At 31.7% G+C, this 64,490-nt stretch overlaps 5 protein-coding genes across 13 annotated transcripts; 1 reads left to right on the top strand and 4 right to left on the bottom strand.

The window, feature by feature from the left end:
• Positions 1 to 1,098: 1,098 nt before the first annotated feature.
• LOC110630477 (1-aminocyclopropane-1-carboxylate synthase 8) lies at positions 1,099 to 3,221 on the top strand. Its single transcript, XM_021777991.2, has 4 exons — positions 1,099 to 1,381; positions 1,480 to 1,611; positions 1,700 to 1,860; positions 1,970 to 3,221. The coding sequence occupies exons 1-4, from the start codon at positions 1,235 to 1,237 to the stop codon at positions 2,922 to 2,924; spliced, it is 1,395 nt and encodes a 464-aa protein (XP_021633683.1). The 5' UTR covers positions 1,099 to 1,234; the 3' UTR covers positions 2,925 to 3,221.
• An 11,338-nt stretch (positions 3,222 to 14,559) lies between these two features.
• LOC110630416 (transcription factor RAX3) lies at positions 14,560 to 16,147 on the bottom strand. Its single transcript, XM_021777915.2, has 3 exons — positions 15,825 to 16,147; positions 15,597 to 15,726; positions 14,560 to 15,513 (listed from the first exon to the last, which is right to left on the bottom strand). Exons 1-3 carry the CDS (start codon positions 15,958 to 15,960, stop codon positions 14,730 to 14,732), a joined length of 1,050 nt encoding a protein of 349 aa, XP_021633607.1. The 5' UTR covers positions 15,961 to 16,147; the 3' UTR covers positions 14,560 to 14,729.
• An 8,803-nt stretch (positions 16,148 to 24,950) lies between these two features.
• Positions 24,951 to 33,953, bottom strand: LOC110628991 (branched-chain amino acid aminotransferase 2, chloroplastic). Of its 2 annotated transcripts, none has more exons than XM_021775816.2 (10): positions 33,702 to 33,953; positions 33,535 to 33,620; positions 32,182 to 32,359; positions 30,347 to 30,523; positions 30,145 to 30,276; positions 28,587 to 28,685; positions 28,203 to 28,319; positions 26,486 to 26,581; positions 25,427 to 25,539; positions 24,951 to 25,257 (listed from the first exon to the last, which is right to left on the bottom strand). In XM_021775816.2, the coding sequence occupies exons 1-10, from the start codon at positions 33,936 to 33,938 to the stop codon at positions 25,140 to 25,142; spliced, it is 1,353 nt and encodes a 450-aa protein (XP_021631508.1). In that variant the 5' UTR covers positions 33,939 to 33,953; the 3' UTR covers positions 24,951 to 25,139. The 2 variants fall into 2 exon arrangements, with proteins under 2 accessions (XP_021631508.1, XP_021631509.1); XM_021775817.2 differs by having other exon boundaries at positions 32,182 to 32,356.
• Positions 33,954 to 40,682: 6,729 nt separating this feature from the next.
• On the bottom strand, positions 40,683 to 49,159 carry LOC110629739 (protein CROWDED NUCLEI 4). 8 transcript variants are annotated; one of them, XM_021776836.2, is made up of 11 exons: positions 48,697 to 48,836; positions 46,824 to 47,557; positions 46,138 to 46,679; positions 45,683 to 46,039; positions 45,082 to 45,291; positions 44,744 to 44,997; positions 44,115 to 44,385; positions 43,913 to 43,996; positions 41,892 to 43,771; positions 41,497 to 41,767; positions 40,683 to 41,218 (listed from the first exon to the last, which is right to left on the bottom strand). In XM_021776836.2, exons 4-10 carry the CDS (start codon positions 45,863 to 45,865, stop codon positions 41,602 to 41,604), a joined length of 3,048 nt encoding a protein of 1,015 aa, XP_021632528.1. In that variant the 5' UTR covers positions 45,866 to 46,039; positions 46,138 to 46,679; positions 46,824 to 47,557; positions 48,697 to 48,836; the 3' UTR covers positions 40,683 to 41,218; positions 41,497 to 41,601. The 8 variants fall into 8 exon arrangements, with proteins under 8 accessions (XP_021632528.1, XP_021632531.1, XP_043805503.1 ...); XM_021776839.2 differs by lacking the exon at positions 45,683 to 46,039; XM_043949568.1 differs by lacking the exons at positions 45,683 to 46,039; positions 46,138 to 46,679; positions 46,824 to 47,557 and having other exon boundaries at positions 40,683 to 41,243; positions 48,697 to 49,159.
• A 3,516-nt stretch (positions 49,160 to 52,675) lies between these two features.
• Positions 52,676 to 56,943, bottom strand: LOC110630007 (lysosomal Pro-X carboxypeptidase). The gene is made up of 10 exons (XM_021777291.2): positions 56,461 to 56,943; positions 56,189 to 56,375; positions 55,956 to 56,089; positions 55,755 to 55,867; positions 55,548 to 55,671; positions 55,029 to 55,178; positions 54,745 to 54,900; positions 54,446 to 54,525; positions 54,316 to 54,365; positions 52,676 to 53,148 (listed from the first exon to the last, which is right to left on the bottom strand). The coding sequence occupies exons 1-10, from the start codon at positions 56,875 to 56,877 to the stop codon at positions 53,009 to 53,011; spliced, it is 1,551 nt and encodes a 516-aa protein (XP_021632983.1). The 5' UTR covers positions 56,878 to 56,943; the 3' UTR covers positions 52,676 to 53,008.
• Between the last annotated feature and the right edge of the window lie 7,547 nt (positions 56,944 to 64,490).

Below are 64,490 nucleotides of genomic sequence, written 5' to 3'. Positions count from 1 at the left end.
CAAACTTTATTTTTGGAATATTCTAGACCCACATGCCTTTAATTAAGAAGAAAATGTAGCCTGCAGAAGATCTCATTCTTAATAAATTTATTAATTATATATATATCCCATTATTAATTTTTTTCCCACTTGAGATTTTGAAGGTTTGACTTCAAATCAAAAAGGTTTATTCATAATTTTTTAATATAAATAATTTAAAGAAAAAAAGAATCAAATAAGCCGTTTGGTATATATTGTTGTTGGTGCATAAGAATATAAATTTTTTTTAAAAAAATGGGCGTAAAGAATTGAAGATAAGTTATTTAATATTTTTTTAAATGAAATTAAGGGTTTGATTTTTATAGAAAGTAATAGTAAATATTTTATTTTCTGTGGATCGATCCGATGAAAATGAAATTTAATTTTAATTTAATAATTTAGAGATATAATGTGAAAAAGAGTATATTTTTTTTATAAAAAAGCAAATTAAAGGAGTAATGAAGGGTTAAAGTGGGAGAATGTGGCCGACATGGTTGGATATTAGGTTGAAGAAGCTGGAAGCACATAGGACCCTCGGGTGGAACCATGGCTAGGGTTCAAGTGTAACATTTGTGAGTTTATGTGGGTCGTCATTGCAAAGCCATTTTCTATAAGATTTGCTGTCGGAGAGGCATTTCAACACTGCTACTACACTACTACAATCTCTTTCCTTTCAACAAGGGTCCTTAATATTTGTTTTTACTCACTACATATCCTATTATAATTCAATTAAATTTTTATTTTAAAAAAATAAAGCACCTTGAATAACTCCACGCGAGTCTTGAAGTTAGTGGATTACACCTTTGAATCAAGAAAACAAGAGATGGTACTGGTTAAGGTAACCTGCGAATGAAGGATCCTAAAATGAGCATAGAAATGTGTAATGTCTCGAAGGGGGCGGTGGAGAAAGCGCGTATAAGTGTGATTTGTTTTGTAATATAAATTATTATTAAACAAAAGAAATCCTGTCTCCATGGTCATATTTGTCTTTGTCAATCTGTCGTGGTTGGTTTTCTTCACTTGTTAATCACTATATATATATAGAGGCTATGGACCTCTCCACTACACCAACCCCATTCATTCTCTTCTTCTTCTTCAACGATCTTCAATCTACTCTTCTATTAAACTCTTTCTATTTCCCTTTGCGGCTCTTTCATTTGTCTGAATAATCTCAACTTGATTCTACCTCAACTATTTGTTCAAGAAAATAACAAAAATGAGGCTCTTGTCTAGGAAAGCCACGTGCAATACTCATGGCCAAGATTCTTCTTACTTCCTAGGATGGCAGGAATACGAGAAGAACCCATACGATGAAATCAAGAATCCAACAGGGATTATTCAGATGGGTCTTGCAGAGAATCAGGTTAGAAACAAGTGAAAACAAAAAAGTTCTAATTTAATTTCCATTTTCTCCTCGGCAAGATAAATACGCTTACGTTCCATTTTCTTTATTGTTTGCAGCTCTCCTTTGATCTTCTTGAGTCATGGCTGGCCAATAATCCTGACGCTGCTGGGTTCAAGAAAGATGGGCAATCCATATTCAGAGAGCTTGCACTCTTTCAAGATTATCATGGTCTCCCTGATTTCAAGAAAGTAAGTTCAATCTTCATAATTGGATCAACGGATACATTTTTTTTTCCCTGTAGACATATCTCTAACTATGCTTTGAATAATTTTGCAGGCATTGGTGGATTTTATGGCAGAAATAAGAGGAAACAGAGTAACTTTCGATCAAAACAAGATAGTTCTTACTGCTGGTGCAACTTCTGCAAATGAGACCCTCATGTTTTGTCTCGCTGAACCCGGCGAAGCCTTTCTTCTTCCTACTCCATACTACCCTGGGTACGTATTTGTCTTGCTATCTACTTCTCCTGTTTACTGAAATTCTAAGTTTCTTCTCACTTATGCATGAAATGTACGTTTCTCACCTTACTTTTTGAAATTATTGCAGATTTGATAGAGATCTCAAATGGAGAACTGGGGTTGAGATTGTACCAATTCAGTGTACAAGCTCAAATGGGTTCCAAATCACTGCACCGGCTCTTGAAGAAGCTTATCTAGAAGCTCAAAAACGCAACCTAAGAGTTAAGGGTGTGTTGGTCACAAACCCATCAAATCCACTGGGGACAACAATGAGCCGAAGTGAATTGAACCTTCTTGTAAACTTTATTACTGCCAAAGGGATTCATCTTATTAGCGACGAAATTTACTCTGGCACTGTGTTTAGTTCACCAGGCTTTGTAAGTATCATGGAGGTTTTGAAAGATAAGAAATGCGAGAACACTGATGTTTGGAGAAGAGTTCACATTGTGTACAGCCTTTCAAAGGATCTTGGCCTCCCTGGCTTTCGAGTTGGTGCAATTTACTCCAACGATGATTTGGTTGTTTCTGCAGCAACTAAAATGTCTAGCTTCGGTTTAATTTCTTCTCAAACACAGTATCTTCTCTCTGCTCTTCTCTCCGACAAGAAGTTCACCAAGCACTATATTTCAGAGAATCAGAGAAGGCTCAAACAGCGACAAAATTTGCTGGTCAAGGGCCTTGAAAAAGCCGGTATCAGCTGCCTTAAGAGCAATGCCGGCTTGTTTTGCTGGGTTAACATGAAGCATCTGTTGAGCTCCAACACATTTGAAGCAGAAATGGAGCTCTGGAAAAAGATTGTTTATGACGTTAATCTAAATATCTCTCCTGGTTCTTCTTGCCATTGCACTGAACCAGGGTGGTTCCGTGTCTGCTTCGCAAACATGTCAGAAGAAACACTAAAACTGGCTATGGAGCGATTGAAGTCATTTGTGGACTCCATAAACATGAGCAGCCATCAGAGGTTGAAAAATTCAAGAAAGAAGTCTCTCACCAAGTGGGTTTTCCGGCTATCGTTTCACGACCGTGAGCCAGAAGAACGATAGTCTGGTGTGTTCATATACACAAGCGTCCAATTTTTTTTTTCCGCCGGAAAATATTTTTGGTGGATAATTTTCTTTTCCATTTTGTAATTTTAGAAAAAGGTGCGCTCAGATCCATATATGGATATGGATCTTGAAGTGGGTCTATGCCTTTTTAATCCTTGTAAAACTCTGAGTCAATCCAATCCCATCTATAGCATGAAATTAAAATTTCCCAAAAAATTCTTTAATCCATATATGATAATGTGATTATGATCGAATTGACATGTATTTATAAAAACTTTTTTCCTATCTTCTTTTTAATCATGTTGTAATTGACACAATGCTTAATTAATGGAACACAGCTATTAGCGGCAGTAGCGGCAGAGGTAAATATTGGATTAATAGGTATTTGAATAGAGAAAGGCGTTGAAGGAAGCGACCGACGTCGTGGTCCGCCACCACAAGGTGGCACATGCATTACTAAGTCTCGACCGACCTTCATCTTAATCATTACAGCAATACTGTTATTATGGTAGTTTTTTTTTTAATATTATTATTTTATATTTACATTGTTTAAGCCGTGTGAGGAGGAACGAGAACTCGCATTCACACACAATTATTATTAGCAAGCAATGGATAATTAGATAATTTAGGTGTGAGAGTCAAAAGCCTCGCCACAGAGATGAGGAAAATAAGGGCAAGGTCATAAGGGAACGTATATATTAATATATACAACGCAGATTTACTATTTAATTTTTTAAGTATTATAATTATTAATAAATTAATTTTTATATTTTTAAAAATCTATTAAAATAATTTTATTTTTTCTTATAAACAAAATAATATTTTCATTTTTTTTATTAAAAATAAATAAAAAATAAGAGAAAAAAATTTTAAAATTCAATTTTACTTTTAACATATTTTTTATTTAATATTTGGATATTATTATTATTAACATTCCTATCTTTTCAAAAATCTATTAAAATGTTTTTTTTTTTCAATAAAATAATCCTCCTCCAAAGAGAAAAAGCGAAGAAAAAAAAAAGAGATAATTTAATTTTTTACTATATTTTTAACGGCAGAAATAAAAAAAAAATTTTATAAAATTATTATTTTGTTAATGAAAAAACAAAATTTTAATACATTTTTTAAAATTTAGTAATTTATTAATAATAATACTCAAAAAGTATATAGTAAATATGCTTATTTGCCATTTGTGGTTTGGGGCTAGGGTTTCAAAATTGTAAAGAAATATAGCCAAATATATTATAAAAATAAAAAGAAAATAAGAATCATATAATCGGTTAGTATTGCAAGCAAGCCATAAAGTCAAATGCTTTGTTTATTTATTTATTTTTACCACTTTTGTTTTGGATGAAAAATATATCTATTTTTTTAAAAAAAAAATTCTTTATTTTTCAAAAAATTGAAAAATACGTTTATTTTTATTTTTTTACTCTAATTAGAAAAAAAAACAAATTTTATATTTTCTAAATTTTATAAAAGAAATAGAAAATACTAAAATGATTTTTTTTATGTTTTCTTTATTATATTAAAAGAATATCATTTTTTTTAAGTAAAAAACATAAAACTTCATCTATGAATAGTCTTTCCATAAATAAAACATAATTTTTAATAATTATATTTATATATTTAAACATGCATAAATTTTTTTATTTTAAATTAATATAAAATACATAATTTCTTTTTAATTTAAATTAATATAAAAATTAAGGTGTGACTATTTTAAAAAAAATAAAAATATTTGTTTAAAAAATAATAATAATTTAAATATATTTTCTAATTTTTCTAATTGAAAATAATTTTTAATATTACATGAAATAAATATATATTTTTTAATTTTTTATGAAAAATAAATAAAATTAAAATTAAAATTTCTCTTACTGCATACATTTCTATGTGTTCTTCAGCAAATCAATCACAATCCTTGTCTGCCTTTTTGTTTTAGGAAGCAAAGCATGCCCATTAATGGTATCCATTTAAAGGCAAAAACAAACCAAGAAATTTTCCATTTATACATGAAACCATTAATAATTATAATAATAATTTTTTTTTAAAAAAAAATCGATTTAAAATAAGAATAACGTGACTTTAATAAGAGACTTTTAACACCGTTACTTTAACTAATCATTAACCTTGGCTATTCGCTCTCCTCTAAATGACTTTTCGTAATTTGGATTAGTTGTTTCCGATTGCAAGGATGTTATGCGGTCTCATGATAACATTCATGTTCGTTGGGTACGGCGTTCAGAAAATAGAGCCGCTCATTTATTAGCTAGAGAGTCTATTTATTATAATAGATTCAAGATTTGAATTGACATTTCTGATTGTCTCTTGGATTATTATTCTACAAGATAAATAAAGTCTTTCTTGATTCAAAAAAAAATAAGAGTTTTAGATATTTTTCTTCTCGAATTAATTTCCGTCTTTCTGCTAAACAGGGTATGTTAACTCATAATTCATCGTTTAATTATTATTAAAAAAGATATAATCTTATTTATATGTTATCTTTTCAAAAATTTTATAGTAAATCATTCATCTATAATATAGATATGCAATAATCCATGCAAGTTATTATTTACCAACATAATTATTATTTTGAATTAAAAATATAATCATATTTATTATTATTATTATTATTATTATTATTATTATTGTAAGAGCATTTGACATTCAATTATTGAAGCTCAAGATTTGGTTTACAAACGAAATCTTACAAACTAGCTTTTTATATATAATATGATTGGATGGTGTGCTCATTTAACTCAAATTTTATCTTTCAATTAAATGCTGATGTATATGATCTTAAAGATATATTTTGATTATTTTCTACTTCTATTATTAGAGTTTGCTGGGTAACAATTTAACGGCTAGTACATTTATTAATTGAAAAATAATGTTAATAATAACAATTTATAATATCTTATATGACTCGATAATTATCCAAAGTGAATAACGTGTTATCAATATACGATTAGATCACGTGACAGAATTTTTATAGACTACAACTTTCAGTCACTGATATGTAATGTCTCAAAAAAAAAACTCAATTGACTGAATGAATGAAAGCTCATTTGCTAGAAGACTCATCTATAGAGTTATTTAAATCTCTCAAATCATTTTATTACTGTTAAATAACATTACATAATAGATTTTTATATTCATAAATCGGTATCGGTTAAGTAATCATGTTTTATTACAATATAAAAACAGAATTTTAAACTTTAAATTTTCGAAGTTAAAACTTTCTATTTATACTATTTTTTTTTAAATCTCACTATATTCAATTTATTTCTGGCACCATCAGTATTTTTTTTTTTTTTCCAAATATAAGTGTAGGGTGTATAATTAAGATTGAACCACAAACCCATATGGAGTATCTCATTATAGCATTGGTCATTTTATTTTATTTTATTTTATTTATTACTTGTCTTCAAATTAAATTAACATGGTTCTAATTAAAGCGAAAATCCCATCAAGGATTTGATTTGTTTATTTATTTTGGGAACTACAGCAACTGATTCACGACGTTGAAGATATATAATAATAAAAAAATAAATGAAATAAAGATATGCAAACATGAATAGGTCAAATGCATATATATGATTTAACAAATAACATAGCACCTACCACTCATATTGTATATAGAAATAATTAATTACGAGAAATGGGCATCAAAATTAATGCGACCTTTTTTTAAATGAAAATTGAGAATTGAAAGAGTAAAATTTGAGATTTTTCAAATTGAGTGTGATCAAGGTGACTCTTTAATTATAATTTTATAATTAATATATATAAATCACCTTAATCAAAGATATTATCTAAATCCCGCTTATTAATTAATTTTGCAATGTGGCTCGAGCTACCATGCATGGTTGGAAAGTGGCAAAGCATGACTATGAAAAAATGGAAATTAATTAAGATGATGGAAATAGAATGGGGATTTTGCAGAAGATGGAATTTAATTCAATGACCAAGAATTCGAATTCCCAAACAGGAACTTAATAAATTAATTAAAAATTAAAAGCATAATATCTACAGTGATAAATTTGTTTGTGTTGGCCTCAGGATAGACATAATCAATCCCTTCCTGTCGATGAGACATCAGACACTCATCTCCATTTTATGTTGGAATTAATTCTTCTAATTTTTCATAATTTCACCATTAGTAACAAAATTATTGCCCTTGTCTTCATCCAATAATTTCTATGACTCAACTCACCTAATTATTTAGCAAATAAAAATTTCTAATAAATCAAATGAAATTAATTATTTAATTAATTTATTAATATAAATTATAAAGTTTAATTATAAGAGATTTTTATTTAGTAATCTGCTAGGCCTCGGCCTTCCTTCCATGTGCTATGAGTTGACACTTTTCCTCAAAGATATTAAATAATAAAACTTTCTTTTTTAAAAAATAAATTAATTAATATTTTATTAAATTAATAATTCTTTTCGTCTTTGTTAATTTTCTGCTTGATACGCGGCGAATATATACCTGCCAAAACTGCCCATTATAGTTTCATGTGATTAGGAGATATAAAATTATATATAATTAAGTTTTTTTTAAATAAAAAATAAAAGAAAATTATTGGAAAAAAATAAAAGATTATGGTACACCTAACTGATTATGAACTTGGCTTTCTCTCAGCTCATCTGAGATTCTGAGCAGTAGATGGTCTAGTTCAGTTTCAAGATATAAAGAATCTTCAACCCCATTACTAATATTATTATGAAAAATTTATTATTTTATTTTTTATAATAATAAAAAATTTATTAATTTTAAAATTAATCATAACTTTTAGGTTGATAAGAACAGATGTTGATGGTTCAGTAAAGCAGAGAAGAGTTAATAATTAGGTCAGAAAACAGCTAAGTAAATTAAAAAAAAGACAAGAAAAGACTTTGATTAAGAAAGAGTATGGCCAGCATTAGACATAAACCACCGCCAAATGTCTGAATTTGCTAATAATATGGGGACAACGACAAGAGAGCTAGCCCTAATGTTTCAATAATATATGATGAAGCTGTAATAAATTATTTTAAATGGTAATTTTGCATGATTAATTAAAGTAGATATATAATATCTGGGAGATTTAAGAGCTGAAAGGTGACAATATTTTTGGGAGATTACGTGGGTATGGGAGTCATGTGGGTTTCACATGAGCATGCACATGCTAGGGAACATAGAACACCTGCCTAAAAAATTTGAATACGAGTGTGAAAACTGAGAAGAGTAGGGTATAATATTATAAGAGTTTTTAATTAATTAATTAATTATTTTATTTTTGGGTATTGGAAAATTAAAGGAGCAAGGTGGTATGGGTGGTGCCTGTGTTGATGGAGACAAAGAAGGCCATGTGAACATGGCAAGCTCTTTGTATTCTTACAGTAATTGCTTCCCATACCATGAAATTTTAGTATCCTTATTACTTGGGTCCCATTTAAGGCCCAGATATAGATTGGTGTTGTCTTTAATTTCTTCTCGAATGATTGAGCAATGACAGTTTTTTTTTTTTCTTTTCTTTTCTTTTTTGAATTCTTATTTTTCTTTTCTTTATTGTTTTGTCTTCATCTAAAAAATGTATATTTTTTTTGGTATATGTGATGATGGAGGAAAAAGAAAAAATAGGCAGCTTGTGTTTTGACTGTTTTTCATCATAAGTTATACACGTATGTGTATTGTGTATATTCGTAACATATCTTGAGAATTGTCAGCTCAATAATTAATTTTCAGATTCTCAGAATTGTCCCATTTGATATATTTTTTTAAAGGGTTAAATTAGATTAATCAACTTATGAAAAATGCACAATAATTCATATGTATAAATGTCATGGAGAAAAAAACACTACAGGCGAATACTATTATTCGGTTTAAATTGAAAAATTTATCTGAATTAGATTAATTTAAAAATTTGGTTTTTTTTTTTTAGTTTTTATTTTTAATGATTTCGATTAATTTATTCGATTCGATTTTAATTAAAAAAATTTTATAGAATTAAATTGAATTAATTAATGAGTAATAATATATTATTTTTTATAATATATGAAAATTAGACTGTAAATAATATTGAAATATTTTATTTAAATTTTAGAATATCAAAAATAATGTATAAAAAATTAAAAAAAATATGTTAAAAAGTACAACCCATCAAATTGAATCAAATCAGACTAGTTCAATTCAAATCAATTTCTATTTAAAATCGATTCAGTTTGATTTTCATAAATATTAAAATTTTAATTTTCAATTTATTCAGTTTAATTTTAAATTGAACTAACTGAATGCTCATAACGCGTGTCGAGAAAATGAAATATGTAATCTATGCATCAATAAATATAAAATAAAATTTAATATAATCACAATTAGCAAGTAAGTTTTACTATAAAATAATTTCATATGTTAATTTAATCTAATCATAACTACCAAGTAAATACAATTTTATATATGATATATCATTAACACTTTCCAACTATCTATCCAGTTAATAATTAATATACAATTTTCTCAAGAAAATTCACTTTGTAAATGGACACCATAATACAAAAAAAGAAAAATTAATAACCCCAATAATTCAATTTTGAATGCTAATTAGAGTTTCTAAATGTTTATTGATACTTTTTAAGCTTCAGTTTTTGCCTTGGTAAAAATATTATTGTCCCACAATTTTATGATATAGGTATTATCGTTTAGATTAATCGGACTCAATCGAAATTTTAATTAGTCTCTTAAAATATTAACTAAATTGAAATTAAATTTAATTAAAATTAAAATATTCAATTTTTTATTATTTAATTACAACCAAAATAAATATAACTTATTTACTAAAACATTGATTTTAAAATAACAAAATTATAAAAATAGTAACTAAACTTTTTAGAAATTATATGCGATAGCCTAATTAATTAAACATATCTCAAACAAAATAACTGAATTTTATCAGTTCAGTTATTCGGTTATAATTGCATTGAGCGTTAAAAAAAAAAAAGACTAGTGTTTCTAAATTATTCTTCCAAAATCGAACAAATTGGTAAGTTATTTCTGACACTTAATTTGAAATTTTCTGGATGAGATTTCAAGTGGGGTTTTGAAATCTTACAAAAGGGTGCTTAAAAGAATTCTTTTTCAAATTATTGTTGCAGTGTCACGTTCTTAATAGACAGTAATGCACATGTTTTAGAGCCTGTTTTTTCTTCCTCATTCATGGCAGAGCCTGTATTCTTGACCATCCAAGGGGGCTATCCACTATCTTTGTTTTTTTTTCAAAAGTAAGAAAATAAAATATTAAATTATTAAACCGATGCTACATTTTAGAGTTTAAATAATAAAAAATAGTAATCGTTATAAAATTATTATCTTAATATTATTACGATAACAGTTTAAAGTTATTATAAAAAAAAAATTTCTCATCTTTCATTTTAATTGATCCACTAGTCCAAATGCTTCAATAAAAATCACATGTTTTCAAGTACTGATCATTAATTGCAATATGAAGGAACAGTAAATTAAAGCTTGAGATCTTCCAAGAAATTTCAGTATGTTATAAAGTCTTTAAGACAGATTCCAAATTACAGTTCATGAGATTTTGTCTTTTAGGGCAAGACAATAGTGATCTCCTTTTATGAAACTTGCAATTCTATTCTCCAGCAGAGAGCTTTGCCACCTGCTCCCAAAGTGGAGTGTATATCCCCAGTATCCCGCATTGTTGTGGGTAGCCCTTAGCTTTTACCAGCATTACGTTCATGCCTCCCAGTGCCAAAAATTATAAGATATATATATATATATAATTTTTGTACTTTCTAAAAAAAATCATAGCCCATCAAAGTTGACAAATTGGCAACAAGGTTAAGTGCCAAAAGTTAAGTATATGGGCTGAGGGCAAGATTGCTTTAGGGTGTTGGGTAAAGCTTGGATTTAGTGTTGTGTTGGGTGGGGATGGTGTGGGACATTTTGATTGTACGATGGTTTTGAAGTGGCTTAGCTTAGGAGATCATTACATGTTTTTATGTACTCACAAAGTGTTGTTCTAAAGTGAAGATCTCTACTTTAATTAATTGATATGCTCAAACACAATCTTATTTTGCTAGTGCTTAAATTTAAAGTTGTTTTTATAAAGTTTTCAGTCACAAGTAAAATAAAATAAAGAGAATCAAAAGCAATTGCACATATCACATGATATTGGTAGTTTTAATTAATTAAAAAGAGTACAAGCCCGCTGCACTGCAAGTTATTGGCAAAATAGCAGGATTCCTCGAAACTAAACGCAAAACAGACTCAAGCCCGCTGCAAGTTTACTGGGCGAAGACAAGATTGGGCTTTTAAGGAAATTGGTCTAATCCACTTAAGCTTGAGCCCCAAAGAGAACAAATTCAATAGCTTTATTTCCATGGACCTAACATTTTGTGATTCATACGCTACAATAAAATTAAATTTCAATAATAGTTTTTTTTTTTTTTAGAAAAAGAGGGATATACCCTTATTTTATTAATCTAGACCATGAAAGCTCCAATCTATCAGCATCCAGTAAAAATTTAATAGTAACAAAAGGCCATTAATGAATTTTCAATAATAATTTTTTAACATCATGTTATACATAATTTTAAATATTTTTTTTATAAGATGGATATTGTGAACATTCGAAGATGGGAGCTCCCTTTATTGAATCAAATCAGAAACAGAAAAATTCCAAGGCCAGACAGGTAAGGTATTTGACTATACAAAGCAAACAACAATGAATAAATAAAAATTTGTATCCTATGAACTATTGCCATCTCTTCGTACGCACAGCCAATAGAAATCCATGACAATAGAAGGAAACAGAATTAATTACATTAACACAGCTATAATTTTCCAGAAAGGAAGTAATCATGAAATACAGCTAGCATTAAAGATTAATAAGACAAATAAAACATTGTAAAAAAAAATTATTTTCAATGTTAATGAGTGTCAAAATCAGAAATTAATTGCAATATTAAAATGAAAAGAGAGTTGTAAAGGTGGTCAAGGTCTGATTTGGGTGTGTTTTTATTATTGTCACGCCGTTGACAGAATTTACCCTTTGAAAGTTACTTATTTTATTTAGAATGATTTATTTAAAAAATATAATTCAAATAAATTTTTATAAAATATGCATGATTTTATTTTTATTAAAATATTTTTTAAAGTTAAAATTTTAATCTAAACAAGAAATATGAGCTTATATAAACTCAGTTTGGACACGAATTGCCCAAATATAAAGCATGTTTAAAATTTAAACTAGAATTGAGAAACATTAAGGAAATTTAGTTCATGGAATGGAAGTCCCAGATCTCTAGCCATGTTGACGTCATTGCTTACACAATTGAATTTGGTATAATGTAAAAGCAGCAGCTACTTTTTGAATTACAGATGAGTTTCTTGGTCTTTCAACTTCACTTTCTTTTAATTTACTTCTCTTGTTTTCATTTGAAAGTGCTTACACACATTTAAATGTACACATTCGATCAACGATTAAATAATATTTTAACTAAAACATTATAATCGTTAGATTAATTTAATAAAAAATCATATTCGATTTGATTTAAAATTAAAAGCGGTATAAATATTTATATGTATATATTTTAAAGAAACATATTCTTTGTGAATAAAAAAATTGCATTACCTTCATAATTATTTCAAAGCGAAAAATATTAAATATGAGCTATTGCTTATAGGTATGCCTGGAGTTGTTAATTATTGTTAATTTATTGGTAAAGATTTATGAATCAAAATTTCTATATTTTAATGGCAATATGTAGATAATTCCACTAGAATTTGTTGTTTAGCTGTTTGTTGAAAATGTTTGGAACATTTACATATGTTTTTGGTCATTCAGATTTGTCAATGAGCTTAAAGCCTTGAGAGGGAAATGGTTTCGACATTTTTTCCAATATTCACACTTACAAAACTTATCTCAACGTTTCCTCAAAGGCGACTAAGTTGATGGCAGATTGCCAGGAAGGATGATATCAGAAAAAAAAAAAAAAAAAAAAAAAAAAAAAACTCCCACCACAGATGAAATATAACTAAGATAAACTATTTTCAAAATGCTGGAACTTGAGTCTTAATAGAAATTAATTAAGATTTAATTATAGAAAGTATATATAATTATTAAAAAAAAATTAAATGTAGTTATCATCCTCAAAATCAACTAAGTAGCTAGCTAGCATTTCGAATTCCAATTGAATTAACAATATATAATTAAAAAGAAAAAGCATTTTGCCCTATAAGACAAAAAAAAAAAAAAAAATTGGAATCAAAGTCAATATGGTAAATAGTAATATCTAATTATCCAACTTGTAACAACTACACATGTGATATCTATCAATTCTCAATTATTTTAATTGATTTGGTTTTGACTTTAAGATTTCCACTACTAAATCATTTCAATTGTAAAATACCCAATAATTTTCCATTTAAGATGTGATAAATTTCATGGTCAATTTTTCTTATGCTTCCATTATTAACATTTAATTTTAAAAATGGGGCAGTGGTTGACTCCCAAAATTAGAGATTGACTGAGCTAATGTTCAATCTTGAATCCTGCTGTTAACTAAGGCCACTAAGGACCTGGTCAAATTTGTCCAGTTTTATGCTTTTATCCATCTTCTTTTGACTTAAGAGCAAAGACAACCCTCTCTCTCTCTGCATACTTTCTTCCAACAAAAGTCTACGTTTCGCTTTCTTTGCTTTTAACATCTATGATGCCTTTGGATTGCCACTCAATCTTCTGCCACTAGCCCCTTGCTAATTCTATAATTAATTTTCTCTATCACCAATTATTTATTTATTTATGAATTTCATATTATTTCTTAATTATAATTATATCATCAATTAATTATAATTAAGTTGCTAGCTAGATATACAATCATGACCCATTATCATAATAGATCATTGGATTAAAATCAAACACACGCAATTAATTAATTAATTACTGGTGGTAGAAGTAATTTTTATTTAAATCAGATCCGAATTATAAATAATAGTGTTTACCGATTGCATATGGATCACGATATAATTTAAGTAGGCAAATATAGGTAGTAAATGCGGGAAAAATTTTTTTTGCTATATATATAAACATAGTATGTAACGTATATGCAAATACTTCATTCAGAAAAAGCCGAAGAGAAGAAATTAGAAAAAGTACAATGAACAGAAATGTACATGATTTTCCAAAGATACCAAGTTCCAGTCTGACAGTGTATGCATATATTTACAGTACAAAAAGGGAAAAAGGATTATCAAAGTTGCAAGGATTTGATTTGAGACTGTTTCAGTGTTGTGCCAAACAGATACTTGAAGAAAGTGACCACTTGACACAAACAGTAATATTAAAAAGGTGTCTGGTCAAGTGGCAACTGGGGAGTTCTCACTATTCTTGTTGGAACTACATGGCATGAAATCAAAGCATGTGCCTTCACAGCAAAATCACTTTTTGCTATCCAAGACATGAAGATAACAATAAAGGAAAGCAGCCATTTTTGGATACCCTACTTTGCTAGAGTTCGAGCAAGTCATGAACAAAAACGTCAAAGTTTTTCTTACTTTTAATTACTATATACATGTACTGCCTTTTCATATGTGAGTTGAAAGAACTTTATGGGATTTTGTGATAGATACATGTAATGAAATGAAATCCATGTAGTGTAAGAATCAAAAGGACCAGCCAAGAGAAATGAACCCAAGTGTAAATTTTAAGAACCAGAGTCTTTAAGATTCTCATTCAGAATCAAATTTCCTACTAAAACAAATTACGAAATTTACACCACCCATGTAATGGTTTGCTATTATTTTGGTCCAAAGTAACTTGAAACTTCGAAGGATGAATGATCTTGTGGCTGGTTTTGTAAGCAAGTTTCAAGCTCAGAAACAAGTTGAGGATAAGCCAGAGAGCTTACATTTCCCCAGCTAGTGGTTTCCCCAGCACTCATGACTCCATTTGCGCCATTGTCGATTCCATACAAACTCTCTAGAGATTCTAGTTGTTGCTGGTTGCCATACATCAACTCGTGTAGTTCAACTGGGAACCGGTCAAGTCCTTGATAGGTACTTGGACCAGCTGCTCCACTCACTGCATAGTTTGTGTTAGGCAATTGAGAACAAGGGCTCTCTGTGGATGCTATCGACGTCCCGGAAGAAGAGAGCATGTTCATTGAGCTTGAATATGGCTGATCTTGAGTACTAATACACGAACCATCAAGAGGGTAAACAGTGCTGGCCATGTTTGATTCTTGATGATCATCAGAAAATCTTCCTCCTAGCTTGATCAGCAAGCTTTTAAGTGATTCTTGATCACAGAAATGAGAATCTTGACTTGGATTCATCGCTGGCATGATGGCTGATGAGGGTAGCTCAGGCCAGTAATAATTAGGGGTCTGTTGATTCAAGACCACCCCACTAGGAGCCATAAAACTCTGGCTTTCCGACTTTATCTCTTGCCTGAGAGTAGCTCGCCGGGCTGCTTGTTCTTTCCGCTGCTTGCCCAGGAGCTTCTTCTTGAGCCTTGTGTTCCAATAGTTCTTGATATCATTGTCGGTTCTTCCAGGCAATTGAGCAGCAATAATAGACCACCTAATCATTTGATATAATCAACATAATTAGCCCATAATTAATTATCAATAATAAATACATATTAATTATCTGTTCTTGTTTACCTGCTTCCAATACTTATATAGAGACTGCAAATAATGTTATCTTCCTCCTCTGAGAAGCTTCCATGCTTGAGATTAGGCCGGAGATAATTTAGCCATCGAAGTCGACAACTCTTGCCACATCTCTTAAGGCCTATCACATACAAATACAATTATAATCAATCAATTAATGTAATGATGAAATAAAGAGAAAACATATAATTAAAGGGTTACTGATGAATAAGTGTATACCTATCTTCTGAGGCAAGGCTATCCAGTTGCCGCCGGTGCCATTCTGCTCAATATAAGCCTTGAGCTTGGCATCTTCCTCCGGCGACCATGGACCTTTCTTGACGTTGGCTTTGTCACAGCAAGGAGCTCTACCCATCTTCTCTTTTGTGTTGTGTGATTGAGTGTTAATTAAACCTAGCCTTTTTGCTTTTCTCTTTCTCTATCTCCCTGATAATAATAATGGTAACGATAATGTCTTGTATATATATATAAAAGAGGGAGTTAGAGAGAGAGACACTATAAGAGCTAGAGAAAGAGAGGCATGGATGAGACTCGGAGGAATTCAAAAAGGCAAATGAGAAAAAAAAGGTGGAAACTTTATGAATAGAATAATAATAATATAGAAATTAGAAATGCCAGAACAGTAAAGCAAAGGTTTTTTCTTATTTGTCCTTCTCATTAGTCCAGAATCTACAACAGATCATAAAAATCCACTAATCCCACCATCTCATTTCTTCCCTTCACTCACTTTTTATAGAAATTAATCTTTCTGATCACACCCATAACTTTTGCATGATCTAATCAGGGCCATGCATTATGGATTACGATGTAATCTATACTAGATGATCAAAACATCTATCAGTCGGCTGTGATAATACGATTTAAAAAAGATATATATATATATATTTTTTGTTTAGTTGATAATTTTGTCTAACCATCGAAGCCCCCTCGACAGGAAAACTCCATCCAACGCAGCATAATCTCTTTTTCTGTGTACAAGTACGAAAGGTTCCAATTGCCAAGATTTTACGACCAATGTATTTCTAACTCGCATCGTGACGGGCTTTGGGATTTTCATAAGGCAATTATTGCAAAAAGAAAAAAAAAAGCTTAAAAACCTGATTAATTTTGAATTGATTAAAAATTACTTGTTTTGATTTAATATTTTTTTTATTTAATATTTTTTTTTAGAAAGATCAGTTGCTGATTTGATTAAAATCAAGATCGAAGTTGTAAAAGGTTCTTTAAAGTATTCTTGATTAATCTTAACTTTAAACCAAATTCCACATTTTCAAACCTAGGTTATATGGTTGGTGGCCAAAATGTACAAAAAAGAAGAAAAGTGCAAAAAAAAACCCAAATTTCAAGGAGAGAAAACTACAAAAAGTTGAATTTTATTTTATTTTTTTAAAATAAGACATAAAATTCGAAAATAATTAATGAATATATAAACTATCCTCTCTTTTTTAAATAAATATCTTATAATAAATAAATTTAAAATTAAAACTTTACATACATTTTATATTTAAAGATAAAAAAATTAACTAAATTATCATTTATTAAGATACTCATGGAATTAATTTTGTGATAAATATATTTGAGTTCATATTTTATTTTTTCAATTTTCAATTCTCATTTTAAAAAAAAAAATTATCACTTGTTGAGAAAAGGGTTAAATTTTACTTAAGATTAGAATAAAAATCTCATTAAGAAAAGTTTCAAAAAACAACAACAGCAATAATAGAAGGTTGTACTAATAATTAATCAAATCAATTAAATTTGATATAGATTAATTAATTAAAATTTAGTTAATTATATATGAAATAATAGAGCAATGCAATATGGTCTTAGTTTATTATATATTATCAGTAACGAAACAAGAAAGTCTACTGTCACATCCATTGCATCACTAATTGAGACCTTATTGTTTGTCACTTTATGCTTTTCTATATTTTATTTTTAATGCTTTTGAATTTCTTCCATGGAGGTAGAAGTGTAAATGTCAATGAAGGGATTTCATATGCTTAAAAAATTGGCAAGTGCTTTATTTATATCTTATTAAATAATATATAGCAGGTAAATTAAAATGTTTTAGCTTAACAATAATAATGGTGATGACCGTCGGATTTTTTATATTTAGAACAATGCTAGACCCTAATGAAGAAGGTAAGTCTAAAACCCACCAAACCCATTTTGAAGTAAATTAGTCCAAATCGTGCCTCTCAGTCCAGTTAAGAAAGCAGACCAGACGGATTTTACGTGTAGACCCTTCTGAAAAAAGTCTAGCTGATTGGTGTGACCAAAAAAAGGAGAGCAGATCCAGTTATTTCGCAGCCTTAACCGCATGCGCGCCGAAAAAATTAAATGGCCGTTTGACGTGAAGAGAAGTTTTGGTATATCCGTACGTATGGGACTGAGTGACAGAAACATGTGATTAAAGAAGCGGTTAAACGTCACTAGCAAAAAGATAAAAAAATAAAAGAGAGAAATGTTGCACTCCAAGGCTTAGCCTGGTGGAAAGTGCATCCTGTAGTCTTGAAAGGTCTAAAATTCGACTCTCCCAACCCCCTATTTCAAAAAAAAAAAAAGAACGTTATTCTCTTACTATTGTAAACCCTATCTTTTGGATTTCAAAATAAATTTTGATTATTTTATTAGTAATTAATTAAATTTAAAAAAAATAAATTTTTATAAATCAACTTTTATTAAACATCGTAAAGTTATTGCTGAATAAAATTTTAATTTAAATTTTTGATAATTTTTTAAAATATTTATTTTTCTAACTTTTTGATTGGATTACAAAGAGGAATCGTTGAGGAAGGATTTAGGAAGGAAAATTGGAAATAGTCTTGATTGTAGGGCACCGTCGGCAGATATTTTAGTTTGAAAGAGTCTTTTTGGCGACAATTAATTAATAATAATAACAAAGGTTTAGCTTTTAGCTTCCATTCTTCTCAAGGCATTTCTCTTCTCGAGGTACATAATTAATTTTTCTTTCTTAATTAATTAGCCTGCGGTTTTGCAATTAACTAGCCCTTTAGTTACGTAAGTGGTTAAAATCGTTTTTCAATTTTTTTTATTTTTATCTATTAATTAGAGCTTTAAAATGTTTAATCTTTAAATTTTAATTGTTTAAAATTAAAATTGTAAGGGAAAATATTTACTTTTTAATAAATTTATTTAATAAAAATTTAAATTAATCGAATAAACAGATTTTAAATGTATAAATAAATAAAAAAGAAATTTATTATTAAAATATTAGAGCTCTTAGTCTGAAAGAAAATTCTATCATGAAGAAAATAAAGATATTGAAAAGTCATATTAATTAATTAAAAAGTAGTCTTTGGTATAAAAAGACTATTAACGTTTTACACGAACTCAACCGTTGGATTAATTTAAATTAGAGTTTAATTCCTCAAGTCTAAAGCAACTTTAGTTTTAGATGAAATCCCAATGTCACCATGTCATTCGTAAATAAAAAGACTAGGATTGAATCATTCGGTTCTTTTAATTGGTTTTATTCATTAAAGAAAAATCAAAAAAATCAAAATATTTATTTTAATTAAAATATTTTTAAAAATTAAAAATTTTACACATAAATAAAGAATTAATAAAAAATAATTAAATTAAAATTTTGTAAACAGAAGATTTTTTTATATATAAAATTATTCAGGTTCGAAAATTTACTGATTCGATTAATTTAAATTCACGTCAGATCAGTCTATTAAAAAATATAAAACACTCCCTCTCAAATTTTTTAAATATTCACCGTTTTAGAGCGAGTAGTATTCGGTTCAAATAAAAAAAAATTGACTGAATCGAATTAATTTAAAAATTCGATTTGATTTTTTATTTATTTCGATTTGATTCAATTTTTAATTTCAAAAATTTTGATTATTTCGATTCAATTCGATTTTAATCAGAAAAAAATCAAACTGAAACGATTAGTAATAATATTATATTAATTTCAATAATATAAATAGATTAAATTATATTAAAATTAAAATATTTCAATTAAATTTTAAAATATTAAAAATAAAGTATAAAAAATAAAAAATTTATCAAAAATTTAAATTGATAAAATCTAATCGAATCAAATTGAATCAGACTGATTCAATTCGATTCGATTTCTAATCAAAATCGATTCGATTCAATTTTTATAAATATTAAAATTTTAATTTTCAATTTATTTGATTTAGTTGGATTTTAAATTGAATTCACCCACATATTCTGTATACAAAGATTTAAACTCGAAATTCCTTATTACGAAAAAATAATCCACACAATCCCAACTGATTTGATGATTACAATTAAGTAACTTATTTTTCAATGGTTGAAAAAAAATATATACCTCAGTCAATTTTTTTTTTGTTTTTTTCTCTTTTCAAGGGCAAGGATAAATGAAATAAAAAGTAAAGCTAAATAGAAGTTGCGTAGAAGCTGTGGAGCATTAGATTTAATAAAAATGGTATGAACGAGAGACGTGATAACACATTTTTTATTCAATTGGATCAAATTAGAGTTTCATTACTATTAAATAAATATTATACGATGATGAATAATAGTATTAATATATTAGTATATTTTTATAAATAAAATTAAAATTAATTTTAGTTAAACATTTAATTAAATTTTAAAATAATAATAAATTTATTCGTACAAATGAAAATAAATATGTATATTTTAAAATTATATAACACATTTTTTACTATATAAGATTGAAAATATTAATCATTTACTACGTAAATAAGTGAAGTTAAAGTTTTTTATTCTTACATTGTTTTATATTAATTTAATAAAAAATATTATTATTGATATATCAAAAAGATATATTAATAAAATACTTTTAATAAAAATACTTATTATATATAGACACTAACTACTTTTTTTTAATAAGGACCATAATTTTACTATAAAATATTCATATACACAATTTTACCAATAACATATAATAATTTATATACTATTATTTACTGTAGTAAATTTTATATTATTTTATCATAATTTTTTTTATATAGAATCAATGTATATATAAATATAAATATATATATATATATATATATATATATATATATATATATATATATATATATATATATATATATATATATATATATATATATATATATATATATATATATATATATATATATATAATTTTCTAAGCTATCCAATTAATTAAAAAAATTATTATTTAATTTCTATAATACGAAAAAATTCACTCGTTAATCTTTGATTTTAAAGTATATATTAAAATGTTTATAACGTATTAAAAAATTTACTAATTAATATTTCTATTAATTTTATTGTTAAATATTTTATTATTTAATCTTTATAATTTTAAAAATTTATTAATTGATCTTTTAAATTTTTAAAAATTTTACTAATTAGTCACTAACATAGTATATATATTTTTATAATATTTAACGGTTAAAATTAATAGAAACACTTATCAGTAAACCTTTTAAAATGTAAAAAACGTTTTAATGTATTTTTTAAAATCGAGAGATCAAATAATAAATTTTTCTATACTGTAAAGAGTAAGTAATAATTTTCGTGATTAAATAACTGAGTAATAATTTTCGTGATTAAATAACTGAGCATTGCTGACTCTTCCAAATATTGGAAAATTTAGAGGAAATTAATATATAAATTAGATCGAAAGAGAGAGCTATTTCTGTAATAAAGAAATATCATAGGCAAGACTTGTGCTTTCAAAATCAATAAATCAAATAAAACTTTTGACAAATTGCCAACATCTAGAAATGTAATATCCCTTTTGAGATGGTGATGTGGAATTAATGGTAAGAAAATTCCAAGTCTTATGGACTCCAGTCTTTCTTGTATACCATGAAGTTCTTATTACTTTCTTAATCTAAGACTTGTAGATCAACTGCAACTTAAAAGTATTCACATTAGAAACCTTAAGATTTTACCCAGAAAGAACAGAGAAAAAAAAAAGAAGAAATGCATAAATTTAATATATTTTTTTGCAATACTACTATATTTATCTGAAAGTAAAATTCATTAATGGATAAGGTCCATGGCCTAGATACATAGAGTTCAGCCAACTGAAAAAAGGGTGCAGTATAGAAAATATATAACTTAAAGCCCAAGGTAAACAGGAGCCCTAAAAATCCAACCCACAATAACAACTCCATAGAGGCACGACATTAATACAAAATTAAACTGTAACTTAATCCCTCTTAGTGAAATACAACCTTTACTCTGTTTTAAAAAACTTTCAATTTAATCTTTCACATTTAAAAAAACTGCAAAATAGTCCATACTCTCAAATTTTCAGTTAACCTTCCATTTATTTTAATAAAAATAATTACAGTACCCTTTTCTCCTCATCTTTCTCCTTTTTCTGATTCTCTTCCTTCTCTCCTCCTCCTCCTCCTTCTTCTTCTTTTTCTTCTTCTCCTTCTTCTTGTCCCGATCCTTTCTCCTCCTTCTCCTTCTCCTCCTCCTCCTCCCGATCCTCTTCTTTCTTTTCTCCTCATCATCCTCCTCCTCCTACGTCTTTTATATTGGGATGGAGTGAATATTGTTTGGTTGAGTTTTTTTACTTATTGTTTGGTTGAGTTTTTTTACTTAAAGGGTAGTTTAGTCTTTTTCATTAAAATAAATGGAAGATTAACTGAAAATTTGACGGTAAAAATTATTTTATGATCTTTTTTAAATGTGAAGGATTAAATTAAATTGCAGTTTACCCATAATACAATCAGCACCGCCTCTCAACTGACTCGAGTTTGGAGGAATAGGTGCGCCGTAGAGGCTGAAGCTGAAGAGGACGCTCCTCTCTACAGTAGCTTTTTCAAGCCATAACCACTAGATTGAAGGACAGAGGAATAAACAGAAAATAAACACAAACTCAAGCCACCCAGTTGCCAAAAAGAGGAAGAGCCGGAGACAGAGAGAACCACATGTAACCATCGGATTCTTCAGCAATCAATTCCTGGATTGAGAAAGCTTCAAACTGATCCATAATAGCGAATGAAAGTGGCGCGATTTACTCTAAGCAAGAGTCATTGCCTTACCACTCATCGTCGGATGAGGAACAAAGAGGGGCACAGAACCAGTTCAGTCCAAAACCTGCAAAAAAGATCGAAAAGGAAACAAAAAGAAAATAAACACCAGAAAAAACCATAACAGATTGCAGCTATACAAACACTCTCATAAAACAGCTTCGCTGCTGACCAAACAAAAGGAGAATATCTACAAACCAATCCGACAATGGGGAGGGCAACCCACTACCGGGAAGGGAGGAGGCCTCCTTCTGCACGGTAGGGACAAAAAGAAAGCCTTCTAAAGAGGTAGAAGAACCGGCAAGGACCGGAAGGAGAAGGAGTAAATTATTTTTAGCACATTGACTCAAAATTTTATTATATTGTTCTTAGCATCTCAGCTTAGGCATTTGAGGTGCATATGTTAATTTATTTTATCCATATAATTTCATAGGCTATTGATTGTGAGCCATAAAAAAAATCACAATTTTTATTATCACTAATTTTTTTAATGTATTCATACTAAAATCATTAGTATCAGATGTAGATTTAGGATTTATCAAATTATAAAATATTTTAATAACAATTTATAATAAGATTTAAAAAGAAAAATCTATGCTATTATTAACTTCAAATATATACAAGAAAACTTGAAATATTGGGGTCTATCTTCACATGCAAAACGCTCTCTCGTTTCCTCTCATTTTTTGTTTTTTCACTTGAAGCTTCTGTATTGGCATATCCAACTTTTTTTTTCCCTTGTCTCTCTGATCAGAGGAAGGCCCTTCTTTTCTCTGACTCATTGTGAATCTCTCTCTCTCCACTATTGGATTAGGATATAAATAACTTTTTGAGTTTCCTTAGTAGCGGTATAATATGGTGGAGAGAGTTTATTCAACTGCCTTGTTTTTTGTTGTTTCTTGTTGGATTACATTTTTTTTTTCCTTCTTGTTCTTTGGTCTCTTGCAGGTTTGATACAACCAAATTCGCTTCCTCCCTCATCATCCTTAAGGATGAATCTTTTGGTCTGGTTATAGATGGTTATGTTGCAGAGTTGAGGGTTGTTTGGTGCTTTTGCGATAGATGGTTGTGTTGCAGATTTAGAGGTTGTTTGGTGCTTTTCTTGGTACCGACAAAGAACTAAGTCTAGTTTGGGAGCAACGGGTTCTCATCTTTTTTGAATGGTGTCGTAACTTCTAGGGACGTTACCAATGTCTCCCATGGCATCCAATCTCCCAAGGGTCATGAGTGCTAAGAAGCAATGCCTCATCGCCCGCTAGTTCCCCTTGGTTCCAGATTTGACACTCTCTTCCTAGCTCTATTTTGATCTTTAAGAACTATTGTTAGAACCTAGGTTCTTGTGGAAAATCTTTGTTTGGAATCACAGTATGAAGGCTTGCTTGTTTGTCGTTGGTCCCTGAGCTTGATGTGGCTTTCCTTTTTTCCATGGAACGATTTGGAATGGAGATTGATGGCTACGACGATTTGAGCTTCCAAGTCTTCTTCAGTTCGGGCGGATCTTGATTACGGCTAATTTTTTTTACCCGATTGGGCCTTCTTGTATGTGCTGGATGTTTTTGAGCTTTTTAGTAGAGTTGGCGTTTATTGCAAACTGAATCTTTATTCATTTCAAATTTGACAATGTATTAATACGTTCAAACTTATTCATTCAATAAACGAGATTAGACAAGTTAAGTTTTAATCAAAATTAATCTTCCATAGTTCATAAATATTCAATTCAATAAACGAGATTAGACAAGTCTAATTTTAATCAAAATTAATCTCGAACAGTTAATAAATATATAATTTATATATATATATATATATATATAATGAGTTTTAATTTAAAATTAAATAATTTTAATTAAATTAATATATATACAAATTAGCTCTTAAATTTACAAAAAATAAATTTTTAAATTTTAACAATATGAATCTCTACAATATAAAACTGAATTTTAGAAAATTTAGATTTCAAAATATATAAAGTTTAAATTTATTTCTCTTATAATATTAATTTCAGTCTGTTTAATAAGACCGTTTACGAGTTTTTTCATGAATTTACTCATAAACTCAAAAATAAGCCAAGTTTATTAGTCTTAACGAGTCGAATATTATAAAATTCAAACTTGACACGTTTACTAAACGAATTTAAAGTTCAAACTTGGCTTATTTAGAAATCAAGTCAAATCTAATTGAATTTTTATCGAGTCGAATCTCGAATACCTCACAAACGGTTTAATTTATTTAAACTTTTAACGGTATATCTCTTTATTTGGTTTTATTCTAGTTATGGCCAAACTCCTACAATGAAGTATACCTTTAGAGAAAAAAAAAATCCGGATATTTAATAGTATTTATCTGATGAAATTTTAAATTATTATTATTTATTTATTTACTTTTGCATTACCATTAAACACATAGCTCCAACATGCTATAAGATACTATCTTACATATATCACTGAGAAACAGCTTCCAACTGCCACAAGGTGGATACCTCCACACATCTCATAATGCAAAATGCTAATATTGATTATTTGACTGCTTATTTCAGCTCAACAGTCCAGTTCATCTTGTCCTCTATTAGGCCCATCTGTAGTCTAGTAAGTACAGTATACAGCTGTTGTGAAACAGCACCAAAGCCACCTTCTCCATAAGACACCCTGCATATATCAAAAACTCAACCTTATTGCCGGAGAAGTTTCAACAAATACAACTGGGAAATTCTATACCCCGTAAGATAAAATTTTTTTATCCTCAGGTTATGTTTCCAGTGTTTTGACTGCGAAATTTTACCTTCAACGCATTCATTACAGAGGATTATACTCGTACCTTTTACCCTTGTATGTGATGCTGCCCACAGGTGACACAACCACTGCTGTTCCGGTACAAAACACTTCGTCAGCATCAAACAATTCATCCACTGCCACTAGTCGTTCTTCAACCTGCATTTTAACAAGTAAGCAACGGGAATTTCAGTGATTCAATTGCCAATTATGCGGGCTACTGCAGAATTGTCATGTAACAACTAAAGTGGAATAATGCAGCCCAATGTTTTCTAGCTAATCACCGTCTTTAAAAAGAGAGTTGAGCTACAAAACCAACAGGAACAATTGAGATATTCAAGTCCTGATAAGATAAAAGTTATTCTAACATCATCCACAGTAACTGATTCATTTTGGAAACAGAGTTCTCCTGTCTATGTCAAGATGAGATTTTTCAGTAAAACTTGCAAGGAAAGAAATACGATTGCAAGAACAGATGAAAAACAATCCGTGGCTCCATACACAAAACATTAAGCAGAAAAATTGACATAATGTGGTAGAATGATTAAGCAGCAATACTTATGTTATGCATTTGTAAGCCTTCATGGCGTAGGTTACAATGCAGGTAGAGAGAACAGACCTGAGTTACTCAACTTACTTCAGCACATGATCAACAGACTATAATATTCAGGACATTTCAAGCCTAGGAGCGCAACTGTCACAAACACGGCCTCTATTGGAGCCTCTACCTTTGTCAGTCTCCATATCCCAGGGCCAGCCAAGCCCAAAAGACTAGCAACAAATAACCTCAGAAGACTGACAGAAGCATGGCTTAAACAATTTCATCTAATACCCTCACATGCAAACTCTGACCCTTAGGGTTGGTATATTCTATTTGCAGGGGGAGAATAATGTAATTGATTTCCTCTAGAATCAACTAAAATATATTTCAGCAAAATTTGATCTAAGAAAAGGACAGCAGACCTAGAATTGCCAATATCTCAATCTTTTATCATATGATCCTTAATATTATTCTTGCAAAATGTGACTGTCTACCAGATAATCAGGATATCAATTATTCAATAGCACATAGTTAACGTTGTATATACATGCTATAAATGGATACCTGGAATCCTTGGCTTCGAGCAACATCAATTATACTCTTCCTTGTAATGCCAGGAAGAATTGTCCCTTTTATGGAAGGAGTAGAGATAACATTATCCTAAGAGCAAACATGAATATGTTAGCTTTAAGCATCTTGAGAAACACAGTGCATAAGCATAGGACAACATGATGAAATCCTTTGATTCCACTGCTCAACAAGATAAAGCTGTAGTTCAGAGTGGGATCACGAGAGACCAAACAACTAAAAAGAATAAGACAAATATCACTGCATATTCCATTAAAAAAAGCCAATGTTATGTCCAAATAAAATTAATCCATGGATGCAACATGAGTTACTACCACATATTAGAATTAGTACATGCAAAGAATCCAAGCTTCCTTGCAACTGAGCTGTGAAGATAATGAGATTTGAGGACAAAAAGTATAGAATACAACTACAAGTAAAAGCCAAAATCCCACAGGGCCTGGGGCTCAGGTGGGGGAAAGGGTAATAGTTTTTGGAGGACCAAACATGGTTTCTTCTTGTTTTATTAACAATTTCATTACCAACTATAATACCAAATAGAAAAAAGCCAAAAAGAAAAAAACACTTTTTATTTAGTATGATTTGTCAATAAATGCATGCATGCAAAGAACATAAAAGCCAAAGGCACACGTTTGCATGTACATTTGTGTGTGGGTGCACACCTTAATGTCATAGTTATTTAAGAATGCCCCAATCAATTGGAAAATTTTAGCATTAAGTAACAACAAAATGCAAGATCATATTAACAAAATTTGTTAAGACAAAAATGAAACCATCATGCAGAACTTTAGTTGAGAATTGGTACTGCTCAAAGATTTCTGACCGGAATGTAGAATTTGATCTTCATTATTTGGAAAACAACAAAACAGTGATCTAAAAAAGGTTGGATTGTCTAATAATGCTAAAGGTCTTGCTACTGAGCGACAATCTGGGAAATATCAAGTCAAGGCCCCGTAATGGTGTTGGTAGTTTATTCTAATTATGACATAATAAGGGGAAATACCACTAGATAGACATAGCCAAAGGGTCATTCAAGCCCTGAACTGGACCAGGCCTGGAAAATTTTTGGATAAATGGTTCATGGGCTGGGGCTGGTTTTGATCCTCTCCTAGCCATGAACTTGCAGTTCAACTTGATAGTCTGATCTGATTAGAACCGTATCTTGAAAAAAAAGAAAGGGAATGAGGAGCCACACCACAGGAAGGTGTCACATGGGCAACTCAGATCAAACTGCTCAAAAACCAAAACCAGAACCACCATTGAACCAGGCTGAAACCAGCCTTAAACCGTCTAGAACCAGAACCATCTGCCTAGCCAGTCCAGTTCTGATTCATTCCCTTTCTAAACCCTGAAATGGCTTAGACAATTAACCAGGTCAAGCAGTAGATGCGCTCAAAGGAACATAATATAGTGAGAGTAACAATGGTTGAATTGTGATGTTGTTCAAAATTGAAAATCAATGGTGCTGTTTTGCTGCCCAACTACTAAAGATGGGGCACAGTGATCATTATATTTTCTGTGATTCTAAACGCAAAATAAAGCATGATAGCCAATAAATGCAAATTATATTGACAAAACAAGCTTCCATGTAAAAGAATTAGGCATCAATGCTTATAATTCTACTATTTCCTACAAATCAACCATCACACCCTTCAAGCAATGCTTAAACAACTAATGCGGTATAGACAAATACCTTCACAACAAAAATATTGCAAGATGAAACCTCCTCCAGATACTTTTTATGAACACAATCTAGATATAGAACATCAGAATATCCTTTGGCTTTTGCAATAGACTGTGCCTTGAGAACCTATGAGCAACAATCCAATAACAAAAGGAGATAAATTAGATGCTAGATCCTGTGATTGCTTTTCAAAAAGAGATAAGAGATAATTTCAACTTTAAAATCAAACAATTATTTTGTCAGGGATGCACTACTAAAATTAAACTTCAGTCTTGAAGTACTGACACAATTGCAACATACTTTTCATCAATAAAAATTCAAAACCATAAGAATTTCCTTTTCCAAGAAACAAATAAGAATCTTGTGGCAAGGTCTTAGAAAAGGCCAACTTACAGCAGCATAGTTCCCTATAGTCTTAACACCTCCAGTACCACCAGGAGTTGCTCGATGCAATTCATGCTCAACAACCAAATTAATTGCGGCCACACCTTCCTGTAATCAAATATGTAAAAGCAGCTACATTGAGTGACGAACGGAGAAGGATGTCAAATGAACAACAATCTTATAAACCAAAAACTAGAAATGCATGCTACATTGAGTGACGAACGGAGAAGGATGTCAAATGAACAACAATCTTATAAACCAAAAACTAGAAATGCATGCTACATTGAGTGACGAACGAGAAGGATGTCAAATGAACAACAATCTTATAAACCAAAAACTAGAAATGCAGGCGCACATATATGGTGACCCAAGAAGAGCAATTCTTCTCTCTTTTCTCTCCACCCCCCCCCCCTCTCTCTCTCTCTCTATATATATATATATAGATATATACATAAACATATATACATGAAAAAGGAGAAAAAATTTAAAAAAAATTAAGGAGAAAAGTTGAGTATATAGTCATTAGTCATAGCAAAGAAAAAATCAAAGCAATGATAATCTGACTTTCCAAGCTCCAAGTTATTTCCTTTTTCTAGGTTGAAGTCTTTCCCTTTCCCAATTCTGTCTCTGCTTACACTTCTACAGTTTTCTCCTTTTTCTTCTAATTTTAAAGAAGGGTTTTCTTTATTTTCTTCACTGAAAAGGTACTTACTATAAAAACAAAATCCCTATATTTTTTGTATATGCATTTGACACTACCAGGTACCAGCTGGTCCTTAGAAGGTATCATACATCATAAACAAATACAAATGATCAATTTCACATTTTTACACACCCATGCTTGTGCAGGCTGCACATGCACAAACATAGTGAAAAAATGGGAAAATGGATTCTCTCATATAGGTCCATGACCAACAAGAATTATTTAGACCATTAGTTGACACACAGTCGTCATCTTTCTAAAAAAATAGTGTCACTACTAGTTTAATTGAATTGCAATTAATTAAGACTTCTCCAGTTATAACCAAGTCACTAATAAATTAAATAATGTAAATAAACTATTAAATAAATTGATTAGATATTAAATTAAATTAAATAAATTTCCATGACTCTAATTAAATATATAAGTACCAATTAATTCTCTAGCTAAAACCAACTGTTAATACAAAACCCACAAGGGTTTATCTAATCAGTCTATGTTTCAATCGCAGTATGTGCATACAGTCCATTTCATTGAATTAAATTCATTAGCAGAAAAACTGGCAAAAGTATCATTTAATTTTTTGAATTCATCATCAAAGGCATATCAATTTTCAGAATATCAATCTTTATCAATTGAAATAAACAATTAAACATAAACTTCCGGGGCAGAAACTCCTATTAAACAGAATGTGACTGCAATATAATGAAGTTGCAATAAAGGTTAAACAAGACATTTCCAAAGGGATGTGAAACAAAACCAAGAGGATAATGAAGGGTAACTCAAAACCAAGGATACTAAACAGATACCACAATTCAAAGTAGCAAGCTATGCTTAATCACAATATGAAAGAACAAGCAAACCGACCTTAAAATAGTTTCCTACAGGTGAAACATAAATTAGAAGGGTGTACTCTGGAGCAGGTGCAACACCAAGAACAGTTCCAGTTCCCATTAGCAATGGCCTGATATACAAGGAACCTTTACCTGGAGGGGGAACCTGAAAAAAGATATAAAAAATTTAATAATCTAGTTTGTGGAGCCAGTAATAACTCACAGTTAGAGTTTACCCAACGTTTGTTTGCTAAAACAGTTGCTTTCACAGCTTCCACAAACTGTTCAACTGTAGGTGATGGCATGCACATCCTTTCTGCACCTATTTTCATACGCAATGCATTTTCTTCAGGACGAAACAGGAGAATATTACCATCTACTTTCCTGTAGGCTTTCAAGCCTTCAAATAATCCCTAACAACAGAAAAGAGAAAGAGAATGCTTTCATGACCAATATACAAAAATAAAATATAAAACTCTCCTACATGAAACTAAAATGTTTAAAACAAAGATTGTCAAGTTCGAAAATCATATCAGGAAAAGCAAGGCAGCAACTCTACAATGCCTTTTCCCCATATGTTCTTCAGTTCAAGAATCAACATTCATTCTGGAATGCATGTCTTAAATCATGACATTAGTAAAGCTCCCTCTTGTATAGGGTTAATAAGGTGACATGTTATATCCCAAACTGTTTTAAGCATGTTTGGCTCACTCAAAATTGTTAACCAGGTTAAAAACCTCATCCCCCACTCTTTCTCTAGAACAGCTTAAAAAGGAGCTAGAGAGACTGGATAATGAGAACTTGCATCTACATTCTCAATCTAACTTTGTTAAATGTTCATATGTGAAATTAGGTAATTAAAAGTCCATAACTTAAATCTTACTCCAATGAATTTTAATCCCCATTCACTTTTTTTACAATGTCTCAAAAGCATTCTATATCTTCTTTATCTTTTACTAGAAACGAAATTAAATTAAGGGAGAGCGAAATGGAGATTGCAACATGCTCCTATGCTAACCAACACTAAACTACAAACACAAAACGACAAGGTTAAATGTCAATCAAATTACATAGCATTTGAGCACTCTAAAGTTGCATGAAGCACAAACCATGATAGGAGCCAAGAAAACAACATTATCCTACATGAATTAAGGACAAAATCGCATTGTTGAAACTGTGGCCTTCCCTATCTAGATGCTACATGAGAGATGAAAAAAAGAGAGAGAAAGAAGCAAATTGGCAAAGAAATTGAACATCTCTTCTACTGCCAAAAGTTCTCCACTTAAATCAACAGAATTCCAAAAAGAATCAAGCATGCCGAATGCTCCTCAAAGAAGACCAAAAGGCAAATCCAAATTACCCCAACCACCTCACAATGTAAAAATAAGTGAAAACAATATGATGAAAATCTGCCACAAAATACTCGCCAATAAAACAATAGTATTAATAAAGAGAATGTTTTATGTTCCAAGTTTTGTTAAATGCATGAGAGAATAAATAAGATGATAATGGAGGATTTAGAAGAAAGTTCCCTAACAAGTTCCAATACTAGTTTCTATTAAAAATCATTTTGCAAAACACTAGTAATAAAGACAAACTTTTACATAATCATGTTAATTAACATTTCTAATTCTCATCAATGTCCAAAGAAAATAATAGATAACTAAAATAGGAATGAGACGCTCAATTTTCTCCGGAAGAATGAAAACACAAAAAGATGTGATAAAACTTCAAAATCTAAAAACCAAAAACTTGCCATCCAAGAATGCAAGTCAAATGCAAGTTTGAACATATTGACACATTAGCAGAGTGATATAACTCATTAAAATTTTACTCAATCAATTCAAATTGAAAACATTGATCCAAAGAAAGCAAACAATAACAATTGGACAAAAATCTGATTGTAGATAATCTAATGTAATTCACAAGAAATCTTATGGAAAATTAAACTAAAACATATGTAGACCATCAAAATTTCACATACGTATTTTATAGCCATAGGTATCAATCAAACATGGAAGCATCTAAGCAAAGTAGGTACAAATGGAGAAATTTGATAAAAATATCCAACCTGCCCGTAGTTTAAGACACCCGCTGAGGGATTCAACTCAATATTCCCAAATCGTTGTAATTCACCTTTAGAAAAGCTTCCACCTCTCACACATTTCATGGTATACATATAGTCAGTGGGAACATATGCAAAGCCAAGGCTGTCCCAGTCTATATCAGCTAATTCAGTTGTTTCACTGCTGCATTCATAAATACATGTCACCATATCAAAGCAAAGAATGATTGAAACTGAAAATGAAGTTGCAAAAGATTTTACCATCCATCTTTTATGATAATTTTGCTAAAAGGTCAAAGAGTTGAGAAATAATACATCTATTACATATGTTGGATGTCAAAAACTCCTTGGAATTGGAGGTCATAGGTAGCCTGGTAATGCTCAGATTCAGAATGCTATGCCCCTTCCATCCTTTAAAACTTATTTTCCTTTTTTTTTTTTAAATTAAAAAAAAAAAATCATTTAGATTTCTCAGGGTTTGGAGGGAGATTGGCTCAAGGACGAACAATAAGAATAAATTGCAGCGACTGAAGAAAAAGGTGGCTTGCCAGATGAAAGTGTCTAAGAGGTCCTCTCTGTATCCTAAATTCTTCAGAAAAATGCAGGTCCTTCTTAAGGTTAATAAATAGGTAATTACACATCGAAAGTATATCATACAAGTAAGCACAATCCAAAAATACCAAGCAGTTCCCAAGGACAGAAATCACAAGTCCCATAAACAATAACAAACATAGAGCAAAGAACAAAAATGTAATTGCAGCTCCACAAAATCAATAGCAAAAGCACTGTTCAAGGCGAACTCAGTTTTGATGTAATTATTATATTAGTGTAGTTGTAAGACAGTAATCACGGGGCACCGGCTATCTTCCCATAAAGGAAAAGAGCTATGCTATAGAAAACAATAAAACGAAAAGGGGACCATTTACTTATCGGGGTGTTTATGTCACTTCACCAGCTTCACAAAGGCTCCCATGAACCCAAATAGCAAAAGTTATTACATTGAAATCATCCGCATTTCCGAAAGCTTAAGCAACTGAGAACTTGAGGTCAAATTTAAATAAATAGGGAAGAGCAACTCAATTGTGGCTAGAAATGTTAACGTGAATTTCAATAGATATAACTCAACCTTATATAGGTATACTCTATAAACAAGGAGCACATGGCATATGAGATATTAGAGAGAAACGCTCTCGGATGAAGACCAATCCCAGAAGTAGTCAACTAAGAGGCAAAAAAATCCTGAAGCAGTCAAATTTCTAAAATTCATTTTATAATTGAAACTGATTTTGTTGATTGTAAAAAAAAAAAAAGGACTCAATAACAACATTACATTTACCAAGAAAATCTAGGAGCACAAACCTGTAAGTATCAGATACTACAGCGTGACGCCTGAAAGGAGAGACAGCTTGCAAGGCATTAGAAGAAAGACTCTCTCCCTTCAGCAACTGCAAAAACAATCAAATTCCATAAAAACGAAACAAGCAAAAGCAGCAACGAAATAAGAGAATGAAACAGGAAGAAATTACCTTGAGAGACAGAGAAGAAGGAGAAGGAGAGAAATGAAGCGAGCGGTCAGAGGAGGAAGGAAGATGAAGGAGAGGAGAAGAAGAAGAAGAATTACGGGAAGGGACAAGAAGGTAATTATGAAGCAGAGCAGCACTCTCCATTTGAGGCCGTGTTTGTGGTCTCTTCCTCTGGAGTCTGAGAGCAAAAGCGTGCCTTTGAAAGAAGAGGAGGAAGCTCTGAGCGTGGGACGATTCCATGGCCTTTTATACTGCTTCCTCCAGTTAGGCTGCTCTGCTGACGTGGATTTTATTATTTATTTATTTGAAATATATAACGTGGAAAAGTTGTTAGCAACTACTTGTTCACACAGCCATCCATATTAAAAACGTTTAGCTTAGGGATAAGAATTAACCCCCTCATGAAAAACAAATAAAATAGATAAATTATAAGATGAATACAGTAACATTTTATAAAAATTTATTTTGCAGTCTAAAATTTTTTTTTCAAATGAAAATTAAAATATTATAAAAATAAAATTAAAAATTTATTAAATTTATTTAAATACACGTACTAACAAATTAAATATTTGAGTGGATAATTTAAAAATTATATGTTTCGATGAGATTATTTTTAAATATTAAATTTAAATTATTTATTTAAAAATTTAGTGAGTTTTATCACGGCATTTAATAATTGTTAATATTTAACTATTTTTTACTAATTTTCATATTTAAAAACTCAACATATAAAAATGCTTATATTATTTTTGCTAATTCTTTTAAAAGTTATGATATGATAAATTCTATAATATAAAATTAAATTGTATTTGAAAAATATTTTTTTATAAAATATATTTTATGTAAAAGATATTTTTTAACGAGATAATTTAATTTTTATTATTAAATTTTTAATTTATTAATGAATTTATATATAAAAGTATTAATAAAAATTTCAATGTATTCTCTTTTTAAAAGAGAAAGAGGAAAATATTTTTTATTAATTAAAATTTTTAAATATTTTAAATACTAAAATAGATAAAAAAAATATTATTTTAAAAAATATTTTTTTATAAAATAAATAAAACCTAAATATGATTAATATCCAAAAGTACAATGCTGTTTGTAATGATACGTAAATGTGATATAATGTTAAGAGATTTAAAAGAAGGTTTTACGATATGAAAAAACTCTATGCTGTCAAATGCGCATTTTTGTTCTATAGCTTTCTAAGGTTAGAGCCTTTTAGCTCTTATTTCAGATTGCAAATTTTTAAGAGTTATTTATAACTCTTTTAGCTTCATAATGTCAATTTTACTTGTAAAGCTTTTATATTTTTAATTGAAATAAAATTAAAAATACCACTAATATTTGAGAATTTTTAGTTCTTCAAAAAAATCTTCTAGGTGTCATTATTCTGAAAGGTCTTCTAGACATTTTTTGAAATAGTGCCCTCACTGCAAGTACGAGCTTTTATGGACCGCCTCTTGGTGTAATTATATTTTTTTTATTGCTTTTCTTTTTCTTTTTTCTCGGTATATACACATAGATTTTAATTTTTTAAGGCTCAACCCTGTCCTAGGTCCAGCCCATCCTAAATCTTCTATTTCGCAGCTAACAGAAACCATTTTGGCAGCACCTCCACGAAACGAAGGGCACAGTCAACCGGACGAGAAGCTTTTGGAAATAAAATATCAATAAATTGTGCATGAAAGTTTTTACAATTTTCCATGATTAAATGTGTAAATTTTAAAACTTGAGAAATTAAAGAGAATTTAAGTTATTTATATTGAATACTTACGTTTGAAAGACAAGATTCACCTTTAGAAACTTATATATGATATATTTCAATATATTTTAATATTTTTTGTGATCTTATATAGATTATGAGTTAAATTGATATAATTAACTAATTAAATTCATTTTTTGGATTATAATTATTATTATCTTTTTATTACTAAAATTAAATTTAGTTAAAATTACTTTATATTTCTTATTTTAATTAAAATTTATTTTATTTTTTTATTTCAAATTAGAATTTATTTTATTTTTCTATTTTAATTATAATTTATTTTATTTTTTTATTTTATCTGGAATTAAGATAATTTTGGCTATAAATAATTTTTATTTTATACATAAAATGAAGTTAAAATTTGATATTTTTGTCTGTAGTGAGAATTTTTAGTTGAATTTTGGTTAATTTTTTGTATTTCTTCATAATTAGCAACTTATTAAAGATATTTTATTGTGGTGTTCTAATATAGTATTTTTTTTTATAATTTAATTATTTTCGTTTTTAGTCACAATTGTTGATCGCGAATCGATCTTAGAGTATGTTAATAAACAAATTCTTATTTATCTATATTTATTTATTTCGTAAATTATCATTTTTTTAGTTTCAATTTATTTTATTACTTTATTATTTTAATTTATTTCATAGTTTCTTTTTTTAAAAAAAAAAATAGTTGTATTTCTATTAAAAAAAGAAAGAAAAAAAACATAGCATGCACAAGAAGATATAAGGAGCTTCAATCAAGAGACCAATTAGACATCTTCAAATTCTTATGTCAAGATTGTAATCTCATAAAGACGCAGATCAAAGGATATTAAGAACAAGCAAAAGATTTAGAAAAACTTTTATTGCAATAGATAAAATAATTTCAGTTGTCACCACAATATGTTGATCATGATAAAGTTTCAACCATATTTGAAGAGCACTATTCTAAAGAGGATATCGTGGATTAGGAACATATCAAGTCTCAATGTGTTGACTTTGAAAGTGAAGTTATTTAATATGATCTTGACCTTAGCTCTGAATCCAATATTGAAGACTACATCATAGAAGAGATCAAGGATAATGAGTCTATACAAAACTTAGAAGTTATTGAAATTCAAATTTTCTCTGAAATTATTACTTAAGACAATAAGCACGAAGATATGTCTACGATCGATGCTCGTTTATTTAGTGTTTGATAATTTTTTTTCTTGCAGAATCCCATACATGCACCATTAATAAATAAACTTATTTGTTTATCTATATTTGATTATGAAGAAGTTGCAAATTAAGAATACAAGATTCAAAAATACTCCATTTACATTACTTCTTCTTTTATTATCATAACTAAAGATTCGAAAATAATTTTTTTCGAGAAAAGAGAAAATGATGCGAGTACGGAAATGACAAAAATTTTCAATAATAAGTTGAGCATTGAAGACTTCATAATCTTCAAAGATTCAATATGGAAGCTTCAAATCGTGAGAAATTAAGGAAAATTTGAGTTATTCGTGTTAAATTAGAAGACAAAAAAAATAAAAAAAAATAATTTCTTAAAATTTGTGGTCCAATTTCAGCTATTATTAATTTATTTTTAGAACTTCATATATGAGATATTTTAGTATATTTTGATTTCTCTTATAATTCTATATAAAAAAGAATTTCGAATTGCTAAAAGGATGGACGAATTTCGCTGTTTTAAATCAAGTAGAAGATTTTCAATATTTTCTTTTCTTTTTAGAAGTAATAATTATAGAAGAAAGTATATTTTTATTTATATTCTAATTAGGTTATGATTTATTATTATTATTCTTTTATTAGTAAAATTATATTTATTTTTCTTTATTCAAATAAAATTATTTTATATTTTTTTTATTTCAATTAGTATTTATTTTATTTTTCAATTTTATTAAATTTTATTTTATTTTTCTATTTTATTAAATTTTATTTTATTTTAAATAGATTATGATATATTTGACTATAAAAAACCTTTATTTTGTAGATATAAAAAAGGTTGAATTCGCAATGAAAATTTATACTTAAAATTTTAATTTTTTTTATTATTTAACAATTTATCACATTTAACCATGTAACATTTTAATATAGATTTTTTCATTTTATATTTAGTTAATTTATTAAAAAAATTTTGTGATATTCTTTAATTAAAATTATTGTTTAATTATTTATATTTCCAATTTTATTAATGGATAAAAGTGTAACAGAGTAATTTTTGAAATATATTTTCATTTTGATTTGTATGAAATAATATAATGAGATTTTTTACCATAATTAAAATAATTATTTAATTATTTATATTTTTAATTTTATTAATTAGTAGAGATGTAGCAGAATAATCTTTTAAAAATATCTTCACCTCGATTTGTGTGAAGTTATATGCCGAAATTTTTTACGCATCACAGCTTTCTAAAAAACTGAGTCATAACAAGTTTTTAAAAAATTATCTAAGCGACAATCGAAACATACGTGGTCCACATAGCCTAATCATCATGGATTGCAAGCTAGAGGAATAGGGCCATAGCAGCCTCCGTCTCCTTTGGCCATGGAGAGGCTATTATGAGCCGAAATATCCGATGCCTATTTCACCATCCTTCTATAGCCACACACTCCTTCACCAACCAAGAATAACAAATCCACAAGATCCTGAGAAAAACCTCACCATACGCACCCATATGCCAAAATAAAACTCCAACTATGCGTAAATAAGGCAGGAGACTGCAGAAATGAAATAGTCTCTTCCTCGACAAAATAACAAATCGGTTATCCTGTTCCGAAAGGCAGAGGATTTCACTAGCTACAACTTTTATTGTGTATGAAGAGAAGCAGAAAGAAGTTAAATTTAAGAGAAATTTCTCTCTACAATTCTAGAGAGATTGTTATTTTTTGGAATTAGATATTATTTAATACTTGTTTAATATAATGAAATTTAATAAATTAATTATTTCCCATTTCAAAAAAAATTAATTAATTATTTCAAGTTTAAAATAGACAGGCTTACAAAATAATAATTATAATTTAATTTAAAAATTTTAACTATTTCTCACTTAAACTAATTAAAATTTTGACTTTAATGAAAATATCATTTCATTGACAGAATTAAAATTTAAAAAATAAATTAATTAATTAACATAATGAATAGCAAATCTTAATTAGAATATTTTTAGCCTCCTATCTGGATAGATGCTATACTTATATATGGATTTGTCGGAAATTCATTTATTATATTTATTTTAAAATCATTTAATTAAAATATCAGTATATTTTATAAAATTAAATTCTTTAATCATTTCATAAAAAATCATTAATTACCTTAAATATTTATATTATTTAATACTTATAATTTTAACTATATATATTATTTAATTTTATAATTTTAAAATGTCTATATTATTTAATTTTTCTAATTAGTGTTACAATAAATTAATTAATAATTAATTTCTCTGATAAAAATATTAAACATTTTAATTTTATAAAATATAGGTATATTTTAATTAGATTTATTTTATAATATAGACAAATTAATAAATCTTTTAAAAAATTTAAAGACTTATGGTAATTTTCCATTATTTATTTTGGTAGCGGAGCGTCGAATACTACAAGGAGGACAAGAGAAGGCCCATAGATTACACGGCAATGGTCGCTTAGATCTCATCGTGCACGTGATAAAAAGTATCCACCAATGGAACATGAAATGAATAAGCCCATGTGTCAAATACACTCACCTACAAATTCATCCTCCACCACACCACCTATGATATGTTTGGATAGTTTTGAAAACAGTTGAGTCTTATCCGTGAGTCCGACGTATATTTTATCTCAAATAAAAAAGACATGCATTTAAAATTAAAATCCCTAAAACCGTTAATAGTCGTATTCTCAAATTTCTCTTTATAGTCTTTTTATAATTTGATACTCTCGTATTTTTTTTCTTTTTAAACCTAACTTTTTCCTTCCCTTTTCTATAAAAAACGATATACGACAATTGACTATCGATGAAGAAGAATATGTTCTTGTTCCTTTTAAGAGAGACAGATATATTAATAGGGACAGATATGTTCCGGATAGATATGTTCCGGACAGATATATTCCGATCGTCACTTATGATTTCTATATGGTGGGGATGTTTCTCATATACAATCCAATTAATTTTCAGAATATACAGACCTATTTAACATATTTATGACATTTTTTAGAAGGATATCTATTATGAAATTAAAAGCAAAAGGATATCTGTTTCGGTTTGTTAATAATGTTGATTTTGAAAATATAGAAAATGGTAACCCTTGATTGTACAATCGATTTCTACTTGTTTGGAAGCAGATATAAGATAATGAAAATTCTCTCCATATGACCATATCCCTCTAACTCATTTTGATTTTTGGGTTCTGATTAAAAATCTTCCTTATGATTATTATAATGAAACAATGACTAAATTGGTTGAAAATTTTGTTAACCACTGTAAAGAGTATGATATGAAAAATATTTCAGCTACATCGTTGAAAACCTTTAATGATTTGTGCTCGAGAGATTATAAAAAATGAGAAAATGAGAAGAAATTATCTTACGCAGTAGTTTAAACAGACATTTGAGGAGCATTTTTACCAAGTTATCATATACAGAGGTTTAATTTTGAATGATTGTAAATTTTTATTAGACTTTAGAACTGATATTTTTATTAAATGGGTTTATCATAATACTACTCTAGTTGCTCGTACTTTGGCTAGAGAATCTATTAGATATAATTGTCTCTCTATTTGGGATTATATCCCTCTTTACTTGATAAAATTTTATTAATACAATTAGTAATTTTGTTTAAAAAAAAAAAAAAATTCTCTGAACTAATTCTTCGAGTTTCCACATAGATTGTGGAGTGTGTTTGAATATAATTTATATAGAACTAAGAATTTTAAGCTTTGACAAACAATTACCATATTTCAATAATTTTACTTAAATATTGATTAGTTTTGACAAACAATTACCATATTTTTTTTCACAAACTATATTTCTATTGAATATATTAAACTCATCCACTATACTATTTTGCTATTCAAATAAAATTAACAGCGAAACAAACTCCAAGCTCAAACCCAAGATGCTTGTTAACATACAAGGCATGGTAATGTGAATCTCTAAATCTGTGCCAAAACTTAAAAGCACAAAAACCTCACACCATTCTCAAACAGTCAATATCACAAGAAGTAACACATCTTGCATTTGATAGCCAAAGAGCAATAAACAATCTTCATCTTATTTCAACGTATCTCAATGCCAAGTTAGGGATATTTCAATCTAAGTATCAGAATACAAAGCTTTAGTGAAGTAACAGGACCCATAAGCCAGACACGGATGCATTGCCTATGCACAAGTTTCCAAACCTCCTACTCAAAGACATACTAAACATAAACAAACTACCCCATAAAAAAAGATGCAAATCATTTACAAATTTCCACACATTTGGAGACACACCACAAGACCAGTCAACTCACGTAAGTACTCAACCGAACTGAAGTACAATTAGTACTGACAGCATTCTGCACTCCAGCAGACTCGAAAAAAATGATTAGACTGCTCAAAAAACAAAAATAAAAAGCTTAAAGATATTCATATGCTCGCCTGACCATAGACACACCAACAAGGCAACAGCTATAAATCTACAGCTTCTGTTTTGATCTTGTCCTCCCAATATTCTCCACAAACTTCTCACTATTGCCAGGTGTGGCAACGTCACAATCTTCAACCCTCAGATCACCTGCTTTGGATACATCTTAATAAGACTAGCAAAACACGCACATCTAGGATATCAGAAGGAATGAAACTAAAGGACATGTAAAAAGACAGTACCAACAGAAAATTCAATTGACATTAACAGAAACATAAAGCTCATATTTTTATTAAAACCAGCTTATCATAAGGACAATAATGTAAAATCAAACCAGACAAAGAAATCATAAAATGTGAACAAGAAGAACATCTCACTGCTGTATATGTATATGCAATAAATGAAAAGTGTGAGCATTTAACAGTTACCTGAGGTTGATCAGTACCACGTCCAACATGTCCCATTTTATCTTTTAACATTTCTGATACTTCAGAGCTATGTGGTACCCCACTAGACTCCGCACATCTCTGATTTCAATGATCATCTGTGCCTCCATCTTGAACCTCACAGTAATCACATGTCACTTCAGAAGTCACTTCTGAAATTTTGATGATTCTATCTGCATTTACCATGTCATCAGCAGCTTCACCTTCAGTTGAATGGTGATTCTCTGGTGCATTGATCTGGGTTGAAGTTACACTGATAATAGAACAAAAAAGCATTCAATTGTCATAGAAAAAGTAGCACTACCAATTACATTCATCAATACCAGCAAATTATCTGAGAACTTAAAGAATTTAATTTTCCAAGACATGAGCTGTACCAGGGATTATTGGCATCTATGGATAAATTCACAGTAGCACCTTTATGTTGGTTCCTCCTCTTATTGTTCTGTCTTTCATCAGGATGTGGATCAGTAGAAAGAGAGTTCCTTCTCTTTCCAGCATGAATTACATGTTCAGAAAGTGAGAGAGCAATCTCTTCATTAGCATCATCCTTTTTTTCAGATTCTTCATCAAGTTCTTCCTTGGCAATTACATCTTTAGGGGGTTCAAGTATCACATTTGGTTCACTAAAAGTGTATCTCATAGGCTGTCTCTTGCCAGAACTCTCTATTGATTTAAGCTTTTGTTCATGATATCCATTAGAAGAATCCAATTTGCCAGCAGATGTTAAATTTGCATAATCATTATTCAAAATCAGAGACTTTTCATCACTCTTCAAGAGGGGCTTCTCCAGAGAACTTTTGAATATCAGTTCAGTGCAACGTTTTATCCAAGAGAAACGAGCAGAGTCAGGGGATGAAGCAACACCTGATTTTTGCAAAGATGGAGAATCAAGTCCATTTCCATTATTAGTAATATCTACTCTTTCATGTGAAACCAGATCAGTATCTTTTACAGAGGAGTGATTTCTCAAATATCTTATTGCAGAAATTTTCTGCCAGCTAGACTCCATGCTTGACTGTTGCATCTTAGCCACTTCCATGTTATCCATCATAATTTTCACATCTTCCATTTTTTTCAGGTGTTCAATCTGAGCACAAACTTCCTCTCTTTCTGCACGTAATAGTTCCCTCTGTTTTTCTAATTTCTGAGTCTGATCCTTAAGTTCCTCAATGGATTTATTCAGCACAGTCCATTCCTTGTCTCTTCTTTCACGATCTAAATTTATCTCCATTCTCTCAGAATCAAGCTTCTGTATTTCTAAAGCAACCTCCTCCAACCCTTTTGCTGCTTTCTCTCTGAGAGAACTAATATGTTGAAGTTCATTTTTCTTTTCAATCTCAAAGGCTTTCTCTTGACCCCTTAAATAACTTTCTACCTCTTCACGCCTTTTTTCTATACTGTTCTCCAGCTCTCTCTTCTGCATCTCAATACCCAACAAGAAATCTGAATGTTCCTTCTGAATTTTGTTGAACCACTCAGAATGCTCATACTCCATCTTTTTCATGAATTCCTCCCGCTCATGGTTAACCGACTCAACATCACGTTTATGTTGTTCTCGAATTGTTTCCTTCTCTAGACTTAGGCTATCTCGCTCATCCTTGAGTAACCTACAAACAGCTTGTCTCTCCTCGTCTATACGTTCAGCTTCCATACGCATTTCTTCCCTCTTCTCATCAATAAGCTCCCATTCAGTTTCAAACTTAGCCTTTTCAACCTTCAATCTGTCCTCTTCAGCCACAAGCTCCATTTTCTGAGCCCTGACCATATCAACCTCTTCTTTGAGTTTCATCCCCAAAAGTGAGAGCTCATTTGTTTCACTTCTCATATTCTCTAGTTTCTCCTTTGCACAATCAACTTGTTTCTTCTTGTCTTCCAAAGAATTCAAGGACTCCTGGAGTTCTAACTTTATTTTGTTAATCTCTTCTTTTTCTTTCTGTAGAAGTGTTCTTCTCATCTCACTGTCCCTTTCAGCAGCATTAAGACTTCTTTCTTTCTCATCAAGAAAATTTATCTTGTCTGCCATATCTTTCTCTTTGTCACTTAACAACCTTGTCTGAACCTCTAAGTCATGTTCCCTTTCATTCAACATGTCCTCCCGCTGCCGAAGATCCACTTCCCTCAACTCCCAAGCTCGTCTCTTGGCCTCAATTTGGTTCTCCACCAATTTGCAGTTCTTCTCCACTTCAGCTTCAAATTCCGACTTCCTTGTTTTCAGAATAGTCTCATGATTAGCAATAACCTTCTGAATTTCCTCCTGCATGATTCACAATTGCACAATGAAAAAATAAATAAATAAGAGAGGCATGAATATTCAGACTGGTAATAAAGCTGATGGCTTACTGCAAGCCATATATTTATGCCAGCAAAACTGGAGGTTGAGATAGATTTAACTCACAGATTCCTTGCTTGCCAATTTTTCTTTTAAAGCAAGTATATCTTGCTCTCTCTTGTTTAGTAGAGCTTCCCTCTCAATAACAGCCTACATGCACCCAAAAGAAAACAGAAATAAATATATTCTGCAAGAAACTCGAGAATAATTTAGTAGGAAAGCGATTCACACGTTTTTTTTTTTTTTTTTTTCAAGAAAGAGATATTACCTCTTCTCTTTGAGATAAGGAAGCCACAGTCACCTCCAAGTTGGATTTCCTGTCATTCAAGTCTCTAAGTTCCTTCTCAATACTTGCTTTTGAGGCCTCCAACTCCTTTTCTATACAACTTAGCTCTTGAGATTTGCTGGCAACATAATCCTCCCTCTGATTCAGCAAAGCTTGTCCATCCAGTAACCTTTCATGTTCGTGCTGCAGAACTTCCCGTCTCTCACTTAAAGTTTGTCTCTCAAGAACAATCTCCTTCTCTTTTGCATCACAACTAACACATGAAGAGAACACAAAGACCAAAAGAACCTAAAACCAACTGAAAGGCCTAAGCAACCTTGGGCAAGGTTTTATCCATTTTATAGAATAAATTTATGCATAATTTAGAAGTTGGAGAACTGGATTAAATGGCCAAGGTTATTGCCATATATGAACATAAGAAGTCTAAAATCTAAATATTCCTAATCACAATTTTTTTTTAAAGAAAAAAAATTCCAGAATAGTACCAAAACACATACTCAACCTTGAAAGGCTGATATGCCTCACAAGATCATTGGCTAACTAAAATTTCTGCTCCATTCTAATTTCATTGGCTAAATAAAATCTAGACAGTAGAAGGATGAAACACATACTCAGCTTTGAAAATGCTGATATGCCTCACAAGATCATCTTCACGTGCCTCAACTTCCTGGAGTTTTCTTTCTGCAGCTCGATGATGTTGGCTAGCTTCTGCTTGTAAGGCTTCTGCAGCATGCAGTTTTGCCTCAGTATCAGTGTACCTTTTTTGTGCATCTTCAACCATACTGCATGCATCAGCCAATTTACAATCAGCTGCGACCTTAGTTTCAGCAGATTCAGCACGAATCTCATGCAAGGCCTTCTCAATCTATATGATCCATCAGAAAACAATAAGCATTATATGACAGTGATAGACAGAAAAGAATAAGGAAGAACCTAATGAAAACCATACACTTCTTATACACTCTTTCTCAACTCCCAAAGCCTTCTTCAAGCTTTCTTCTCGTTTTCTTGCTTCAGCTAAACCAGACAAGTGTGCAGCTTGATCTTGCTTATGCTTTAGTTCAGTTGCTTCAGCAGAGGCTTTGATTTGCTCGAATATTGAAGCAAACTCTTTTTTTTCCAATATGAGAAGACCCATGTGGTGTTGAAGGTCGTAGATCTACATTAAGTCACACTGTTCAGATACACAGTGAAGCAAGGCATTATACCTAGAACATGGTTTTAACTTTCAAAAAAAGGCTGTTACGCAATTAACAGGAATTATTTATGGGGTTTTCAAAGCCCCGTTACTCGTAATCCCGTTATTTATAGGCAAATTTTGGGTCACATGGGTATTACCTCAATAATTCAAATCCTTTAAATCATATGCATGCATTGTTTTCTTCTTTGTTTCCTATTTCTTAACCCAATATTTTTATTCGATATATTTATTATATAGTTATCCATCTTAGTTTTACTCGTATCTACCCATACCTATTCATTTCATGAAATCAGCAAACTTTTAAAAAAATTTACTACAGGCCTATTTAATACAACTCCCACAGTCTTACGAAGATGGGTTTGCTGTTGGGTTCTAGAGGGATATGATGATCTTGTTCACGGAATGGCGGTAGAGTCGTGGGTTGTGCGAAAATGTGGTTGTATTTTGTGAGAAGCTGTTGTATCTCAGAATGAGATACGGCTGCATGGACAACTTCTGTGGCTTCAATTTGCAAAAAAAAATATTGGTTCATGTATCATATGGAGCCCCTTCCTTCGCAATGGCTCTAATTCTCCCCTTCAGATGCCATAAAAAGTGTGATACTGATCCCCTTTTTTAATTTGCATGGTGAGAGCAGCATAGTCTGTCTCTATAGGCCCAAGAGTTGCCGACCATTGAATTCCCAAAACAATTGGGTATGCCACAACTGGAAGAACATAAAAATCTGCTGTAGTATGATATCCTTGAATGATCAATGAGAGGTTATTTTTTCTCTATTAGCAATAGTAATTTGAAGAGATTGACCTTGGTTTCCAGTTAAGCCACAAATTCCGATCCACGAAACTATGAGTACTGCCGTTGTTGATGAGAATAGCTACATCTCGCCCCTTTATTTTTCCTTATAACCGTAAGGTCTCAGAGTGGTCTGTTCCAGCCATTGCATGCAGTGATATGTCTGGTATCACTTCTGCAAATTCCAGTGAGCTGGTCTCTTCAATCTCATGCTCTAAGCTGTCATCGATGCCGAAGAGTTGAAGCCTCTGGCAGCGGTGGCCTGGGTTGTACCGCTCATCACAGTAATAACACAATCCTTTATCTCTTCTCTCTTTTGCCTCCTGGCTAGAAATTCTGCGGATAGAGGACTGATTGTTTGCAGTTTTGGGAGTAGGGAGGACCCAAAACGCTCGATTGCATATTGCTCTAGCTAGTCCAAGAGATATGGCCACCACTTATATTTTTTCTTTGTAAATTCAACTTCTCTTCAATCAATTTTGCTACTCCAATGACGTCTATCAAAAGCCAGGGTTGCTTGATTTTCACGTCGAACCAAATATCATCTTTGGGTCCTGCAATAAAACATCCCACCAAAAAGGTTTGAGGCAAATTATCAATGTGATGAGTAAGTTTCTCAAATTTTTCTTGATAAGCAGAAACCGTAGAGTAAGGCGAGTGATTGCTTCCGAAAGGTCTTCATAATCGGTAGGACCAACCTTTTAAGAAGAGCCTTAGTGAATTCCTCCTATGTCACGGGACATTAGAATTTGTCGTACCACCTATGCCACTGCAGGGCGATGCCTTTAAGATGAAAGGAGGCGAGGTCAATCTATTGATCAGCTGCAATACCCCGAAACCTGAAATACTGCTCTGCTTTGTACACCCATCCTTGCACATCTTTGCCATCAAACTTCGGGAAGTGAAGCTTGAGTTTCTGCTGGTTGTAAGCATGAGATGTGTTTCCTTGGTGAGAGGTATTTTCTGGAGACTTCTGCTAAAAGGGGTTTTCATTTTCTCCAAGAGTGTGGCTAGAATTCTGTTGGGATATTTCAAGGGTATGCATTTTGAAAAGCAAGGTTTGCATAGTTGAATGAATTTGATCAAACATGGATTCATGCCAACCAAGCGCTTCTTGTATCTCATTGTGAAACTCAGCATCAGTTTGCTGATGAGTTCCCATCGGAGCTAACCTGGCTCTGATACCACTGATAACAAGAAATTAAGGAATAGAGTAAAGAAGGAGAAGCCAAGTCTGACTTCTCCATGAGTGTGGCTAGAATTCTGTTGGGATATTTCAAGGGTATGCATTTTGAAAAGCAAGGTTTGCATAGTTGAATGAATTTGATCAAACATGGATTCATGCCAACCAAGCGCTTCTTGTATCTCATTGTGAAACTCAGCATCAGTTTGCTGATGAGTTCCCATCGGAGCCAACCTGGCTCTGATACCACTGATAACAAGAAATTAAGGAATAGAGTAAAGAAGGAGAAGCCAAGTCTGACAATTTCCTCAGATAGTTTATTCATCCATTTGGCAGCCTTTAAATACAGAATTTGTGGAACACCCACAGCTAAAAATAAGGAAAAATAACAATAATGGATTTCCCACCTACAACTGGAAATAGAAAATAAAGCAAGAATCCAGCCACTACTCCTACAAAGCTGTTGGTTGAGGAGTGTAGTTGCCCATGATCCCTATGATCCTTGCACATTATTAGGACCAAGTAAAAACTAAAAGGGCAGCTGAGACAAATGAAGATATTCTGTTACCAAAAGAAAATGCCATCCTAGAATCAGATGCAACTTCAAAGTAAAACAATAACTCAGGTGTTGAACAGTGAACACCGATATGAAAATTTTCTCATGATGAATAATTTTGAAACAATAATAAAAGGCAATTCCATTCACTCCTTGTCTAACAACTAAAAATATTCTTCACTTAAAGATAGTTCTTTGGTCCAACCCTTGGTTACAATTGATAAGTCATAAGCAATTGAAATGCCAAGCAACTATTACAATCACTGCAATATTTTGTGCAATTATCAAAACTGCAATTCATATTTTTTATGTTGCTCATTTCCTAGATTCAACAGAAGTTCAATATTCAAAAGGAAATGGTTTCAGTTAGCTCAAATGTTAAGGAACTGGAAGAAATACATAAATTTAGATTAATGCCTAACTAGCACCAATAATTCTTATGGAAAAATACCAATAAACCACTCAATTAGCTATGGATATTCAAGTCCTTGGATAATCAGGGGAGTTCCTACTAGTCAATTAGCTGCAATAAGAAAGAAAACGGGATTTTCCACCCTATGCATGGTTCATTTTTATTTTTCAAGTTAAAAGCACTCACAACTGAACTAATTCAATTGAACAGATTCAACATTCAAGTTCAACATCCAAATTTCAATTTTTTAATGCATAGAATTATCCCCTTTATTTTTGTAGTTCTAAATTATACAAACAACGAAAATACCCTCCCAAAATGAAGGGGGAGAGGGGGGGAGGCTAAAGACTGATAATGAAATTGAAAGAACCACCAAAATTTCTAAAATTATAAACGTTTCATAAACCAAGAAAAACAAACCTCAGATTCAAGTTTCGCGATATACGCTATAAGAGCAGCCTTGTCTCTTCTTCTAATGGACTCCTCATCAAACCCTGCCTCTTTGAGCCGCTTCCAGATCGTGCCGTCGCTGAGTGGAGTCTTCAAAACCCTAGCACCAGGAGTTATAGATAAAGCTCTACCATTACTTGGAGTGACCGGGCTCGCCATCCCCGGAGTCCGATCACCAAATAAGGAGTACAAAACCCTCAATTTCACAATCTGGACAGTGACACTAGCAGAATGCCGTGAAAATTCCCCTTCGCTTCTTCACGCACTTTCCCTCACTTATCGTTCTGTACCTTTCTTTTCGTATCTTTTTCTTTCAAATGAAGAGAGAGGGAAGGAGCCACCGACCAGGCGTTTATTTCCTTAGCCGTTGAACAGTAATTTTAACTATGGAAGGGGAATAGTGAACACTGAGCTGGAGTGGCTAGTCATTGAATCTGGATAGGTCAGAGGAGCGGGGCAGTTTAAGCGTCGTCGTTTTATGGGATTGGCATTTGGGTTTTTTTTGGTTGAAGATAAGCTTGCATTAACAGAAAAGGCCTGAGGCCCAAACCTTATGTCAAAGACCAAAACAACCTAAATACAATATGGCCCAGAAAATCCAGATACAAAGATTAAATCAAGCCCCGAGCCCAACTCAAGCCTAAGGAAACCTTAGTTACTCGGCATCACCGGGAGAGGGCAAGAACATTGCTGTTGTCGCTTCCTTGCTCCTCCACCATCCAGTCCTCCATTAACCACAAATGGTGTATGTTGAAGACTAGAGAGGCTGGAAACGAGGTTCTATAGACTCAAAGCCAGCAAAAGCACATATCCTCATGGAAAGAGGAGGAAGAAAGGGACTATGAAAAGCATCCCAGAGACTCAATAGCCACCGACAAAGGCCAAAACTGACGTGGTTCTTCGGTGTCTCAATTATTTGAGTCCCGTGATTTTACTGTAAAGGCCAAAACTTTTACATATTATATTTTAATTTTTTTTAAAATAAAAATATTATTAAAAAATTCAAATTAATTAAATTTTTGCAAAATTTTTTAGTCTAAATAAAAGGATAAAGGTTTGTTCATTTTTTTCATATTTACATTAAATTATAGGTTATTTTTCTTTTTGAAACGGAAATTTATTGATTATTTTATTAATATATTCATATTTAATATACATTTAAAAATAAAATTTATTAATTATAAAAATAAATTAGTAATAAAATAATATCAGCGGATGGTATATTATGAATGAAAATATTAGAATTCACTGTTTTTAACTATATTAATTAATTTTTTTAATTTACGTGAAAAAACAAACAAAAATGATGAGGGATATGAAGTAATTTTTATTCTATTAGTTTAATTGTTTTAACTCAATTTAGCTTAAATATAAAAAAAAAAAAAAAAACTATGCTGAATTTATTTTTTCACTTAATAATTTAGATAGAAAATTAAGAAGTTTAATTTTATGATTTTTTTATTAAATTTGTTAATATCATAATTTAACTTAAAAATCAATTTTAGATAAAATTGATTTTAAATGGAAAATACTAGCTAATTTAAAAAAAGAAAAGAAAAGAAAAGAAAATTGGCTACATTGGAATTACTATAAATACGAACAATAATCCTAATTAAATCCTTTTATTGGACTAAATACAAAAATTACTATATATTAAACAATTTTATTTGAAATCACAAATTCATTTATATTAAACATGTAAATAAAAATAAGTATTATAAAATTATAAATTATGAAATTTAATATTTTAAAATATATTTTTTTAAAATGAAAATTGAGGATTAAAGATTGAGAAATAGAATCTAAAACCTTTCAAATTTATTGAAATGCACTTACTATCAAATTAAAACTCACAATATTTTAAAATATATTGAATAGTTTTTAGCATTGCATTAACTTATGTATTAAATTTTTAATTGCTTGCCATTTTAAGAAATAATTTTATATAAAAGATAATAATATTATTATATTCCTTTATTTGGACCTAAAAATTTTATAGAATATAATATGGTTATGTTTTAATTTGCAGAATGAGTGAATTCAATTATTTTAAGTAGAAAAAATATATTATTATATTGGAAAAACTAAAAAAAAAATTATGATTTTATAGATTTTTCAATTCAAAATTCAATTTGTATTAAAATAATTTCAATAACATCGTCATATTTTTATAACTTTTAGACATCATTAATAATATTATATGAAAATTATATTATAATATATTAATTTAAAATAAATTGAATCACAAATTCTAAAATAATTAAAATTATAATATATTTTTTATACTTTTATTTTTAATTAATAATTACATTTTAATTATTATGTGCATTTCTTAATTGTTTCAAAAAATTACTATTATTTATTAATGGTATGATATTATAAGTCAAGATCAGCAGTATTCGGTTCAAATAAAAAAAATTGATAAAATTAAATTAATTTGATTTTTTATTATTTTGGTTCGGTTTGATTTTTAATTTTAATCATTTCGATTATTTTAATTCGGTTCGATTTTAATAAAAAAATCAAAAAAATTAAATTGAATCGATGAGTGATAATAGTATATTATGTTTTATAATATTGAGAGATTAAACTATAATTAAAGTTAAAATATTTCAGTTAAATTTTAGAATACTAAAAATAAAATGTAGAAAATAAAAAATTTATTAAAAAGTCTAATCGATCAAATCAAATTGAATCAAACCGAATCAGATTAGTTCAATTCAGTTTGGTTTCTATCCAAATTTAGTTCGATTTTCATAAATACTAAAATTTTAATTTTTAAGTTGATTCAATTATAAATCAAACCGATTAAATATTTACAATTAATCAAATGTACTACCTTAACACAAATTAAATTGTAAATCAAAAAATAAAAATGAGTGAAATTATAAGGTAATTTTTTTGTACTCTTTTCTTTTCCATTATACATTAGGATGGCAAGTGCAGAAATGATAATGGTAAATCATTCTACTCAAATTCAAATTCGAGTTGATTTAAACTAAGCACTTGAAGTTTGATCTGCTACTGCTGGTTTGAGAAGCCAAAATCCTGGAGTTATTACAATTGCCAATGCCGTGTTTGGATCAAATCCATCTATTAACCTGATGTTCTGACCAAGGCATTTCAACTGGACAAGAATGTGGTGAATTATCTTCAGAAGCATTTCCCCATTATTGTTTTGATCATGATGTTAGCTGTTAGCATAATAGCGTTTAAAAGTAACTTAAGAGTATAGTCGTTAAAATAAGGAAAGCTGTTGATATTTTATAAAAAGAAAGATAAATAGGATAATATAATCTCATATTAAATATAAAAAAAAAAGCAATTTTGAAATAAATAGATAAATCATAAGTTGGGTACCTACTTGAGACTTCTTATTTATTTATATATATATATATATTACAATTTATAAGCTAAATAAAACATTACTCATAATTTTTTTCTTATAAATAAATTTCATCAATGCACTCACATACTTAATCAGGTGATAAATGTGTTTGAATAAATTTAAAAATGCTTAATCAGATGATAAGTGTATTTAAGTGAATTTGAAAAGTCTCAGCTTCTACCTTCCGATCCCTAATCTCTATTTTAAAAAAAAAATAAGTTTCATCAATTTATATGATGTCCTGACCAAGTAGTTCCAAGGAGACTATAATGCGGTTAATCATCACTGCAACCAGTTCTAAATCAACGACCATTGATTAACATGAGATGATAATATCCTGCACCTTGCCATATTAGTTTGATCATAAACAAATATACCAGACTCCATGTAAAACCCACAAATCTAAAAATTTTTGGGACTCTACCAACTTGCTTATACAGATCTGATCCTATATCTAAGCCCTAACAACCCAGATCCGACCGACTCAAATAACTTTTAAGCCACTGCAAAATAGTTAATATTCATGCTACGTATTCTAAAGATTTTTCATAATAACGCAAATGTCGCAAAGAAACTATTTGAAAACCGTCAAATGGTAAAACTTCAATGGTTATAATGATCGGAACATCCCCATGTAAGCAGAAGAATACACATTAGGAAGGATCACTGACATAAAACATGTGATCTGGAGTGGGTCGAAGTCACATGAATTATGCGAGGAACGTTTTCAGCAAGCTCTCAGATAATACAAATCATATATAAATCGACAGACAACTCTAGATTGTATACAGCAATACTTGCAGACATGGTCAGTTTCGGTTATTCCAGTGAGTAAACCAGAGATAAAAGGCTTCAGATATATAAAAAGCCTTGTACTAGAACAGTGTTTAAACTCTACATGTTGAAAGATGTTTTCTTTTTCTGATTGTAGCTATTTATCCATCCTTCAATCAGCTTGATTTCAGCTGTTCTCTGCTCTACCAACCAATCAGGATCCTCAGGTGTTGATGGACGTAAGTCTATGTGATGAGCCCCTGACACATGGTAGAAAAATACATTACTGTCACCAGAAAAATATTCTTCTCACTTTAGCTGCTTAGTTATGATCCATCTAGCATAAGATCAACTCAGGCAAGCCTCACTCACAAAATACTTGCAATACCTAATAAGAAATCATGCTGACAAATTTATCACAAGAAGAAATCCAAAGAGTTATTGCAGTTGATTATGATGGAATTAAGCAGCATGCCACTCAGAATTATAACAAAATGTAAATGGTAGATATCTTTTGTAACATCAAGCAAACAGATTTCATCCCCAGAACAAACTCAATCAATGCAAAAATAGCATCGACAACTCAAAACTGGATTGACAGTTTGAGAAAACCTTCCAATTTATTAAACTCTCAAGAGATTGAGAGGAGATGAATCATGTGACAAGAGGAAGTGAAATTATAACATCTTATCATCATAAATCGGCCAGCCATTCAGGAGGTTATTTTCTAACACAGGATACAGTGAACTTTATGAATTATTACCAAGCATGCAGGTAGTGATAAGGTAGTGAACATGTTTGCCAAAACTGCCAAACTGGAATAGACTGAATGAAGTGATTTAAATTGCAAATCCGAAAACTGATTTAAAGAAATAGGCTAACTCGTAAGGGTCCCATAGACCCAATACTTATAACAGGGATAGGCTTACTAGGCACAAACTATTAGAAACTAAACAAGATCACATTATTTCTATGATATAATTTGCCAAAGAACCCCATTTTAGAAAAATTTACAGATTATAACTAGTGGTGTGTTTCAAAATTTCCTCAAACTGACCCCAATAAGACGTTGCACACCTTTATGTTGCACACAGCATGAAAATGATGAACAGGTGCAAATTACTTCATAAGAATCAAGAAAAATGCAACCAAGAAGCCCTATCTGCTGCTGATAATATTAACTATAACATATATGCCAAAATTAGGTATATAGAGTCTAGTCCAAAGTATCACTGGAATCATAGTGGAAAATATGAAGTAAACCAAGCATTAGTTAGAAGTCTTGAGCAATCTCCACAAGTTTTAGAAAGCATCCCATGGGAAATAGCAGTAAAAGGATGAAAGCAAAGCAAATGATAATGGAAAATTAAAAGGTACAAATGACCAGAATAAATGAGAGTATGTTGTAGAATTAGTGAAATTTTCACCTTCTTCTGTTACAAGAGCAACAACAGTTTCTGATATATTCTGCAGAACACTGCAAGAAATAACACTGACAACAATAAGGACTTAATATTAAATACTTGATGAAGTAATGAATATATCAAAAATCTGTACCTCCCACCACTCCAAGGATCCAGTAGACCATTAGAGAAAATGATGTTGCTTCCAAAATTTTCCAGCACAGCCTTGATGTCCTTTACAATGAAAAGGAAGGCATGATAATCAAAATTAGCATTAAGGCTAAGCTTTCTTATATCAAGTATAAGATAATATGAAAGTATCTAAAGGTAGCCATTGCAGTCGATGACTGGATTTTTAACTAAAGCATAGTAAAGAGCATTAAAAAATAGTGCAAGTTATACATGATAAAGAAAGCAGCCAATGTTAATAAGAGATTCTATATATTCTCTTACATGTCCACCAAATTCTGTTGTTATCCATTGAGGCCTAGGCACAACCCTGTATTGCTTCCAGCATTCTTCTTTAAAAGAAGTATAATTGAAATCATATGTCGGAAACATGCTTGTGTCCTTACTACTAGCCATAGGCATCACCATCTCAGTACAAGCCTAAACAATGGAAAATAAACAATAGAGGATAAAGATTCAGGTAACACTGATATAAGCTTAAACAAATTGAGAGGATACTGGATAGAAGGTGCAGGCAAAAAAAAAATGCAGCTGTAACACTTCCAAACCTGCCAGTTCCAACCATCCAAGCCATGAGGATCATCATCCAGTTCAAAGCAGTCAACATCCCCAGTATAATTGTAATAGACGCTTACTCCTTCAAAAATACACTCCAGAATGCTGGTCCCATCAGGACAACCATCGATTTTTTTGCAAACCTAACGCAAATAAATAAATAGATATACAAGTTCAAAACAAAAGGGGAGCCTCATAAAAAGGAACAATATTAATGATTACAATTACAAAGTTCCCATGCATAAAGAGGTGAAAATATAATCCATAAAATTAAAAGAACGACAAAATCGTTATACTCCAGAACAACAGTTCCTGACAACTCGGTTTGTCAAGAAAAATGCAGGTCATATGTAAATAAGGTCACATTATCCATTCACCAAATAAACATGTTATAGATTTTCAAGTGGAACTGTACTTCCAAGTTAGCTAGAAGATTTACCAAAGTCCTATACTGTATGTATGCACGTGAATGGCATGATATAATTTAAAAAATACACAAACTTCACAGTGACCTCTCTTATGGGGTGTCCAGGCAGAGGCATCATAAATGCGGAAGGATAGGGATAGTCCACCATCGCCAAGTAACTATAAGCAGACTCTAGCCAGTTTGCAAGTTCTTCCGTGCTATTCAATTCCCTGTAAATCATGCAATTCACTTCAAACACAGATACAACTAGTCTATTAAAAAAATAAAAATCCTTTATTTGCTCATCTCTTACCGACACAGGCGAAAAGTTTTGGTTAATTGCAGAAGTCCATTCTTTTTCAGACCCTCAGATACCAATGCGTCCCATGACTCTTTTACAGTGTTAAAGCAACTGGAGCTTTCCCGCTGCAGACAGAGAAAGATAACAGCTTTACTATAAATAGAATTAACAATTGGCTAAAATAGAGTGGATAAGGAGCACAGCAAACCTGACCTTGAAATCGTTGGAGACAATATTATAAAAAGTTTCCGGGGGCACGATGTCTTCAAATTGAAGAATCGGCGCCGAGGAAGCAAGTGCACCGATTGCTATGTGAGGATACTTCAGCCTCATCCACGCCGCTAGCACTGTTGTTGTTCCATTCAGAACCCACCATTTCATTAGAATTCACTAATAAATGGTTGAAGCATTAGATTAAGCCAAACAAACTATAATAATTTTCCTACTTCCACCATACGATCCACCGAATAACACCACTGGACAACCCTCGGCCGATAAGTTCCTTTTCAAGTCCGTAATCAGCACCGCGAAATCAGCCAGAGCTTGCTCCGCGGTAAGATACGCTAGCGTCGTGGCGTTCTTATACGCCACGTCCCCGCTCCCAAATGGCATTGATTCTCCATAATACCGGTGCTGCAAAAACATTCATAACTACAATTTGAAATAGCTATTTTCCTAGTAATTTTCCCAGTAACAAAAAGGAAAATAAAGAGCTGACCTCAGGGAAAACGACCATAGCGCCGAAACGGGGCGCAATATCCCAAATGAAGCCAGTATTGACGGCGAACCATTCAATGTCGCCCTCATTTCCGCAGTAGAGGAAGATAGGGCCCAATCGGTCGGGACCCACCCAGTGCTCAGTGTTTATGAGGTACCGTTGGGGGAAACTTGGGAGGTCCGAGAAGCTGAAGTGGTCGAGTTGCTGGTAGAAGTATCGGGTCTCATATCGGTACTCTTGGTGCTGGTGGGGTTTGATCGGGTGTGAGAATTTGGTAAGGAAGCGCGGGGCTCGCTTGGACAAGGAAAACTTGGAGAAGCGTGAGGCAACTGATGGTGGTGAAGCTGTGGCGACGCCGACGATGATGATCAGAAGGAGATGAGGGATTAGAGTAGTGGATAGATTGGGGAATCCCATTGCTTTGGAGTTTCGGTTCTTAGTTGTTAATAGCAGCTCGAAAACTGAATCAAGTCAACGGTAAATTTAAACTCAGAAACATAACTGATACTTATACTGCTAATTTTTAAATGTTTATTATTTTGATATTTATTTTATTATTTAAATATTCTTATCAAAATTATTTAATATTTTATTTAAATTTGCATTTATTCAAACATATCTAATATTAATTAATAATACATTATAATATTGATAATACTTATATAAATAATTTTATATTATTAAATTTATAATTATCAAATTAAATTATGGGTATTTTAATTTATCCAAATTCTCTTTCTGACATTCGAAAACATAAAAAAAAAAAAAAAAAAAAATTAGCATTTTATTCCATTAAATATGTTATTTACATTATTATCTTGCTATTCAATGAACTCGAGAAAAGAGAATGAAAAATAAGGAGTTGAATTAGCCAAGTCTATCAAATCTTCTAAATTATTTGTACTAAATCTTCTAAGTCCAACCATATTATGTCCGAATATCTTGATATTCAAATTTGTTAAAGATACACCAAGCATTTGGCCAACTAAAAGCCATGCACTTGTTGAATTTTATCTAATAATTTTTTTTTTATCATATAGGCTTTTTGACAATTTGTATCAAAAGTCTAAGTAGGCAACTGAATATACGCTACATAACAAAATATTTAATCCAAACAATAACATTAAGCAGTTCATTCAGCTCGAAGCCCAACTTAAAAAGATCATAGTACAACCCATAATGCCTTTCAGGAACATTCTTGCCGCTCCACTGTTGCCAACAATAGTCTAACCGAGGACATGGCAAGGATTGAGCATTAAAGAGCGCCTTGCAATGCCTGAGACAGAGAACTCAGACACCAAAACATCAATAAACAAACATAAGCCCAATTTTTAAGACAACAATGCAGAAAAAATAAATAAATAAAAGAAAGCACAAACCCCACTTAAGTAGATCCCAAGACTTAGTTCTAGGGTTAATGAGTTGTGTCATTCAAACCACTTTTAGGTTGTGATCTACCTTTACCTATGGCTTAGAAAGAAAACTCTTAGGAAGATTTATGAAGAACTGAAAGTTCTTGCCTACTCCACATAATGCTTCTTCCACCGTAGGAAGATCGGCTACGTACCAAGTTGAGCTTGCATGTTGTTTTAAAAGTCTTTTCTCATGTCCAGTTGTTAAATGGAATCAAGTAAGGTAGAGCTTGTTAGAATATCAAAAAAAAATAGTAGAAATCGAGAGCAACACAACTGAATAGAGGAAAAAATTACTCTTTCTTCACATTCACAAAAACTCTAAAATACACAGCAATATATAGAGGGAAAAAAATTTAGCGGAAATCTGTTGTAACAGATTTGCTCAATATCTGCACTAACAGCAATTACTCCTACAAAATAGGTACTAACTATTGACCAAGCAATAATAAAATAAATAAAACAACATTAAAAAAAAACAAGTTTAACTACTACAATCACCCCCTTAAACTTGTTTAACACCAATTCTATCTCTCAGCTCATTGAACATCTGCCGTGCTAATGGTTTTGTTAACAAATCAGCAACATGTTCTTCAGTCTTTACATATTCAAGCTGTATATCTCCACATTGAACACAATCACGAATAAAATGAATTCTTGTGTCAATATGCTTACTTCTTTCGTGAAAGACCGGATTATTGGCTAGTGATATGGCTGATTTGTTGTCAACCTTCAATACTGGTTTGACTTTATCATCACCTCTCAATTCTGCAATTATTTTTTTGAGCCATAACCCTTGACAAGCTCCACCTGTTGCCGCTATGTACTAAGCTTCACAAGAAGATAACACAACTATTCTTTGCTTGTGAGAGACCCATGTGATTGGGCTTTCTCCAATAAAGAATATAATCCCTGAAGTACTCTTCTTGTCATCCGTATCTCTTGCAAGATCACTATCACTGAAGCCTACAAGTTTTTCTTTTTCTTAATTCTTTTTGTAGACAATTCTCATTCCAATAGTGCCTTTCACATACCTCAGTATCTGTTTCACAGCATTCATATGTGTCACCGTTGGTGTGTCCATGTATCTGCTGACAACACCAACGGAGTACGCAAGATCTGGACGTGTGTTTACCAAGTACCTCAAGCTGCCGATAATTCTTCTATACTCAGTGGCATCAACAAACGGTTCACCATCTTGTCTTTTTAGTTTACACTTCGGCTCCATTGGAACACGGCTGCTGTTGCAATTAAGCATCCCAGTTTTTCAAGAATCTTGCTTGCATAACCTGCTTGACAAAGAGATATACAATCTGGAGTTTGTTTTACCTCAATCCCAAGATAATAACTCAGCAGCCCTAAGTCACTCATCTCGAACATCCTCATCATTTCTTGTTTAAAACTTTCAATATTTTTTCCATTTGAGCCGGTGAGAATTAAGTCGTCGACATAAACTCTCACAACAGTAACGTCATCCCCTTCCTTCTTCATATAAAGAGCATGCTCAAAAGGACACCTTTGAAAACCAAATGACTTTAAGCTATGATCTAACTTGGTGTTTCAGGCCCTGGGTGCCTGTTTTAAACCATATAATGCCTTGTGTAACCGTAACACTTTCTGTGGATTTGTTTTATCAACAAAACCATCTGGTTGACTAACATATACCTCTTCATCTAACTCTCCATTTAAGAACGCAGTCTTCACATCCAGATGGTGAACTCTCCACTGTTTTTGAGCTGCATAAGCAAGAATAGTTCTAACAGTTTCTATTCTGGCTACAGGAGCAAAGACTTCCTTATAATCAATGCCATATTTCTGCACATAACCCTTTGCCACCAAACGGGCTTTGTGTTTAAGAATCTTTCCGTTTGGATCTTTCTTCAATTTGTAGACCCACTTAAGTCCCACTACTCTTTGGTTCTTCGGCAAATCAGAAAGTTCCTAGGTTCCATTGTTTTGAATTGAATCAATTTCAGACTCCATCGCACGTTTCCAGTTTTCGTCACCAACTGTTTCTTCATATTGTGTTGGTTCCTCCATTGATAAGAAACACAACTCGACTTCTTCATCAACTTCTCTGGTCTCATTATAAATTTCTTGCAATGATCAAAATTTCCGTGGTGGAGTTGAACTGGAATCTGAATCTGTACCTGTAGTATTCGAAGAAGATGACTGAATTAGAGGGTAATTAATTTCTGAATTTGGTATACCTGAAGAAGAGGATGGCGTAGATAGAGTGCGAAGCGCATCCACTGCTTCGGATATACCATCACCCCCTAATTCTTTTACTTTTACTGAAAATGTTTCAGTACAATCAGACTCCTCTTTTTGCTTGCTGTTCTGCCGTGGCCAACTTGCTCCTTCTTCAAAAACTACATCTCTGCTTATGAGAACTTTCCCCTTACTAGGATCAAACACCCTGTACGCCTTTGAACCTTCTTCATAACCTAGCAAAACTCCCTTTAAGCTCCTGTCTTCAAGCTTCGTTTGATGAGATGACATGACCTTGATATGAACAAGACATCCAAATACACGCAGATGTTGTATATTTGGTATCTTATCATACCAAGCTTGGTAGGGTGTCATTCCTTCAACACTCTTGGTTGGGCACCTGTTCAATAAAAACACAGCGGTTTTTACTGCTTCACCCCACAAATTTGCTGGCACATTTTTGCTTTTCATAATGCTTTGTGTCATCCCCATAACAGTTTGATTTCTTCTTTCTACGACTCCGTTCTGCTGTGGGGAATATGGCGCTGTCAATTGCCTTTTAATTCCTTCTTCATCAAAAAATTTTTTGAATTCAGCTGAGAGAAACTCTCCCCCTCGATCTGTTCTGAAACACTTCAGGTTCTTTTCAGTCTCAATTTCAGCTGTCTTCTTAAATTTCTTGAATGCTTCAAAAGCCTCATGTTTGCTTTTCAACAAGAAAACTCACATGTATCGTGAATAATCGTCAACTAGAAGCAAAAATAATTTATTACCTCCTGGAGTTGTTGGTGTAATAGGACTGCAGAGATCTCTATACACCAATTCAAGTTTTTCTTTTGCTCTAAACTTCGCAGCATGTGGAAAGGCTTTTCGATGTTGTTTCCCCACAGTACAACCATCACAGACTTGATTTGGAAATGAGATGTCTGGTAAACCTTGTACCATTTTCTCTTTGGACAGCTTCTTCAATGCTTGAAAATTTAAGTGACCATATCTTGCGTCCCATAGCCAACTCGACTCTGTTATGCTTGTCATCAAGCATACTTTTTCGGCAATCTGTAGATCTGCAATAAACAGTCTATTTTGTTGTCTTCTCACCTTGATTATGAGTCTATTTGAGTTATCATAGACCCTCAATGTAATACCTGGCTAGATTCTGGCATCGGAATCCCTACCTTCCGGCGGACTTTCTGTTGGAATCTAGAATTCTGAAGATGTCAGAGTTTTCTAGAGGGGTAAAATGTGTTTTTTTAAAATGTTTTTATATGATTTTATGGTTTTAATGCAAAAGGAATTGAGTTTTGAAAAGAAAAGACCAAAGAAGCATTTGCAAGGTTCGGCCGCCGAAGGTGAAGTTCGGCAGCCGAACATTGCATGGTTTTGCTGCCTCCGAAGCTCAAGTTTGGCTTCCGAAAGAGGCTTACTTTCGGTCGCCGAACCCCAAGTTCGGCCGCCGAAAGTGGTGAGGTTTTGCATGCAGGTTTAGCCGCCGAAAGAGAGGCGGTTGGCCACCTATAAAAGCCCCGTTGATCGAAAATGGAGTGAGCATTCACTCTCTTTTCGTGCAAAGGGTAGGCTCATGCTCTCCTTTGGTTGTTTTCATGATGTTTCTTTAAATCTTTCAAGGTTTTCATGAGTTGTAATACCCGGCTCGTTCAGGCATCGGAATTCTCACCGTCCGGTGGAAATTCGGGATGTCGGAGTTGCCAGTAAGGGTTTACGTAAAGGTTTTCAGTAAAAAGGATTTTGAGTTTTGAAGAAAAGGCTAAAGAGGCAAAAGCACAGGTTCGGCCGCCGAAGGTGACATTCGGCCGCCGAAAGTGCTAGAGGTTCGGCTTCCGAAAGAAAAGTTTGGCCGCCGAACGTTGCATGGTTTCGCCTGCATGTTTGGCCGCCGAACGTGGTTGACCAGCTCCTCTATAAAAGCCACTTAGGGCGGTGGAAGAGGCAAGTTTTCTTCCCCTTCCCACCCAAGGTGAGCTTATGTCCTCCTTGGCATGATTTCTTAGTTTTCCAAGATCTTTCAAAGTTGTAGTAAGCTTTTAACTTGATTTTGAAGGTTTTGAGTAAAAAGAGCTAGTTGAGGAGTGTGAAGCTTTTGGAAGTGTTTTCTCCACGTTTTGAAGTTGAGGTCACACCAACGCAAGAGGTAAGGGTTGATCTCTATGTTTTATGATGTTTTAAGCATGTTTGATGGATAGTTTTAGGAGTTTTATGGGAAGAAAGGGTTAGATGAGCATGGGTGTGCATGGGAGGGTTTTAGGGACCCTTTGTGCACTATGTGTTTCTATGTTATTGTTGTTAGAGTTTAAGAGTGTTTTAGGCCTCTTTGGGTATGTTTAGAGGTCTATACATGTCTTGAGGAGGTTTTATGCATGTTGGGTATGTGAGGAAGGGTTGAGGAGAGGCGTTGGTGCATGAACTGGGTTCTGGAAGAACTCAGGTTCGGCCGCCGAAGTGAGTTTCGGCCGCCGAATGCCTTGTGGAGGTGGCTTTGGCTGCCGAAGGCTGCTTCCGGAAGGTGGACTTTCGGATCTGTCATGCACATTCGGCCGCCGAAGGTGCCGCCGAAGGTTGAGTTTCGTCTCTGGACGAGACTTTCGGATGCCGAAGGTGCACCCGAAGGAGAGATAATAGGACTTTCGGCCGCCGAAAGTAGAGGTTCGGCCGCCGAAAGTAGGCGAGTTTCGTCTCTGGAAGAGACTTTCGGCCGCCGAAAGTGTCGCCGAAGGTGCTCTGTTTTGCCTTCCTTTGCATGAATTGTCATGCATGTTTATGAGGCATTAGAGGGGTTTTGGGAAGGTGTTTTAGAGTTATGCTAGAGATGTTTAACACCTCATAAGAGTCCTTTTGTGTAGGATTTGAGCAGAGAAGAGGTGTTTAGCTACAGTACAGAGTTGGCCCAAGTTAGTAAAGCAGAGGTTCCAGGTGAGTGGGACTAACTATGCATGTTTTAAATTAAAGAATGTTTCAGCATGATCCATGCATCATAATTGCCATGTTAATGCTAGGATGGTTAATACTAAAAGATAATAATGTGATGAACATGAGACATGCATCATGAATGCCATGAGATAATAGGTTGTTGCACTAGAACCATGAAGATGCTGCATTGCATAACTGGATAAGTATGCGGATGAATGTTGAATAATCCTGTAGCCCTCAGTATGACATGAAAAGTCGAGAAAAGAGTAATGGAAGAGTCAAGCATAAAGAGTATGAGCAGGGAGGCCTAACTGCCCCTATTATTGAGTCAGTATAGTCAGGAGGCCTAATCGCCCTGACAAAATGTTTTCATGAGCTAGTCAGGAGGCCTAATCGCCCTGACAAAATGTTTTCATGAGCTAGTCAGGAGGCCTAATCGCCCTGACAAAATGTTTTCAGGAAGTTAGTCAGGAGGCCTAATCGCCCTGACAGAATGTTTTCAGGAAGTTAGTCAGGAGGCCTAATCGCCCTGACAAAATGTTTTCATGAGCTAGTCAGGAGGCCTAATCGCCCTGACAAAACGTTTTCAGAACTCAGTCAGGAGGCCTAATCGCCCTGACAAATCTGTTTTCAGAAAGTTAAGTACAAAAGAAATTTTACAAGTGAGTCAGTTAGGAAGAGGGCTATAGGTGACAACTTCTTCCTTGATGTGTATTATTGTAATGTGAAGTATGACATAAGAGCATGTGTTTTAATGAATGGTTTTTATGGATTCCACTCACTGGGCTTTAGAAGCTCATCCCTCTCCCCTATTCCCATTTTTGCAGGGCCAATTAGAGTGATGGATAATAGGAAGGAGCTATGAGAAGTTAAAGATGGTAGAGACTAAAGTAATGAAGAGTTATGTTTGAGATGTAATGAAATAGATGGTTATGTAAGTGATGATATGTTATAAATGTATGCATGTATAGTATAGTTGTGGACATGAGAATGTATGGACATGAGATGTATGAATGTAAAGAGATAAAGTAAAGCTAGGAAGAGTATATGAAATATGGTTTAGAGATGTGCTATGCCTAATGTCTATGGTTGGCTAATCCTATAAGGGGTACATGATCAATGAGTTTTCAGAAAGGATATGTTTTCATGATGTATGAAATGTTTTCAAGAACGAGTAAGTTTAAAGAGAAAAGATGTTTTAAGGAAGAATGAAATGTCTTACAGAGGATTTTATGGCCAAGCTTAATAAATAAGAGCATGCATGCGTTGAGCTTGGAAAAAATGAAAGAAGAGTTTTTAATCACAGTCCCTCGGGGTAAGCCTGGGGCATGTAAAGGTATAAAGTTTTATGAAAAGAGTGATCATGTAAAGGATTAGACCAGATGTATAGAAGGAATGTCAGGCTTACTACGGGTCTAGGCGGCCTTAAGCCGATCTGGATCCTAGTGCCGAACAGTTTGGAACCGTTACGGAAGGGTACTG

The sequence above is a fragment of the Manihot esculenta genome, chromosome 13 (genome assembly GCF_001659605.2).
Source record: "Manihot esculenta cultivar AM560-2 chromosome 13, M.esculenta_v8, whole genome shotgun sequence".
Classification (NCBI taxonomy): Eukaryota; Viridiplantae; Streptophyta; class Magnoliopsida; order Malpighiales; family Euphorbiaceae; genus Manihot; species Manihot esculenta.
The sequence above is the reverse complement of the archived record's forward strand: the minus strand, read 5'-3'. Positions and strand labels throughout refer to the sequence as shown.

Bases quoted from the DNA above. Each gene is read 5' to 3' on its own strand.
- LOC110630416 (XM_021777915.2), bottom strand. From the start codon at position 15,960: ATGGGTAGAGCTCCTTGCTGTGACAAAGCCAACGTCAAGAAAGGTCCA. The intron at 15,727-15,824 runs GTATACACTTAT...TGTATGTGATAG, and splicing joins AGCCTTGCCTCAGAAGATAG to GCCTTAAGAGATGTGGCAAG. The intron at 15,514-15,596 runs GTAAACAAGAAC...TCAAATGATTAG, and splicing joins TATATAAGTATTGGAAGCAG to GTGGTCTATTATTGCTGCTC.
- LOC110629739 (XM_043949568.1), bottom strand. From the start codon at position 48,885: ATGGCGAGCCCGGTCACTCCAAGTAATGGTAGAGCTTTATCTATAACT. The intron at 44,386-44,743 runs GTATGTGTTTCA...TTCATGTGTTAG, and splicing joins ATCAGCATTTTCAAAGCTGA to TTGTGATGCAAAAGAGAAGG. The intron at 41,768-41,891 runs GTACAGCTCATG...TTCTATTATCAG, and splicing joins ATAGATGCCAATAATCCCTG to TGTAACTTCAACCCAGATCA.
- LOC110628991 (XM_021775816.2), bottom strand. From the start codon at position 33,938: ATGGAATCGTCCCACGCTCAGAGCTTCCTCCTCTTCTTTCAAAGGCAC. The intron at 28,686-30,144 runs GTCGGTTTGCTT...ATTTGATTACAG, and splicing joins CTGTAGGAAACTATTTTAAG to GAAGGTGTGGCCGCAATTAA. The intron at 25,258-25,426 runs GTACGAGTATAA...TGATATATGCAG, and splicing joins ATCACATACAAGGGTAAAAG to GGTGTCTTATGGAGAAGGTG.
- LOC110630477 (XM_021777991.2), top strand. From the start codon at position 1,235: ATGAGGCTCTTGTCTAGGAAAGCCACGTGCAATACTCATGGCCAAGAT. The intron at 1,382-1,479 runs GTTAGAAACAAG...TATTGTTTGCAG, and splicing joins TGGGTCTTGCAGAGAATCAG to CTCTCCTTTGATCTTCTTGA. The intron at 1,612-1,699 runs GTAAGTTCAATC...ATAATTTTGCAG, and splicing joins GTCTCCCTGATTTCAAGAAA to GCATTGGTGGATTTTATGGC.
- LOC110630007 (XM_021777291.2), bottom strand. From the start codon at position 56,877: ATGGGATTCCCCAATCTATCCACTACTCTAATCCCTCATCTCCTTCTG. The intron at 56,090-56,188 runs GTAGGAAAATTA...GAACAACAACAG, and splicing joins CGGTGGATCGTATGGTGGAA to TGCTAGCGGCGTGGATGAGG. The intron at 54,901-55,028 runs GTTTGGAAGTGT...TCCATTGTTTAG, and splicing joins TGGATGGTTGGAACTGGCAG to GCTTGTACTGAGATGGTGAT.